Here is a 72,089-nt window from a genome sequence, read left to right as displayed (position 1 = left end):
GGATCCGGCCGGGTGTGGCATATCCCTCCGCCAAACTACAACAAATGTAATGTATGTATTTTTTTCCACAGGAGATTATTAGACATTATTTTTATTATTTAATATTTCATTTCTTTCAAAATTATGTTTTACTGTGCGCCTTGTCCCAAACCTGGCCGGTTCAGTTTCCCGCGAAAATCACACGTTTCCACAGGAGGGCTGGCGGGGGAGGGGGGTCGCACGCGGTGAGAGCGGCAGTATCCTTCCGGAGCTCAGAGAAGCTGGCAGCTTCCGCACAACACGGGACCAGCAACTTTCATTTTCACTGATATGTAGTTTTCAATAGTCGTAATCTTTCGCAAAACTTTTCTTTCAGTTCCGTGGTCGGCCTCGACTTACCATGTGGTATTTAACTGAAATTATTCAGTGCTCCAAGACGAGCGTTCGTCGTAATACGTAAGTACTGTGGGTGATCTACGAGATGTTACGTCGGCGCTTCACGCGATAACTTAGCAAACCGGCTAACTAGTTTCAGCCCGCATGGGGCAGCCAGTAGGCAACACGTGCACTCAAACTTACAAACGTGACAATGTCTGGGACAAGTCTAAGAGTCAGGTAGAGTCGCCGGAGTTATGGGCCTACGTGTCATTAGCCCAGTGTAATACGTAATGTGTAATTGTGAAGTGTTCTATTAGTCAGGTTATAGTATGTCATGTTAGGGTTTGTTTTGTACCACCGCATCGTGTTCAAGTGTATGATCTTACCGCGTAATAAAATCGTGAGCCGCCACTAAGAGAGTGGTCGCGCGTGTGACAATTCAATTCGGGACAACCGTTACGGCCAGGATGGGCAGCACTATGTATAGGGCTGTGCCGTAATAAATTCATCAAACATCAATCAGTATTTTCGTGTTCTCTTTCAGGCGTCCCGAGTGGCCATAACAGCTCGGGGGGCCCTACTGCGTTGAACCACTACCTCTAGCCACAAGGCCGAACCTACCCTGAGATTCCGAACAATACTAAAATCACGTAAAATTCAAGAGGTAGTGGGGACGGCGTCAAGTTAATGAGGAAAAAATAGATAATATTTTTCCTAATTTTCTATAACAAACCAATATTTATACATATTTTTTATAATGACATGACATTATATGGCTTCACTTTGATTTGTTTCCTAAATAATGTAAAAGCAGAAGTTATTGTAAATCAATTATGTTGGCAACTTGCTGACACTCCCCTTTAGAAATATGTAACGGACATTTCATTCACCACAAATCATCCATACTTAAAAAATCATTTCATTGATTTAACATACAATTAAAAATGACATAAATGTATGTTAACTCACTATTTATACTTGACTCCAGATGCATAGACAAATAGCCAGAGGCAAGCTGAGTCGCTGTGTAGGAGGCTGCGAATTTGTCTTGGTGGAATTTGCTTATGTACTCGTGTTTCTTAGATAGTCACACGACATAACTTAAAATAGTAACTTAAAAAATACATCTTCCCACTTATGTTAAATTTTTACAATAGCCTCGCTAGTTCAGAGTCAGATTCACTATCACTTGGATCTTCAACGCATAATGACTCGTCACTTTCAGTATCAGTGCTATCGTCGGTACCCAAATTAACAATTATACTGTCAATAACATCCGGAATTATGCCATCCTTCTTCCAATATCCTTCTTCAATGTATTGCACGTGCCTGCAAAATCCCTCCCAATCTTGTTTGGTCACTGACGAAATGGCAGCTTCTGTCAGATCATTTAGTTTCGTAAGTGACAAGTCACCAGTAACATTATTTTCTCTGACTAGCCTCTTTCCTTGGCCTTATGTAGTTCTACGAGCTTATACAAATCAACTTTACGCATGCTCTCACTGAATCCAACACCGTTTATCTCGAGCCACGTCATAACATCGGTTTTTGTAGCATACTTTGACGGCGGTTTGTTTATTTGCACAGTGTGGTATGATGCATTATCCATCATAATGACAGAATTTGGCGGAAGATAAGGTTATACTTTTTCGATGTTTGCATTGTTTATTGGTCCGTGGTAGTCTCCGGTCCCTCTGTTTCAGCTTTGTAAACAAGTGACGCATTAGGAATAACCCCATTCTGGCTACCTGTGTGCAACATAATAAGCCACCTACCTGCGCTTGAATTTGCCTCAACTCCAAATTCATTATCGTGCTGCCAACACTTGGAAAACGTTAAATTGTTGTCAATCCAACTTTCATCGAGATAAACAATATCTGTGCCGACTTCGCGGTAGTGCCGTATCTTGCGTAGGTAATCATTACGCCACGTAACAATATTTGCTCTCTCAACGAGAATTTTTCTCTTGTATCTGCATTTCCTCCACTTGAAACCAATACTTCTAATTAGGCGATGCAGTGATCTTGCTCCCCATGGAAAATCTATTTTATTCTTAATTATTGGCAGAAATTTCGGGACTGTCGGAACTTTCATCTCGCGTATGTAAAAGTCATGTATAGCATTTCTTATAAAGCATTTCTTATAAAGCATCTGTCGAAATCATCTACAGTCATGGTAGTGTGTTTTCGCCAAGCAGAACGATCTTTTCCAGGTGTTGATAATTTATTCGTAGAATCTGTAGCGTTTCTTACTTGGTTTTCCTTTCTGATTCGCTTCACTCACACCTGTATAAAAAGCTGCACGACGTGTGGCTTGACTCACAGGAAAAGCTAAGTTACCTTCTTTTGGTTCGTTGTCACACCTCTCTACAACAGTGTTTATAATTTCGCGTCCTTCACTATGTATAACTTCTCTCTTTTTCCCGGTAGAAGCCATTGCTAAAATGAAGTTTATCATTACTATTTAAATACATCTATAGTTACGTAAATATTACATATTAATAATTACTAATTAAATAACTACCTATAAATTTCAAATATATACATTTAGCAAAAATACTAGCGGACCACGCGTTGCGCCTCAACTTGAAAACAATAAATGATGTTTGCGCGCAGAACTGTACACTGCTCAGGCGACAAGCGACAAGCGATAACTGGCGCCCACCCCCCATGTTTCCGGGTAGGGACCGGTTCCCCCCCAACTCCACCGCACCCGTGTCTAGGGATCTTCCCATAACACTCCATAGAGGGGTTGGCATGGTGTGGGCAGAGGAGTGGGGGAAGTTTGTCATACATACCGCACAAGTTTGAAAACAAGCTTCAGTTTGCTGCTGGATACTGGAGCAACATGTATATCCGTGAAAGCAACTTTGACTGCAGTTGGTCTAGTGTAGAGATGCGCGGGACCTCTTCACCTATAGCTATAATAGACCTCACGACAGACGAAGAGGACGAGGAGACATATCTCCACAATTGGGCTGACATTGAGCGCTGCTCACGTCAGGGCCGCCGCTGGACGCGAAAGGAGCCGTGGGGGCGGACTCCTGAGCAGGACCGCTCACCGCTCCAGTCAGCCCAACCAGTGTTTGGGGCATGCGGACCACCACCACCACTCAACCCCATTGCTGCTGTAGGGCAGCAGCAGCCTACTACAGTACGTCCTGAATCACCACCCCTGGCTTCGCCCTCCTTGATGAGGCCGCTGACGCCACTGATAGTCGCCGACCACCACCATCAACTCCGAGTTGGCTTGCCTCACCTGCCACAACATCGCAATGTGGATGGGGCACGCCATCACCACCAGAGGGCTACTGCAGGCAAGTGTGCAAGTGTTAAGAGCTGGAATAGAGGCTAAATTTGTTAGAGAAGGGTTTAATGCCTGCTTTAATAGTCTCGATTTTGTTTTCGGGCGCTTGAGCGTTGAGGTACGGCTCCTCAACATGTTTTTGCGCGGACAATATAAAAATTTATGATGTAAATATTTTGAGGGATTTGTTGTATAGTTTCATTTTATGTGTATGGTTTTTATTTTTATTGCGGATTTTATGTCGTGAAAAGCCACCAGTTTATTTTAACATAAAACCTGCATTCCTCAAGTTGATCATATTAAAAAAAGAGAAAATGAAAAAATATATATGCAAACATTTAAAAATATCTGCTTCCATGCGGCTTTTTAAACACGAGTACACAAACATGTTACTGCTTAGAAGATACGTCATTAAAAATATTACTTAGGTGTGAGGACTCTGACAATTTTGTGGTCCTGAAAGGTGTAGGATTGAGTAAATAAATTAAATTAACTAAAGATTTTTTAAAATTATCATTACTATAATTCTCATCCGCAACGATGATATGATCACATATATCTCAGACTATACTTATAAACATCATAAATGATTATGCCTTTAAAAAAAAATGGTGGTCTTGAACAAAATGACTGGATTTTTTTTGTTGATCTATAAGGCTCATAACAAAAATGTTGGCAAATATAAACATACCCCTACATACATTGTCTGTCTTTAAGAATAAATGGTGGTCACAACAACCAAATTACACTGGATTTTGTGATTTACTTTAACAAAATTTGTGAATTTTTTGGTTTATTAGGGGCATAACAACACTGGTAGGAAATATAAACTCGACCTTACATACACTAACATACTTTAGAAACCTACACCCGATGACGACATACATCAGATGAAATCAAGAGGGCTGTCTTCACTAAAAAAAGATGGCCGCCTCCAGCAGACTATAATGCATGGGTAGGAGTGGGGAGCTAGATGATGATGTCATCGTAACGAAAAGTGCAAGACACAAAAGTGAGGAGCTCGATGACGAAGTCATAAAGTTTTTAAATTAGAATTTGATTAATGTTTTTATAAATGTTTAAAAATTTTTCCCGATTTTCTAAGATTTTCAAGATGGTGGACGTGATGTCATAATTCGGTGGAATGTTCTAGAAAACAAAATAACGAAATCCAAGCTGGCCGCCGTGGCTCCCGACCCCTCACCCCCTAAAAAAAAGTTTTTCCCGTGGGCAACTTTACGTGGCATGCTCACGTGTATCAAATCCGCAAAATCTTTATGTTTTGGCAAAAGATGGGAAAACAAAAAACGTAGTTTATAAAAATGTACTTAAATAAACTTATATTAATACTTTATACCTTATGGACTTATATACTTAAATAATTTAATAAGCTCTTTGCAGTGAAACACTGTAAATAGCTCATCAAAGTATTTGTTTTATTTGTAAAATAGCCTAAATAATTAAAAATGCTACCCAAAGACACATTTCCACGCGGATGAAGTCGCGGGCACTGCTAGTTAACTATTTTTCGGCGGTCAGATGACTTGGGTATAAATTAATATTGCAAAAAGATATGTACGAAGTTTTGTTTCTGTAAAAAAAATACCGTTTTAAAAAGCCTAGCACGCCGCCTCGGTATTTACTATGCGTTTAGTGCATTTTCAGGCAAACTTTTCATGTCTCGTTGCTTACTCAACATATGTTGTGATTATATCTTTCTCTTAAAGCAACCAACCTTGGTATCTTCTTTTTTTTATGCATGGGACATAGACGAGGGAAGGAAAAAAGACCTTGCTTTGTTTTCAAGAATGCTTCCTGTCCCATCTTTCCTCTCTTGCGCCCCCAAAACACTTCGTTCCTTGCATTCCTACCTCACCCCTCTTGTATTTCCATTCTCGTCCCTTCTCGTGTATCTTATCTCGTTATTGCTGCCACCACGCCCTACTACTTCACTCCAGCTGCTTGGTGTCTGGTAGAGAGGTACAGTCGTTCAGCGTATGTGTATATAAACTACTCTGATTTTTTTTTCATTTGCTGCATCATGGAATGTAAGATGAATAAAGATCCGTGGACATTCAGGGCAGAGTTATTTAATAAAATTACAGTGCAATATTATTCAAAAATTCTTTTCCCACCTGAACTTGTTTCAAAATCAATGGTGCCCACTACACACACATATGTGTGTGTGTGTGGTATTTTTATTGCATATAAAGTACTGCAATTCAGTAACTGTGCACTAGGCATTTGCACTCTATTTTCAGGACGTGAAGCATGCCGAACAAACGCACAAGGTTCCAAAAAAGACTGGCTCAATGATGAAAATTTGCCTGGTTATATGAAGATGATAAGGATCCAGTTCGTGCTGGATATTCACTATATCGGTACACCTTTTCTCTCAGCAACATGGGTAGGCATGCTGTTACAAGCCATCTTGCCAGCAGTAAGCACATGAAGGCAGCTTCCAGTGGACACTCAACAGTGTCCCTAACAAGGTATTTTCTCTACATGTTGAAGAAACTTTGCATCAACAAGTGTTGCTAAAGCAACTTGTGCATCCGCAATTGTGCTTACAAGTAGTTCCGGCATAAGTTTTCCCAGCACTATCCTTCCCCAGTTGTGCACAAGCAGTGAAAATATTAAAGTCTCAGTTGCTCCATCTGTACAAGTCAGTTATAATCCCAGTCGTGCACTTAAAAGTTGTGTGTTGGGTGAGAGTATTACCAAGGCAGAAGTTTAATGGTGCCTACAAAGTGCCATGACACACAAGTCATTAAGGTCTGCTGCCAAAGATGTTTCTTTATTTCCCATAATGTTTCACGACAGTGACATTGCAGCAAAAATGCAAATGCAGCGTGATAAGATGACATATGTAATTCTTCATGAATTAGAGCCATATTTCAGAAACATGCTACTTGAAACACTCCATACATGCAAGAATGTACATAGTTATTGGATTTAATGAGTCCTTGAATAAGGTGTCCCAGTAATAACAAATGGACATCACCATTCATTTCTGGGATTCTCAGAAGAATTAAGTATGTGCTCGCTATTTAACTTCAGCTTTTCTAGGTCATACAAAATCTTCAGATCTGCTGAATGCTTTTGTTAAAGTTCTCTCATCGCTCAACATTGACTTGTTAAAAATCATTCAAGTCTAAATGGATGGACCCAATCTTAATTTCAGGTTTTTGCAAGATTTAAAAAAGAATTAAAGAAAGATGACTTTAGTCCTGTTCTTCTTGACATTTGAAGTTGTGAACTTCACACAATGCATCCTGCATTTAAGGCAGGCATTAAAGAAACGGGGTGGGATATTATTGCCTTCTTGAAATCCTTTTACTATCTTTTCAAAGATACTCCTCGGCGGGCAATATACACAAGACTTTCATCATCCACAGTGTTTCCCATGAAGTTTTGTGAAGTTAGATGACTCGAAAGCAGCAAGAGTGCACAGAGGGCAATTGGCATTCTACCACACATCTCTAAGTTTGTAAGTGGTGTCGAAAAAGAAAAAAATTGCACCAACATCGCATAGCTATACAATAGTTTTTAAGGCAGTAGGTGACTCAATACTGCCTGCTAAGCTAGCATTTTTCCGCACAATTTTTTACAGCATTAACTATATTATTTTTGTTTTAACTTTAGTATTTAATGTCAACCTCAAAACTTGAGTAAAAATAGTTATAGGCCTAACATTTAACAACTTGATACTTTGAATTTACTTTAAGCAGCAGCAATAACACAAACAAATGGGATGAAATTAATATCATATTTAATGTAGACACAGGGATATCCAATGCCTTGGCTAAGACCACAAGCGGTCCAATATGGTTGTCAAAGTGCTTTAAAATATTCAAATTCTGCTCAACTGTTCAAGCGTTTATTTCATGACCACTCGCCATCGCACGATTATTGCGAAAATTAATTACAAACGTGAATAAATTATCTGTAGAACGTGTCAATAAAGCGCGAAAATTTACGTCGAGGTAAACAAAAACAAAGCCCAGAAACACTGGTACCAAACCAACACAGTGGTGTGCAGTGTGTGTTGCCAACTTTGCCAAGAAACGAGAAACTGTATTTTCTACACGGACGTATTCCTTTCACTACGTGGAATGGGAGCTTTCAAGTATTACGTAATGCAATTTTTTTTATATTTTTGACCCCCCTCCCCTCCATGTAACGCACCGTAACATTTTTCTGTACTCCCCCCCTCCCCCCTAGTAAAATGTTACGTAACCCCAAGTCACCATTTTTACCTAAAAGTCACAATTTTGTGGCGTAACATACCGGAATAAGTCACTAAACTACCTTTGTTATTGTTTTGATCGCTTTAATGTTATTTATTAACATTTGAAATGTCTTGATTTTGAAAGCAAGAGCTTTCTAATGTTTTTTTGTCCTAATACAATATTCTTCTCAATCATACATTTAGCAATCATACATTTAATTACGTCGTTTTCCTGACTTGGCCCTGCCCTTACACACTTTTTGCTCTATCCGCCATTGTTCTTTTCATGCATTCTCCTATTTTAGCGTTTTACTAATAAAGCTATTAAAATCAAATAACAAATTTTATTTCTAATAATTTATTTTTACCTTTGGCAATGCAATTACAAACATATAACTAACTGAAATAAAATATATTTGTCAACATATAATCGTATTTAAGAAAACGATCGAACAAAATAAAATAAAATCAGCCATAATTAAAATAAGTAGATTGTGAAAAAAACAATTCAAATGGAGTTTTACTGCTCCTCTGTCCATGGGTTTGCCAGCCACTCAGATTCTTTCATTATTGGCATCCGGAGAGCAGACGAAGAGGGTTCCGGAATTGTTAACCCACTTGCTTCAACTTCGTCTTCGTCAAGCCAATCGGCATCCTCAGACGATGTTTCACAGCGACGCACAATGCAGAAAAGCTCATTTGCCCTTCTTGCAGCAAGTCGCTGTGGCCGTACTCAACTTTTACAAAGGTCTTTGGCAGTCTTGCCATGCATCTAACGATTGTGCATTTGCACATTTGTAAAATAAATCCCACAGGTTGAACATATTTATGTCGGATTGTACTGATGGGCAAAAGAAATTGTAAGACATATGCTTAAACCCTTCTAGAGGAGGTGACAGATCAACAAACAACCTCACAAGAAGAGGCGAAAACTTGCATAATCCTTTGTCTATCTGACTATGTACCACGAGCTTGTTTGCAGTTTGAAGGATTGGGCAGGGTGGCGGCAGGAAAGTTAGATTTTAATGCACTTCTCAAGCGGGAACAGCAGGATTCATCCGCGCATTTAAAAACTTGCAAGAAATATTGTGATTCACGGACGTGAGCGCTATACCACGCCATATTAAGTTCTGCTGGATCCTGCAAGCTATCTTCAGGGTTTCTATATTCCGCCGAAACATCGTATTTGTCAATTTTCATTTCCCTCCAGACCTTAGCAAGTATCTCCCCAGCATGTTGAAAATTGGGTTTTTCCAAATCATCATCAATAGTATTTTTTTGGTTGTCGAGATGAGAACCAAAATGTTCATGCGGCAGGATGACGCCTGACAGTCGTTTGCTGAGGGGGCATCCAGGTGGTATTTTTTGAAGTGTTGAATGGCGAAGTTCTTGACTTTCCGATAACACAGGTTTTCGTCCGGCCCACCATCTACAAACACGATGATCACTTGCTTCACGGTGTTAGATTCTGTCATCATTAAGGGTTTAAATGCAGACACTGATAAAAGTTATTCGAAATCATAAGCATGGGTGTTCGCTGTGGAGGATGCGTGTTTTCCACTACTCCTTATAGATATGTGTGTCGGCCCGCAGTAACCGACAGCTTCTTCCTTACCGAAACCGTCAAAATCCACATTGATGCCGGCGTATACTGAAGGAATAAGTTTGTGTCGCTCTGCTATGACCCAGTCATGGTCAGGTAAAAGTACACTGTATTCCATATGCATTAAAAGAGGACTATGACTTTTCACTGCCGGTAAACCTATTGGTACACGGGCCTTATCATCTTGAGAAAGAATAAATACTTTCTGCGGTCCCAGAAGCGACGCAAGAGACTCCAAGGACCCGATTGTAGCAGTGCAGAATTCCCCATCCTCATGCTTTTTGTGCATCTCTGTCTGTGGTCTTGCTAACTTCACGGTTATAGGGTTCTTTACTGTGTTATATTTCCAAATGTGTCTTTCTGTCGATAGTACTGATGCACATGTGGTTGTGGCTGTTCAGAGAAGCTCTAGAAATGGGCTGAGTCAGATGTAAAACTATGACCAGACTTACAAGGGATAGTGCTATGAGAGTGTGATGAAGCAGTACTTGCAGGGGTAAGTGCCACTGGAGGAATTTCAGGGTTTTTGGCTTTTCCTGTTAATGTCCCTAATCAACCCTAGGACAGCGAGCCTAAATTCCAGTTTATCGTCTGCAGACATTTTTCGTACAGCTGGAGTAATAGAAATGAAAATTCTTCATCCTCATCAGGTGTAGTGCTGTGCAGAGATTTCAAGATTTCCCTGTCTATATCATTCATAATTCTGCGTTTATTACTGTAGCCATCACATGTAGGTCTCTTTCGTCGTTTGATTTCTTCATCATCCTCGCATTCTGTCTCTTCCACTTGTGAATGAGCTTCTGGTTCCATAATGCTTGAATCGGTGTCATCTTTCTCGATGACTTTCAAAAGGAACTGAAGATTAGCACTGTACAAGTATTTTTTTGCTGCACTTTGACCTGACTTTTTTTTTTATAGATTTAACACATGCATCTCTGATGTTCTGCCACTTTCCCTGTATGAGCTGACCTGAAATGGAATAGAATATGTAAACTAATACTTATGTGTTTAGCTATTGGTATATAATGTGTTGTATTCAGCACACATCTTACGTGAATAAAGAAACAAATTTAACGACGTTTTTAAAATCCAATAAAAACATTCCTATACAACTATTGCGAGAAACAATGTTGCCAGAATACCTAATGTGTTATATTGTTACGTCTCACTTTAAGGGGGGGGGGGGGTTCTCTTCTAAAAAAAATATAGCTCAGAGAAATTATAAACTCAAAACATTAACTAGCCATAGAGCGTTTCACTGATGATTGATCTTAGTAGGTGTATTCTTATACAAGACTAGAAAATCAGGATACTGAGAAAAATAAGCTAAAACTAAAAACAATAGAACACATAACATTTATTGATAACCATTAAATAATTAGCGTTGACAAACGTGGCATCTTCCACGTCCTCTACAATCCTTAAATTAAAAATGCAGAAGAAATAACTTACTAACTAACATTCTGAGTAGGATTCCATTATTAGAACTAACACATTAACATTATTTATTCTTATCATTTCCCCCAGGCCACCTAGTGATGCTAAACGTCATTAGTTCTTCCACAACTTCATTATAAAAATTATCAAGAACATTCACTACCTCGAAACGGACTTTAAAAATTATTTAGTTTAAGTCTATAACGTCACCATAAACATGAAAAGACAAGGATCGTGATACAAACAAATTACCGAGTTTAAACTTGAAAATAAAAAGGAAACAGTAGTGCTTAACTCCTTACACGTTAATAACACAAAGTTTTTAAAACAAATTATTTAAGAGATTAAATAATACACCAAACGAGAATTTTAAAGTTAACTACGAAGAAACATGAAGTTGCGGAAGGCTAAGAGTCCGGCATCACTCAGACGCCATTTTGATTGCACTCACCTAACCATTACCACGTCGCCGCACGGCCGGGCAGCATAACAGCATTCCACAGGATTACAGCCCCGCAAAAACATTTTACATCTCTTTTAAACCATTTGCTTGGCCGCAAAACCCCTACGGGGAAAACATCCTGACGGGAAGTTTTCCTGTGTTTTCCAAACACGTAAAGTTATTACAACAAGCCGGCCGCGCGCTCTACCATGCCGGGATGTCCACGTAGTCAGAAAACTGGCCACCAGGTTGCGACACTGCCTGCGCACTGCAAGTGCGCACAACCTCGTTTCCAGTTGGCCTCAAAAGAAACGGTAAACCAGTCTGAGCCGCGTTTCTCTAGAACTGCAGCAAACAACGTGTCAGCTGGCCTGGCTGAAACACGGTCACGCCTGCGTTCCCAGACAAAGACGTGCAAGACTCGCACTCTTTCAGCCCCGCGGAGACCCAAATTTCAACAAAGGTGTTACACCATCTGAGCGTGAGGGAAACCAAGTCCCGAACTAAAGAAAATAATTTAAAATTGTATTTCCAACAAATAAAATAATTAAATAAATTAATGACAATTTTGAGCCACGTGACAATATGTAATATCTTGTGCCACAGTACTATACATTTAATTCCTGCTTTAGAACATATTACTATGCTATAATATGAGGTGTTTAATATCATAACCAGCTAAATCCATTTTTTTAAATTTTACAGGAGATGCGAAAAACGCCTCACAGATATACTTTTTTATGTTTATGGGTTATAGTTGTTTAAAAACCTCAAGTCCAAAATTGTTTTGGTTTGTTTTTGTCTTTTAATAACTTTATAGTTTTAACTAAATTAATAATTTGGATCAAATGTGTTTTAATTTTTTTTTCAAAAAATAGTTTTTGTTTTTTGAACTTTTTTGTTGCTAAAATCAATAATTTTTTTAATGAAAAAGAGACAATTTTTTTAAAGTATGTTTCAAGGAGTAATAACGATTAAATTTTTATTATACATGACAGGCTAGCAGAAAACATTAAGCGAGCAAGGGCTGAAGTGTCTGCTAATGTAATAAATCAATATTTTGATAACTTGGATACAAGTCTAGCTGTTGTCAAACCTTCCAGTTTAATTAATTATGATGAGACAAATCTCTCAGATGATCCTGGGAAAAGGAAAGTGATATGTAAGCGGGGGGAAAAACATCCAGAAAACATTATTGATCATGCAAAGTCGTCTACTTCGTTAATGTTTGCTTGCAGTAGCAACGGAAATTTGCTTCCTGTGTATGTAGTATATAAAGCTGAGCATCTGTATGAATTATGGACTGTTGGAGGTCCAAAATTGCCCCGATATGGAAACACTTAGTCAGGGTGGTTTGATCAAAAACATTTTGAAGAATGGTTTGAAAGCATTGCTCTTCCTTATCTCAAGGATCAGCCATCTCCACGAGCTTTAATTGGGGACAATCTTTCTAGTCATTTTTCATAAAATTTTATTAAATTGTGCAATGAAAACATCAGATTTATTGCATTGCCGAAAAACTCCACTCACATAACCCAACCTCTTGATGTGTCCTTTTTCCATCCCCTTAAATCGGAATGGCGAAAAATCCTTACAGCATGGTGAAATAAGGGCAATAAAAGTGCATTGTCAAAAGTCAGTTTCCCTCCCCCTTCTGAAGGTCCTCATGGAAAATGTCAGACAAAGTTTTTCTGACAATATTAAAAGTGGGTTTAGGAAAACAGGACTCATTCCACTTGAAAGAGATGAAGTTCTTGGACAGTTGCCAAATCAAGGCATTGATGCAAATGCAACAGTCATTTATTGGACTGCTACGTGAAATGTGTTATGGTAAAAACACCGACAAGAAAGCAGCACGAAGAAGTAGAAGTAGAATAAATATTGAACCTGGGAAGAGTGTAGGAAATTTAGATTCAAACAGTAGTGAAAGTGATGCAGTCTCTCCAGAATCTCGTGATCAACAGGAGCAATCTGTGGGTACCAGTCATAATCTGCAACTTTCTGATCACGTTTCCATAATCAGTGAAAATGAGGTGACAAAAGCTTACCATGCAGTGAACCAACTGTCGCCAATTCCTGCTTCTTATGAAAAAATTGAAGAAGGATAGTTTTTGCTGATTAATTCGACCTGTCAAAGAAGTGGGAAATCTGGTTCTAATCAGAACCGCACATTTCCAGCAAAAGTAGTTAGCGTGGAAACGTCCAGCAGTGGTTTGACAAAAACTGTGAAAGTTAAATTTATGAAGCAACTAGCTGCAGTACCCGGCTTTGCCCGGGCTGAACACCGGGTGATATATTGTCCGCGAGTTACAGCAAAATGGATAGCGATATGTCCAGTGTGGTGGACATTAAGAAATGACACATTATTACTGTTTGTGTATCTGTGACCTATGGTTATCTGTTTACCCATGGCAATCGGTTGAAAGGTTTATAAGTTGATGCGCTACAGCGCCATCTAGCGGCGAGTTACAAAAAAAAATGGTTAGCATAAAAACCTTCTCCATGATAAAAACACTTCGATGTGCCAACTTTCATGGCGATCGGTCAAACGGTGTAAGAGTTTATCGACGTCATACATGCCAACATCCAATTATATATATTCTTATATTTCTAAATTTTGGGGCTTTCACTTTTGTGGATGTTCAGGACCTCGAATTGTTTGGAACACTTCATCTCGAAAGAATAGATATTTGAAGTTCCTGAAATTGTCGAAATTTCGGGGCTTTGTTCCCAGAGGAGGGCGGGGGGTTCGAGGACCTTGAATGGCTCGAAAACACTTAAAATCGAAAGAGATAGATTTTTAAAATTTTTTCAACTTTCGAAATTTTGGGGCTTTAACCACCTGGGGGGGGGGGGGGAGGGTTGTGATGTTGAGGACCCCGAATGGCTCGGAAACACTCCAAATAAAAAGAGATATAAAGTAATATATGAATGTAGGCATTTACTGTACTCCTATCTACCATAATAACAATATTGACAAATAGAAAGCTTATTACCTACCTATGAATAATTATCTAAATAAATTAATAAATAACTGTATGTTTAAGAATTTACGTACATACATAATATTAAACTTCAAACTATACACACCAAAAAAAAAAAAGGATGTTTGTGAAACTCTTTTTTAATTGTCATAATGTTTAAAACATTTGTAGGATTTGTTTATATGTAAAACTGTGGTGGCAATATTCCACTTATCCAAAGGAGTATAGAAATTAATAGAGATATCACTCCCTGTACACACCACAAATCTTTGAATTAAGTATAAAAAAAACATAGTCCAAAATGAAACAAAAAGTATAAATAACAACTAATTTGACAAAAAAATTATACAACTGGAATGACAATGTTAACATCCGCCTGAAATTTAATAGAAGTAGGTAGGTAAGAATATATATATAAGAAATTAAATGAAATTAAAACATACATAAATAAAATCATCTCACAATCAACCAAACATAATGTTTAATATGAAATAAAGGAATAAGGCAATTACACGTAACTATTCTAATTAATAAAAAAACCAACTTTCCTGAAATAGTAAAATTCAAAATTTTCAACAATATATTACATAGTTGATAAATATTTCTGGTCTTCGGTCTCAGCAGCTCTAAGACTCCTGACGCTCAGTAGATAAATTATAAACACTATACCAAACTCCTTTCAAATAAGTAGGTACTGTAAAAAAATAACAATATTGACAAATAGAAAATATTAGTAGGCCTAACCAACTTATGAATAAATTTCGAAGAAATGTATAAATTTAAGAATTTATGTAGGGTACCTACATAATATTAAACTTGAAACTATCCACACAATAAAAACCTAAGAATGTTAGTGAAACTAATTTTTTTATTTGTCATAATACCTAAAATACGTATGTTTCCAAAATGAAACAAAGTATAAATAATGACCAATTTGACAAAAAAAAATTGTACAACGCGAATGACATTGAAAACATACACGTGAAATTTAAAAGAATTATGAGTGCCCTAGGTAGGGAGAAAAAATATATATAGAATAAATTAAATTTAAAAAATGGGTGCATGTACTTAGGTACGCGCATGAGAAGTTTTACTTCTTTGGCATCATTAAAAAATAGTTTTTAATTGCATGCAAAAATATTGCGTGGAGTCCCTCCGCGTGGAAGAAGTGAAACTTCGTAATGTGGAAATGAAAATAGGAAGGGGTAGAAATTGATTTTTAGTGAAATCATATTGTATCAAATCAAACTAAAAAAATAAAGGAAATAAATTTGTAACGATTCATAGATTGATCTTCAGAGAGAGAGAGAGAGAGAGACCTATTGAATGTCTATAAAACTAACTTTTTTATGAGAGCAGATTTTCATGAAATAAATCATGAAATCATTCAACGATAAAATCTGTTTATTTAATTAAGCGGACGGGTTCGCCCCAAGGAAAAAATTAACGCGGCGAGACCTCGTGGACATAGAGAAATGACACACACTCACTATTTATGTGTCTATGAAACATGATTTTTTTCTACAATTTAAATTGTAATATACAAAAACGGTATTGAAAATTGAAACAAATATGGCGACACTACAAACTGTCAAGATCTTTATTTTTTTCTTACTCTCTACTTAGTTCCTTACAATAGCAAAACGTAACGTAATGGCTTGAAAGCTATTGCTCGGCAGACATAGAGGAATGACACTAACAGTTTGTATATCTATGACACACATTACATAAAATTAAGATATATTTTTCTTAACCCGTTTAAAGATTATTTTTTTAGACAAAAGATAGCCTATGTCCATCCCCAGGATATAATCTATCTCCTTGCTAAATTTCAATACGATCCGTTCAGCCGTTCAGCCGGGAAAAGGTAACAAACAGACAGACAGACAGACAGACAGACAGACAGAGTTACTTTCACATTTATAATATTGTCGCGGGTTGAAATTTTGCAGGGTTGTTGAAATCAAATTTAGGGACTTTACTGACGGGACTCTGGGCTGGCTGCTCTGTTCACTCGTCAGCGCAAGTGGCGTGACCATGTAATTGGGGCACGGGGCCGGCGCGGCGCGCTGCGGGCTTGCAGAATTTTGTTTGTTTGTTTGGCCGCGCGCTGGCGCAGCCACGGGCCGCAGTTACTGGGGCGCGCTGTCGTAACAAGCCGCGCGGTGTGGCCTGCACATTGGGGTAGAGGGGGGGTAGTCTTCCCAGATGTTCTAGTTAGTTGTTTAGTAAATTTGACTTCAATAACGAGCTTTTGTTATGGTAGGCGCGGCAGGGCGCGCGAATTTAAGCGCAAGTGAGTGGTGACTCGGGGCTCACTCAGGCGGAGGCTATGCGTCTCACCTGTGGTCACGAGTTGTTAGTTCGTTCGTGATGTAGGAATTCAAGCTTTCGGGCGGAAGCTATGGTCGACGCCAGAGGCCACGAGTCGTTTAATTTAAGTTAGGTCATAATGTAGTCATCTTCAAGCTTTCGGGCGGAGGCAATGGCCTTCGTCACTAGTCGTTTAGTTATAATTTTTAAAATGTAATGTTCGTTCGGATTTTAAGGGCAGGAGAGGCCCCTACGTTAGTTTTAAGTAATCGATCAAGAAAGGCTTTTCGGAAAATGTGAGTATGGACTTATCTTTGTTTTAATTTTAAGTATTAATTATGATTTGAGGTATTCGGAAGGACTAGGGAAGTGTTTAGTGAAGTTCTCTCATTCTCTCTCTTGTAAGGTCGTTCAATCGTTAAGGAAGTAAAGAGATTATTGTTTTAAATTGTAATCCCGCTATTTAAATGTTCTTTAAAATGATGTTGAGTATTTGACTTTAAGAATAAAATAATTTTAATTAAGTATTATGTTATTTTGCAAAATCTCCTTAGTTCAGCTCTCACCAGACATCCTGTACGGGATGACGAACCTATGATCCTAGGTACAGTAAAGTATTTTATGAAGTTAAGACTAGTTGATGCCAAGCGAGTTGTTTCTATGTCAAGAGCTACGATTCTCGCCCCCCCCCCCCCCTCTGAAGGTGGATCGTGACAGAAATGGCGGTGGCACCGGCTAGGTGCACGTGACAGAAATGGTGGAGGCGCCGGGTAGGTTCTATTTCTGGAGAGAGAGAGAGGTAGATTTTTATGTTTATTATTAAGTTAGTTTCAGCTTCTGATAGCAGGTTATTAAGAGTTTACTTGAGGAGAGGATTACGGAATTTAATCTAAGTGGAGGAAGTCTTTGAGATTTTTTTTTTGACGTAACAGATGTTTATTTGAGTATACTTGTAAGGATAAAGTTTATAGTGATAAGTTGTTTTAAGTCGTTGAGTTTATCAGGGATTTTTACGTGAGGAGAATACGTTATAATTTAAATGATTAATAGAGATAATGCAAGTGGTTTAATTTAATTGAAATTAATTTTAAGATTGTAGGTTAAGAGAGTTAAAATTTAAAATAAAGTTTTTTTCGTAAATAGGAATTATTTTCAAGTGAAGTTTGTTTTGCTGTCGTGCGCGTAGGAGACGAGACGTACGAATTAAATCAGTCGAGGGAAGGATAAACGTTAGAAAGGAATTAAAAAGAAAACGAGAGTTTATGTAAAAGAGAGTTATAGAATTTATAGTGATGTTTTGTTTTAATTAGAAAAATGTTGAGAGTTGTTTCAGAACGACACGTCAGTGGACGTGGCAGAATGAACACGTGACGGGGAGGTGCTGAGACCTAGCGGTGAACGGAGGAACCGCAAGCGAGGGTTGGCGCACCTGATGGAATTCGGTGACGTCACGGGCTCATACGGAGACGTGGACAGGCCGTGACCTTGTTTTGATCAGCTGTACGGTAACTTAGCGATAAGAAAATAGACTATTGGTTTAATAAATTTAAATTTAAGTGTGTTTTAGGAGAAGAGGAACTTTCAGTATGTAAGTAATTTATTTTAAGAATGGTATGATGTATAGGCTAGAAGTGTTTCGTTGTAAGTTGTTTATGTTTTGTTAGTTAAATCCTACCTCGGTTTTAAAAATATTTTTTTGGGATTTGTAAACATTATTAAGGAGGTACATTATAAAATCGATAAGCATTGAGAAAAGTGGGAAGGATAGTTTTTGTGTGTAGAGGGAATTTACTCCAAGGGAACAGAGAGACAAAATTAATGTTTTCTTTAGGGCGAGGGACCCTAAGGTGAGGTGTTGTGTCCCTGGGAAGAAAGGGAATTGTAGCGCAGACCATAGGAGATGGGCTGACTACGTGAATTAAGGGTTAGGAGAATCCTGAGAGTTGTGAGTAGTTTGGGGCAGGAGTTCCCCATGGTAGTACCGAAGTGGCTATCCTGTATGGGATAGGGTACCATTTCAATGAAGTTTGTTGGTGGGGTTAGAGCCCCCTGTGTAGTGGGCCTATAGCAGATAGGCACTACAGTGAAATTTTTGGTTATTTTGTGAGGTAAATTCCCTGGAGGTTAAGTAAGATTGGATTCAGTTAGGAAGGAGGGAAATGAGAAACATTGCTGTAGAGAGTTAGTGTACTTGCCTAATGTGAAATTGAATTTTACTAAATTAATTTAGGAGAAAGTTTTGTTCGGTAAATAAATAATAATGGAAGATAGCTAGATAATTAATTAATTTTTTTTTGAGTAAGGTGTTTTAAGTAATGAAATAAAATAAGGTGAAGTAATTTGAATAATTGGGGAGGAGTTTCTTTAAGAGTTTAGATAATTGTTTTTGAATTTATTGAGATATTCAGCCAGTGAAGTTTGAGTGTGAGAGATACAGTGAGATTTTAAGGAAATCGGTTGTTTATTAATTAGGACAAATGAGATTTTATGATTTAGAGTCAGTAAGCATAGTTAAATTTACGACATGATATTTGTTGACAGTTTACAGTTATTAAGGAGAAAACAGAGTAATCTATTTATTTTTATTTTAAGGGTTTGAAGATAAGATTATGAATTTTTTTTTTTGAAAGTTTCTTGGGCATGTTTGAATAATTTTTATTTGGATTTTAAGAAATTACAGAGAAAATTTAATTGATTTACATTAGTTTGGAAGTATGGAGGTTTAGTGTTCGATTAGCCCTAACTTGATGGTCGGATCCCAAAAGAATGCCGTAAAACCGATAGCCAATTGAGAGGAATGCGGTAGGCGCTTGTGTAGAGAGGGGTTGTGGGAAAACTCCTTGGGACTGATGGCAGATCAGGGGCCCTAAATAGTGTGTGATGCTGTAAAACCAGTGCAGGGAAAGCCTGGTATGCTTAAATTTTTGGGCACAGGTTAGGTAAACCTGGGGTTCCATGGGATTTAGTCATGTTAGCTGCTGTGAGACATTAAGATTTCCAGGCTCCATAGTAAATTCAATGTAAATTTTTGTTTTCTTAAAATAATAAATTTGTTTTTAATTTTTTTGAGATATTTGATTTGTAACAGTGAATACAGACCCCGAGGAATAAGAGTTGTCATGCTGTGAGAGGAGAAGGTGGTAGGCCTAAAAGGGTACAGGCACCACAGAGGTTATGTGCATTGCATAATTTAAATATAAGGAAACTTGAGAATTTGAAATTTTGTTGTTGGTTTGTACACCCATAAGAAGAGTATAGGCAGAATTTTTATTGTTATGAGATGTCTAATTTAATTGAAAAGAAGAAAGTTTAAAGATGCAAGGTAACATTATTATTGTAATAATTGAAAGAGATTAAGAGGTAGAGAGAAATAGGCAGTTTTTGTTTGTAAGTACTAAAGTTTACATATAGAAATTTAGTAACTAAGAATGAATAATAAGTTAAGTCTAGTGTAAAAGTTTTTTTTAAGTTTGTTAAGTTAAGAGTCACAAGTAAATTTTTTTTTAGAGAGAATGTCTTTGATAGGAAGTATTAGAAACTTATGGGAATTTTAGGGTAACATAAATAATGTAGGTAATGAATAATAAATAGATGGTAGGTCTTAAGTTAGGATTAACATTTGAAGCAGAATTTAATTAAGAAGAAGGAAAATAAATAGGCCTAATGAAAAGAACAAAAAAGGATTTTATGGTAAAGCATTTTTTTTAAGTAATAAACAATGAATAATAATGTTGTTTCAGGGTAATGTGTACTAATAATACAATTTTTTTTTAGGACCAAAGAACAGGAATTATGTAATTTAAATTAACATGTATTTTTGAAACTGTTACAGATTCCTTAAGATGAGCTGAGCAGCAGTCCAGTTTACAAGATGACAAGAGTTCGAGAGACAAGATACAAGATCACTGAAACAAGAGCCAAGACTGAAGATTCAAGAGAAGAGAAAGCTGGCAGCCATGGACTTACAAGTGGAGATTAATAAGGTCATGTAAAGTTTTATTTTTTTATGGAAGACAGTAACTGGAGTTTTTTTGTTATAAACATTATTTACAGAACTTTTTAGGTTATAGTAATGTAATGGAACTAGTGAGTTGTGGTAGCTGTCAAAAAGAACTAATACCTTAAGTTTAATTTTTAAAGTTAATTTTCTTAATTTACAGAGGGATTAGTAGTTTTTTTTAAACCTTATTTAGGTTGGAATTTAAATACAATAGCTTATTATAAATGTGTACGAACAGTTCAAGTTCACAGTACTGATAGGTAGGTCAGATGATCTTATTGATTTTGATGATTTGTTGTTTTGAGTTGATTTTTAAGTGTTGTGAATTAGACAATGAAATAGTTCTGAAAACTTAAATTATTTCAAGCTAAGAAATAGTAAAGTTAATTGTAACTCAAAGGACACCAGAATTTAATTTTTTTTTAATTAGTAATGTTTGAAAATTTTATACTTTACAAGAAAGGTTATAAACAAACAGATCGGATGGAACAAGGATGCAGTAAATCACAATTTCATTTAGAATTATTGATTAGCTTTTGAGGTTATGAAGTAAAAGTAATTATAGTTTAAAAGTTTGAATAAAAAAAAATGTTTTTTTTTATTTGTTTGAAATAGAAAGTTTAAAAGTTAATTAGTCATGATCTAGGTGGGTGATGGGGTGGGAATTGGCCACTCTTTTTCCCTATAACCTCCCTAACATGGCCTTCTATTACAACTAACAGAAATAAAGAAGAAGAAAAATGAAGAATTATTAGTTAGAATGTTTCTTTCATGAAGATACCTGATGAACTTTTACTGTTTGTAAGAATAGAAGCAAGGTTAGTCAGATATTTTTACTCAGAAGAAGAAGAAGATAAAGCAGTTTTATGACTCGACAAGCCAGAGATTGGTGTTTCCCCTCTGCGCTTCTATTGACTACGTTGTTTACTCTCATGGGATAGCTGGTTCGGCACCATGGAGAGAGATTGGTGGGCATTGTGGTTGCCCCCAGAAGAAAAGAAGAGTAGAAGAGGTTATGGGTGGGTCATGTGAACTGACCTTCAACCCAGTTACTTCGTGGGGACTATTTGCTGTATAGAGAAGATCAAGACTCAAGAGTTAGGGAAAATCATTGGAGGTCATGTTTCCCTTCCTTAAGTTTTTCCTATCAAATTATTTGCCTGATTAGATTATGCTAAGGGTGGGATACTTTATGTTAGCAGTTGAATTAATTAATTTTATTTTTTTGTGTGTTTGCATCCTTGCCCATCGATTGCAGTTTAGTAGTTAGTTTTGTATTTGTCAGGCGTGATGGTAATGCCTGTTGATGATGTTTCAGAATTGTAATCTGTTCGTGATGAGGATGGCACAACTCCGAAGCAGATGTGGGGAGAAGTTGTGAGCTGCCCTGGAAGCCAGTCCAGTAGCTGTTGGAGTTGAGTGGTGTTTGCTGATGGCCAGCCCAGGGAGCTACTCTTCTCGACAACACTGACTTCGAGGAGTTGCACCAACCTTCACGAGATAAGAGTTTAATTAATTGAAACACTGTAAGGACACTTAATTTTTTTTGAAGAACGAAAGAAGTATGGTAATAAACGGAAACCGAAAAAAAAAAATAATAATAATTATCAAGAATTTGCACATTGTTTAACGAATACTGAGAAACTAAGAACAGTAATTTAATTTGTAAAGAGAGCTTCACTAACAGAACAATTTTTTTAGAATTGAGAACTCGAGCCTCTGAAGGTTCCTGTGAGAACAAACCAGATAAAAGTTTTACATTTAATTTTATGAATACTTGTTGTTTTAAAATAAATCTTATGCAGAATCTAGATGTATGTTCAGACAGCAAGGAACTAAGAAAATTATTATTTTTGTGAAATGAGGAATTTATAGTTATGGTTTAATGGAAAAAGACAATTTGTAATTTTGAGGTAGCTCGATGGGGCTCGAGCTCTGTGAGGGGAGGGTTATGTCGCGGGTTGAAATTTTGCAGGGTTGTTGAAATCAAATTTAGGGACTTTACTGACGGGACTCTGGGCTGGCTGCTCTGTTCACTCGTCAGCGCAAGTGGCGTGACCATGTAATTGGGGCACGGGGCCGGCGCGGCGCGCTGCGGGCTTGCAGAATTTTGTTTGTTTGTTTGGCCGCGCGCTGGCGCAGCCACGGGCCGCAGTTACTGGGGCGCGCTGTCGTAACAAGCCGCGCGGTGTGGCCTGCACATTGGGGTAGAGGGGGGGTAGTCTTCCCAGATGTTCTAGTTAGTTGTTTAGTAAATTTGACTTCAATAACGAGCTTTTGTTATGGTAGGCGCGGCAGGGCGCGCGAATTTAAGCGCAAGTGAGTGGTGACTCGGGGCTCACTCAGGCGGAGGCTATGCGTCTCACCTGTGGTCACGAGTTGTTAGTTCGTTCGTGATGTAGGAATTCAAGCTTTCGGGCGGAAGCTATGGTCGACGCCAGAGGCCACGAGTCGTTTAATTTAAGTTAGGTCATAATGTAGTCATCTTCAAGCTTTCGGGCGGAGGCAATGGCCTTCGTCACTAGTCGTTTAGTTATAATTTTTAAAATGTAATGTTCGTTCGGATTTTAAGGGCAGGAGAGGCCCCTACGTTAGTTTTAAGTAATCGATCAAGAAAGGCTTTTCGGAAAATGTGAGTATGGACTTATCTTTGTTTTAATTTTAAGTATTAATTATGATTTGAGGTATTCGGAAGGACTAGGGAAGTGTTTAGTGAAGTTCTCTCATTCTCTCTCTTGTAAGGTCGTTCAATCGTTAAGGAAGTAAAGAGATTATTGTTTTAAATTGTAATCCCGCTATTTAAATGTTCTTTAAAATGATGTTGAGTATTTGACTTTAAGAATAAAATAATTTTAATTAAGTATTATGTTATTTTGCAAAATCTCCTTAGTTCAGCTCTCACCAGACATCCTGTACGGGATGACGAACCTATGATCCTAGGTACAGTAAAGTATTTTATGAAGTTAAGACTAGTTGATGCCAAGCGAGTTGTTTCTATGTCAAGAGCTACGATTCTCGCCCCCCCCCCCCCCTCTGAAGGTGGATCGTGACAGAAATGACGGTGGCACCGGCTAGGTGCACGTGACAATATTAGTAAGGAAGTAAGGATATCGTACACACAAGGACACTTTTGTTTGGCCAGACGTTGATGACACGAGTTTTGTTTATCCACATGAAGTTGTGGCTCTGTTACCTGAGCCTCAAGTTATTCGATATGGACAAATGAAATTTCCATTTGAAATTTTGTGAAGTGATGGACACGGTTTCAATTCGTACTTCGTATTTTGGAGATTTAGTTTTGGTGGTCTGAAATTTTTTAATTTCCATCATTTTGGACTTAGTAAATTTGGTAATTTGTGTACTTTGTTTATTTTTATCTTAGTTTTATAGGTATACTTGCAGTATATTAATTTTTAAAGAGTTATCTGTATCACTTCACCCAATTTCAAGTTTTGAGTGATACAGAGTGCAAAATTGATGAGTGTATCACTATACCCCATTAGGTGGGGTGAAGTGAGACACAAATTTAAAAAAAAAATAGTAAAACAAGGTACAATTTTTGAACAATTTTTTTGGGAGAAGAAAGAGACAACTTATATCATTAAGTCAGAATCAGTTCTATAATACTTGAAGAAATACTGATTAAATAATTTTAACTTGTATTTTGAACCTGCATCACATCACCCCATCTGACAGTACATATAAAAAATGTTTTAACAATGCAAAATGTACATACATGACTCACACTAATTTTTAAAATGTAGATTACAAATGCTATGGTATATATAATTATCTCTTTCACATTATTTAAACATAAATATCCATCTCTGGGATGTTGAAATAGCTATTTCTTTTGGTAGAGACAGGCTTGGGAGTGTCTATTTTCTGTACGATACAATCCCAGGAATATTGAATTTTGTCTTCTTTTTCCATCCAATGCCATAGTTTCTTCCCTTTTGCCATACACATCACTATGGGTCCACTATAATTTATTTCTGCAATTTTTCCTGGATTATTGCAGCATTATATAAAACAATAACAAAGTCATCTACTTTATAGTCAACTACACAAGTTTCTTGACCACTCACATTACTGGAATGGACATTCATGTCATCTTCACTCGAGTCTGTATAATCTTCTCAGCACACATCAGTTTCCAAAATTATATCTGGATTTGAATCTTCTGAAGATGTATCTTCTTTGTCTTGAGCTATCATTGCCTTTGGTTGTTTCTTTGTACGTGTAGCATCTTGTCTCTCATTTGTTGATGTTTTTGGTGATGCATGCTGAACTGGAATGCTCTTTCCTGGGAGAACATTGACTTTTCTTCTTTTCTGACGTGGTTGGTCTCCACCAATCAGCTCTTTTCGTTTGGCTGTTAAGGTGTCAATGAATGCCTTGCCAGTGAGTTGATGGTTGATTTCAGTCGTTTCATTAGGAAGTCTGTCCAGCAAAATCTGTTTATTCACAGGCACAATTCCACATTTTCTGAACCCAGAAATCAAATTTTGAGTTTCATTTGGCTTGATTTCAAGGAGCAGTTGCTTTAGCAAAACTGGAATTTTCTCTTTTGGAATGAAAGGATATTTTAATCCATCTGCAGTGTCACGCCACTTGGATAACGTCAAATGCCAAGCATGTTTCAATGGAGAAAAAAATGCCACGTCCAAAGGTTGAGTCAGGTGGGTGGAATTGGGAGGCAAGCATACAAATTTGATATTTCTTTGCTCACATAAGCTCAAGACTTCTTTGTTGATGTGAGATGATATATTATCACCTATCAACACTATTGTCCTTCCAGGTGTCTTGTGTGGGTTAGGAAATGTGTCTTAAAACAGTCTTCGAACACAACTGTCTCAAACCAACCACTGTTAGTTCGATTGTACCTGGCCCCTTCTGGTCCATGATCTACCCATGTAGACCATATGTGGTCTGCCTTGAAAACTATGTAAGGGGGCAAAAGTTTACCTTCTGCATTCCCACAGAACATAACAGATGTGGATGTTTTGCTGTGGCTACAAATACGTTCTAAATACTTCACACCCCTTTTGCAAATTTCCCGTTTGTTTCCTGGATCATTGGAAACATTAGTTTCGTCGTAGTTCCATATGTTAGAAATAGGAACATCTATCAGCTCTCTATGAAGATGTTGAATGCATGATTCAATTGTTTCTTGCGTGATTCCAGCCCTAAATTTTTTCACATTTTAGCTAAATCGCACTGTCAGAGCAGGTTGTTGCTCCAGTAATCTCTTCAACACAATCATACCCTGGGGTATTGTTTTTAAATTTTGCAATGTTAACCCCTTTACGGTTGAGATAATCCCTCACTATCATTCAGAAGTCAATTTCTGAAACTGGGAAACCAAATTCGGACATCTTGATTACATGCTCAACAAATGGTTCCTCTTCTGCTTGAGAAAAAATATTCTGGCCGCCAGGTTTTTAGGATGCCTATTTTTAAGTTTATTTTTAACTGTAGAAATAGGAATGTTGTATTTATCTGAAGCTTTTCTTTGGCTTAGTCTACCAGACTTCACATCATCCAGGCACTTTTCCAGTGTTTCCATTGAATGATTTCCATAGCTTCTGTGGCCCAAGCGAGCCTTGTATTTTCGTGCCATCTCAACTCAAAATCTGTAACAAATAAATCCAGATTTATTAGTTTTACAAATTTTCGTGTACAATAGTATGAAAATTGAAATTACATAACCTAAAATATTTAAAACATTTTTATCATGTATCAGCTCATGTAAAAGGTTATTTGGACAAAAATACCAACATGTAACCTAAAAACAGGCACAGGACAAAGTCACCCCAAATTAAACATAAATGTGACTACTTTAGTTCATTACTGAACAAAATATTTAACTGCCGTCGTCCGGGTTCTCGTGTTCGAGATCCGGCATAGTTCCTAGCGAGAAGGCTGGTTTTTTACTGAAAATGTGTCCGGGAGGGCACCAGGCTAGCTCTATGGCTAACCACGAGGTGGGTCGTTGGGTGCGAATGCCCCTGCGTGTCCCGCTAGGAACGGCGGTGGTGGTCGTGGTGTGAGGGATCCCTGGTTATTGATACACTACTGGCCCTACGCAGCATAGCATGCTGATCTCTAACTGGATTGGGGAAGTTCACAAAATAACATACACGAGTCTGGTTTGCACTGTCGTATACACGTCGCGCACGGAGTGTGCGGAGTGGACGTTTAATTGAAATTTGCAGTTACACTTGCAGTTACAGTTACATTATTTTTCCCTACACAAATTACACTAGGTTGACAATGAGCGCTCTGATGCGCCGTCACTAATATTAAGTCCTCACACCAGTCAAGGTTGAGAGGGGGGAGTCGGCCAATCCCGTAAATTGCGAACGGCGACGTCCGGGCCCACCTGTGTGGACCACGGCTCACTATGAAATTCGTTAAAAGTCTTTAAGTCCCTGTGGCCGGTGCCTTTGCACTTCGGCGATAAACCAAACATCTGTGATTGCGGGAGTCGGCCCGCGCCGTATGCTGCACTGCCCCGCGTAATGCGTTGTGCGAGGAGTTTACGTTTAAGCAGCTGGGATAGGCCCTACACCGTAAAAGAGACCGGGCGCACACAGGGAGTTAATTACAAAAACGTTTTTGAGAGTGACTATAATTACCAGGAATGAAATCGGTGAAGACAATTGTTGAAGGCTCCCCGTGGGAAGCACGTCCGTCCCGGTCCAGGAGTCGCTCGGTACTGGCGTCTGGCCCTGGCGAAAAAGGGGAGGGTTCAGCATCCTCTCGCGCCAAAGTTTCTAAAGTTCCGTTATTCGGAAATTATTAAATTAATAAGAGATTGAAAGTGCCTTTAAAAATCCACACATTAAATAATGAGTTAATTAATTTATTTATTTATTTATTAGATTTGTGACATGCACAGAACAAGTAATAAAAACACGACACATATAAGCGAATAAATACAACATAAACAGGATAATAAAAGACGACACATACAAGCGAATAAATATAACATACACAGGATAATAAAAGACGATACAAAAAAAAAAAACAGCAACTGAGATAATCTTAACTAAATGATCTAGAATGGGAAGAATAAACAGGATTATAAAATTACTCAAGATATTAGGGTAATCATAAAAAATTAAAATTTAAAGTTTTTAATAAAATTTTCATATTTATTGAAATTTGAGATAAGTCTGTAAATTAAATCATTATTATTGTGTAAGGAACATAATAGGGATCGAAGGCGGCTTTTGAACTGCGGGACTCAAATACCAGAGTTATCAAGTAAGTATAAGCAATTAATGTTTCAACTATAGCACTTAAACACAAACAGGGCATCCAGATGGATGCGACGATTTGAAAGAGATTCTAATTTGGGTAATTGATGGTGTCTAGAACTAATTATTTTGAAAAATTTATTTTGTATGGATTCAATTTTGTCACTATCGGTGGTGTTAATACTATTCCAGATAACTGAGCAATATTCGAGTTTACTTCTAACTAAGGACAAATAAAGAGTAAGAATGGATTCAATATTAGATGCATAGTAAGTTATATAATTTATTAAATATAAGGTTCTACGGGAAAAGGATACTAAAGAATTAACATGTTGATGAAAGAATAGTTTGGAGTCAAGAATAATACCAAGATCTTTTATACTAAGAGATATGGAAATTTTTGAGTTGTCAAGAAAATAATCATATTTAACTGGATGAATTTTCCTTGTGAAAGAAATAATTTTTGTTTTATCTTTGTTAAGTGAAACTAAATTCATTTTACACCAATTATCAATTTCAGTAATATCAGATTGAAGAAGCAGACAGTCATTTAAGGAGGAAATTTCTCTGGATATTTTAAGATCGTCAGCAAACAGAAAACCAGTAGTATGATGAAGAACTTTAAAAATATCATTGATATAAATATTGAATAATAAGGGAGATAAAGTACCCCTTTGAGGCACACCAGAAGTAGCATGATATAAAGTAGAAGTGTTTTTATTAAGTGAAACAAAGAAACATCTATCTTTAAGGTAACTAGTAAACCAGGTTATATAATTATTACAGAGACCGAAGTTAAAAAGTTTAGCTAGTAAAATGGAGTGATTGACGGTATCAAAGGCTTTAGCCAGATCAAAATAACATGCATCAACCTGCCCCCTTGTTGTAACTTTATTGTATATAGGATTAATAAATGAGAGAAGATTAGTATAAGTTGTCATACTATTTCTAAAGCCATGCTGATTAGGAGCTAATCTGTTGTTTATTGAGAAGTTAATATGTTTAAATATTATTTTTTCAAAGATTTTAGTAAAGCCATTTAATAATGATATAGGCCTATAATTAAATACACTGAGTTTACTACCCTTTTTATGTATGGGAATAACCTTAGCTATTTTCCATTTAGTGGGAAATACTTGTGATTTTAGACTTGTATTAAATAGATGCAACAATAGAGGCATTAGAATAAAAGAGCAGCCTTTAATAATGAAATTTGGTATACCGTCAGGACCAGTAGACATAGTAGGTTTTAATGATTTAATTCCCCATAAGACCTGGCTTTCTGATAAGAATGATACAGGAATTGAATCGTGAATAATATCGGGATCAATGATACGAGGGTGGTTGGTGGATGGTACATATACACTAGCAAAGTACTTAGCAAAGACATTAGATAGAATACCTGGATCATTACAGATATCACCATTGACATTAAGAGAAAGAGGTTCACTATAACCATTTTTCATAACATTGACATATCTCCAGAATTTTTTAGGGTTATTCTTAACCTTATTATTGATACTACGATTCCAATTAGTTTTATCACGCTTAATAAGATTTTTAACTAGTGCTCTATATTTAGAGAAAAGAAGGTAATACTGAGTATTATTGTTTCTTTTATAGAGTTTATGAAAGTGTTTTTTTAGATTTTAAGGCATGAATTAAATCACCAGAGAACCAATAAGGATGTTTAGAGGCCTTACGTGTGGATAATGGAATGTGAGTATTGATTTTATCACAGATACAAAATGTAAGTTGATCTACAGAGCATCTACATCAGAGGTGTTATAATATTCATCCCAATTGTGGGTTTTTAGAGAGTTATATAGGCTTAAGTAATCACCAGCTTTGTAGTTTCATAAATAGAATCTGGAGTAAAATTGTGTGAGGTCGCCTCAATAAGTAGTTTAATAAGTAGGGTAGGATGATAGATATCCTCTTTGACCAGAGATTCAACAGCTTTTTCAACCACACAATGGGATAGATTAGAAAGACAAAGATCTAGAAGGTTATTGGAAGATTGTATTAGGTTGTGCTGAATTAAATCCAAATTAGATATGAAATCAAGTAGGCACTGAGCCTTGGATCTGACATGTGCACGAGCAATATTGAAATAGTGATTACCTTTCCAATCTATCCCAGGTACATTGAAGTCACCTAAGATAATCACATTATCATGAGAATTAACGAGTTTTTGTTCAAGAGCTTCAGAATACAATGTGAATAGATTAGGTGATGTAGTTGGAGGAAGATAAATATTACCCAATGTTAAGTACTTATTAAAAGCAATTTTAATATTAATCCATACGGCTTCTACTCCACGATAGTCATATAATTGAATTAGCTGAACAGAAGGGAATTTATGTTCATTCACTGCGATCAACACTCCGCCACCACGTTCCATTGATGAGAGTAGCGGATCCCTATCAGTTCTAAAAATAGAATAATTATCGGTGAAATAATGAGCATTGATACATCTTTCGTTGAACCAAGTTTCTGTTAGACAGATTATGTCATACTGAGTATTAATAAGATTATAAAAGAATTCAACGGATTTTGTTCTAAGTCCTCTAACATTCTGGATTATCAAAGAATTCAACGGATTTTGTTCTAAGTCCTCTAACATTCTGATATGCAATTTCCCATTCATTAAGATTGGGTATTCACTGGAAAGTGAGTAGGAAGCACTCCTCCAGGCCCTGGCATAAAAGTTGCTGGCATAAAAGGTGACAATGTACTGCAGGAACTTGGAGGTAATTGGGTAGAATTACCGAGAGCTTCAGGAGATGAATTAGTACTGACAATTTGGTATTGATGCAGTTTTCCAAAGAAAGGACTGATTAAACAGCTACTGGGCCAAAAAACAATATTATTAATTCTACTAAAATCTTCTTCCAGAACAGATACATGGAAGGAGGTGTAAGAATTATGCTTTGTCCGGAGCTTGGCCACTTTGACTTGCTTGAGATTTAGTTCGTTGGAAATATAATCTACGACTTCTTGTTCCGTGACAGACGGCTCAAAACGCGTGACAAAGAGAGCTTTTGTTTTTTTGTAAATAGGTTTAGCAATTATTTTTAATGTTGAAACATTCCTGATGCCAATTTGCAAGGGATTTTTCTTACGATCCGTGTTAGATGATTTTCTATCGGAGTTTTCGTTATTCGTGGACTTGCGTAAATGTTGTACTACGGTGAAGCCGTCTTCGTTGACGAGCTGTTTATGTTTTTTCTGATGTTGTCGTTGGAGACACGCTGAGTTGTAAGTGGGTCACTGGTGGGCGCACTGTTGCCAGATACACCGGATGACTCGACACAAACAGCTTTCTTGTTTGAGGAGACTTTTTTTACTACTTGACTGTATGAATTAACAGAATCAGTCTTAGAAGATAAGATCTGTTTGATCTGTTGCAGTTCATTTTTTATCTCTGCAGTTTCACTACGAGAGTCGATAAGAAGGGTTTTTAACACCATATTCTCGCTTTTTAACTCGTCAAATTTCATACTGAGGGATTTCACGGCTGAGATTAAGTCTTCCATGGTGCGATCAAGAAGTTTTACCGTCCAAGCTTCACTAGATGATTTTTGCTTCGATGAACTTTCACTTGCTTTTTCAGATATTCCCGGCGAATTAGAAATCACTTTTTTAGTAGGCGATCTGAACATTTTAGTAACCGTGTCAGGAACTAATTCAATGATCGTATCATTATTATCGGGTAATGAAAACCCATGAAAGTCGGAAAGATTAAGCAGCGATGAATCAATTATGAGTGGAACTCGAACTTAACGATAGTGAAGAAATAATCTAATACACAGATACGTTTTAGGAATTGGATTCAACAAGTTTACATTAATTACGTTTAAATAATATGAGTCACACTGGAGACTGTTCGTGACTTGTTGACTGTCCAGTGGCGAATGATACACAAAAATTGGGGCGGTTATAATTAAGTCACACACTACTTTATTTAATATAGCGTTGGCCTAATTAACAAACCACGTAACTCACATTACCTACTTTTTACAGGATGAACAAAAAACTGATTAATTCAATAATGAAATGTAAGTAAGTAATTTACATGCTTAAAAAATAGTATTTAAATATTTTGAGAGATATGTATAGGCAACATTGTTTTGTAATTATTAATCTTATTAATTAAAGTGGAGTTACGAGGTTAGGATAAGGTAAGTTAAGGAGTTATGTGGTTTGTGTAAAAAAGATGAGTGGTTTGCAAAATTTACATTTGGTGTTATGTGGTCTGATTAGGTTACTGTAGTAATTAGAATTAAGGAAAAAAAATTGAAATACAAGAAATTAGAATGATATTTTACTTATTAAAACATACAAAAAGGTCATACATAAACCACAAAATGTTAGTTGTGGTGATATTATTGTAACTTTTCATGGATTAAAGCAGTTTGTTAAAAAGACAATTTATCATAAAAGGAGTGATAGTCCCGTGTTATTGTCATTTTTAATTCTTGTAGATGGTTGTATGTTGCTTCAGTGATCTTCAGTCTACTGTTGTACAGATTTGGAAAATCCACTTCAAGAATTATTTCTATTTTGCTGATGGGTTGGCTTAACAATGGTTGTGGATCCTGCCTTTTTCGTCTTGATTTTCTTGAAGCTTCTTCCATGTTATTCGTGTTATCCTCACAAGCAGGTAATAGTTTGAATTCATCTTCAAAATTTAATTTGTAATAAATTTTCCCATCATCAGAATACTGCAAACAGTGGATGTCAATAACTTTGGCGTCACCCTTCTTAAATCCAGGACGGATAGACTTGTACATTATTGGTTTCGTGTAGTGTTTGAAGAATGAGTGTTCTAAATAAGTCAAGTTATAAGGTCTTGGATGTTTTCTGGCATTTTTGCATACCTCTACATAGTCAGCTGGCACATGAATATCTCTCTGTCTTAGATACCGCTCTATGGAACAGAACTTCTGTTTTGATAGTTACATCATCACTGAAAATGACAATTTTCTTTGCTTTGTTGCGAAGAGGTAACTGGGATCGAATGAAGTGGCTTACGATACTTGCAAACTCATTTGCTGTAAGTTCACCTTCTGTTTCATTCCACAGGTAGCAAAATCCATTGTGTGTCTTTAGATCATATATACAAAGGTTGTGGACCGAAAGTTTCCTCCTGTAATAAATGACTGAAAAATTTGATTTAGGAGACAGTAAAAGGGACTGAAAATCCAATGTGTAAACATGTTCTTCATTTTCTTTGTCTTTTTCTTTTTCTTGCCTAGGAGCTGTCTTCTTTTTGAAATGATCATCGTATTCTTCATCACTAATATGTTTCAGCTTGTGTGCTCCACATACATCACACTGGTCCTTCTTCGGTCTGTATAAACACAAATTCAGATCTTCAAATGTTTTGTGGAATGTACAAGAAGACAATGGCTTGCATTCTTTTTCCTTGCACCAGTTGTCTGTATATACCTGAAACAATTGTGCCTTTGACAGCCAACAAGACTCCAAATAGAGTTTTTGAGAACTTGCCCGACAATCATGTGATTCCACTTTCGGCAATGCCAAGAAAAAACTCTTTCAACAAATCTAATCTTGAATTTAAATCCTATTGTCTTTTAATATATTTGACTGTCTTTTATTTTCAGTTTTCTCATCAGTTTCGTTTTCTTCTGTCAACTCCACACATTCTTCTCTGTTTTCTAACCATTTGTTGATCATCCATTCTCCTATTCCTAAAGTTGCAAGTAATGTCTTTTTGTGTACTCTTATCTTTGTTGTGTTATTTACATACAAATAGAATTTCAAAGAAAATTTTCGGCATGAAGCATTTTCAATTTTTCTATCCCGAGATCTCTGGGAGTAATACATCAGTCAACATTTTTATGAAAATCTTTCTTTCCTTCCAACTTAAGGGGATTCGCTACTGAAAATGCTAACTTTTTTATTTATCTTGTGAGGCATTCAGATATATTTTTTTCTGTTTAAGTGGCATAAAAAACATGTACACAAAATAAGAAAAAAATTAAAATGTGTACGGTGAAGGTTTTTTTGTAAATTTTATGTAATATACAAAATACTATATAACTCTGGAACTATTTATTGGATTATCATGAACCAAGTGTACTTAATTTTGCAGCTGATGATGTCTTTTTAATTATTAGGTAGATTCATAGTTGTACTTTTAAAAACTAGGATATAAAACAAATATAACTATTTGTTTTTATAATAATAAATATTTACATTAACAAAAAAATTAAAATCTCAATTTATACAAAAGTTACATTCATAAATCTACCTAAATACTTAGTTCAAATACTGAAGAATGCACTGTAAAATTTTAATCTCCGTGCAACAATTATTTTTTGAGTTATATCAAATCAAAATTTTTAAAAACACGAAATATATGATTTGCAGGAATCACCTGTTGAATGTTATAGTACCTAACATTTTGCACAATATTCAGTTGAATAGGCCAACAATTTTTGTTTTGATGTCTCTGCTTTTGTTAGTTTATGAGCCTGATTTTTTTTTACACTATAAAATTCTTACATGAGTTTCTTGTACCTTATTTAGTTGCATATTTTTATATAAAAAATTACTAAAATCTTACTCCGAAAAATGAAAATTGAGATAAAGTTTGTTTGGAAAGAAATAAGTTTTGCACGGCTTCAAAATTCACCAGCACCATAAGTTATGCCCTCCTGTTTTTTTCTTTTTTCTTCTTGAAGTTGTGCTTGTCTAAATTTCTTTTTGTATTCTGAATATTTTTGTGTTTTCGGACCCTAGCAAGGCACAGTCGTTTCCGATCAAAGCTTTTTGCAATTTTTTCTGTCTGTGGTCCTGAACTAATGCCACCTTCCTTTTGAATAACAGACACACACTTCATGCATCCAGAGTTATATTGACAAATGCCCTCACTGACTCCAATTTCCAATTTCTTCTTTGAAGCAAAAGTGGTTTTTGGGCATTTCGACCATACAACACCGTGGAGTGATTCATTTGCATTTTGTGTTTTTCCTGTTACACACTTTCTTAGTAAGTCATTAGTATCTCCTATATTGTTCTGGATAGCATTTCTATAGTACCCTGTAAGTTTGTCTATAGTTGTAGCCTTCAAACTTCCATGTTTTCTCCCTCCAAGTGGATCACCTTTCCCTGTGTTCTCGGAGACTATTTTTTCTGAGGCCTGTCCCTAACCTCTTAGCCACATGATTCAAGCATTCAACTTTTTCTATTGCTAACTCCCCATAAGGCTTTATAGAACTCAAGTGAGCAAATGTTTTTGAATCCCCATCTGATACCAAGGTAGTGTACCAAAAACAACGTTCCTTTTCCAAAGCCGTTCCGCTGCAATAACCTCCATCATTGGAAAGGACCCTTCATAATTTTGTTGACAATCTGTTATTTTATGACTGTCAAACCAGTTCTGAAATTCTACAGAGTCTTTTCCCAGCTGGATTTTCATCTTCTCACAAACCCTACAGTATTTCGAAAGAACCTCGTAATCAATAACGAGTCCTGTTAGAACTTCCATGCAACAGCCGATGCCATTTTTTGATGTGAATCCTCTCTTTTGCCAACTTACATCATACATTACGCTTATATTGAAGGGACCTTCATCATCCATTGACCTGCCATCAAGTTGACAATATGCTTTATGAACTTCAATTCGAGCAGCTTCTAAATTTTTCTTGGCAGCTTCAATGTAAATTGTGTGCAGTTTTCCAATGTGCCAACTGTAGGATTTACTTTGCAGTGTTTTCATGTTTAGGTACATTCCAAATGTTTCTAATGCTCTACGACCCTTGCCAATTGATGAGAAAGCCTGTACCATTCGACGATTGACATCATAGGGAGGTCGAGATGAATCAGATTCAGATAGGTTTGACCGTTTCGATGTTACGAATCTTGTCTCATAGGAACATGTAAAACATTCTATTTTCAAAATAGATGAAAACCCTTTAGAAGATGTAGTAAATGTAGTACTAACCTTCAAGTTCTTATTGAAACACTCAGGGCATGGAAACAAAGAGATAAAACCAACAAGAAGATTCTTATCAACCAACAAGTAACTAGCTGCTGACTCGTCGATTTCCACCTGTTCACCATAGTTATTGTACAAAGCAAGCCCTGTTACAGGGTCTGGTACAGTATCCTCACTTGATACACTGAGACTAGGTTCATTTCTTCGAGAAAAATCTTGTTTGTTAGAAGGTAGAGGTAACCTATCCTTACTTTGTACTTCATCAATGTTTTGGTTGGAACTCACCTCGCTGACATCCTTTTTATCGCTTATTTATATTACGTGAATTCCTTTGTTTGATGTTTTGCCTTTTTTTGGATGGTCTACCCATAATTATAACATCTAACTTTACAAACACACTTTCAATAATCACTGTTTTATTCAACATCAGAGAGCACAAATATAGAAATAGAATCATAGAGTAACAAGTCATCTGATTATTTAGGTACTTCTTCATTTCCATAAATATTATTGCTTTGATAACTATATTAGTAGACAGTTGTTAGTTCATAAACGTGAAATTAGCATGGTTCATAAGAATTTAAGTCTAGCTTGTGAACATTATTGAATAAATGCAATTTACTTGTGAAATGCCTAATTTGGGATTATGTAGGGTTCTAAAAAAAAAATGAAACCCTCCTCTTGTACGCTTGACCAAAAGTAGGAACCAAAGACAAGCTAAGGGGAGGATATTCAATAAAAGAAAAATCTAGGGTGGTGGCTAGTTTATATTTAAAGATCAAAATTACTTCCACAATTACAAATGCAATACAAGGCATCAGCCAAAAAGGAAATAATCAATGACAACAAACTCACTTATATAGTTAAATAACTCAAACTCTCAAAATATACAAAGATTCTAAATATTACAAGGGGAACAATAGGTCTTTTGCATTCAGGAGAGTTACAGGCTTTACCATCTGCAAGCATCTCCCAAACAGGCCACATTTCCACAGCCCCGGACCAATGCCAGCTTTTATCAAAAAGCCTCCCTCCCCTGGTGCACACCGATAGATAAAAAAAATTTTTTTTAAAAAAAAACCTACATCCCCTTAAAATATTAACATACAAGAAATATAAAAACATACAAGGTTATTTAATATAGCAAAAACACTAACTAAAGTTCTCACAGCTTTAACAACCTTTATTAAAATTTAATTGGGCTCAGATACTTCCTTATCTAAAATTACTCATCTGGCAAATTGATTACATTAACTGTAAATACACATGCTTTTTAACCTGGCACACCATGTACCATGCTACTTTAAAACACATGGTATTATTCAAATTACAAAATTTCTGAAATTGCAGGCTTTATACTAGAAATGAACCTGCCACTCTTAGCACCGACTACTATACTTTGTTTACTTACAAACTTCTTTACAGAATATAACAATAAGGGAAAATATTCTACTAAAGTTCAATTGTACACATTATTCCAGTCCATTGTATATTAATTACAAAATAAGCGTATCTAGCAAGGTTGTTATGATTACTTTTAACTTCGCAAAAGTATGAGAGCACTAACTCTGCCAGGAAGATTATTTTGTACAAAAATAGATACTTTAAACATTATCAGGTACATGTGTCGTTTCTCAGAGCACCATTTCTACTTCCAATATTTATTCCCATAACCAAAGTAGAAATGCCTGCAGGAATAAATTAAGTTTTATAAAAAATTTATTAACAGCGTCTACAAGTGTTGTAGGTTTCCTTCAAAATATTCATTTGTTTACAAAGTTCACTACCAACCTATCATTTGTCTTCAATATCTTCACAAAAAAAATAACTCTAACCCAGCGCAAACCTACCCAATGGGACATTTATTAACATAGTTTACTAAGCGTAGTATTAACATTACTATAGATATAGTTGTGAAGTTTGTCGGCAATTTCTCAGGAATAATTATAACCACAAACGACTCCCAAAACAACATGCAAAATAGGGCGGGTCAAACTTACAGTTTATATGAAGTTACCAACTGCGCCGACACGGGAATAGATTGCATCATGCAATCCATCGATCTCCACATGCGACCTCAGGCATCTTCTAGCAGAAATGAAGGCTCACTAAGAACACCCACGCAGAATCTAAAGCTGTGACATCCGACATACTGGGACGCTGCTTTGTAGACACTGCTGCGAAGCCAATTTCCCACCGCCTCGTAACTCGTAAACAACTTCTGCTCGTACTTCGTAACTTCTTTTCTTCACTCACCTCCCGCCGATTTCTTCGTTAAAAACACAAAAAAAAAAAAAAAAAAATTGGCATATGCCCCGGATCTCTTGGTGCATTTTCCCGCTGGTCTGTAAACTTGTAGACTCCGAGAAGGTAAACAGGGCTCACAGTTGCAGACAGTCAAACGCCACGGCTCATTACAGGTCCATTAGCATTCCTAATTTCCACAACTATAATTTACAACTGCAAAAAATTAGATAATTTACTCGTCACCACTATCCATGTAAATTCTCGTAGAAATGTAAACTCATAATCTTGACGAGGATAAACAGGGCTAGCGCAGGTAGACAGTCAAGGCCCGGTACGCATAATAGCTCCATTCGCCATGCTATTTTTCACATCTCCAAGTTGCAGCTCGTAGGAACATTATTTTCTTGACACCGCAGTTCAAACTCTCGTAGTAAAAACTAAAATAACTTATTTTGATTTCCGTAGCATTCATGTAGTCTAATAATCACGACCCAACACCTTGTTGATTGTAGACGAAACTTCACTGCCAGTCGCTAAACTCTAGCCCATTTCGATATCCTATTGGCCTCGTTTCTCGGCGCGCTGATATTCTCACGTCACGAACCCTACATGACTCGGTGAAACTCAAATGACACTCCTCACTCGACCACGAGCGACAAACTTCTTCCTTCAGATACGAGCGACGACTCCCCCCACTTCTTTCAGCTCCGTAAACGAACAACACAAATCTTTCATTGTTCATCTGTCTGCCGCGACACGTCACTAGGCTTGCAGTCTTACCAACTTCTCCTAAATCACACGCTCCAGTAACGCTGCCGCGCCTGTTTCACACGGCGGCCGCGGCGCAGCGCCACCAATCAGACGGACAAGGACAGACAACTCAGCTATTCTGCCGCCGCACAACAAAAACCGCTCACGTATCCAAACAAGCGTGCGGCGACACAAAGACGCAGAAAAACAAACACCAGACAGGTGACATTGTCAAATGTCACAAGAAATAAATTTGACTGTTACAATGTTAGGATATATTTTTTAAATATAATTACCTTGTTAATAACATTCCATAGAAGCTAAAAAAAAATATTTCATAAAATTGAAAATTCACAAATTTTTTTATTATTTTCAGTAGCAAATCCCCTTTAACTTCCAAAAATCGTTGAACATTTTCTGTCTTTCTGATTCTGTCAGCTTCTTGCAATAAAAGGTTTTATTTTTGCACTTGCAAGTAACTTCTTTCATCGTTCTCTTAGGCATACTGACAAACCCAGTGACTTTGCCATTCACGACTCTTCTCCCTTTGTATTCTTTACCTTGCTCACGTAAGATCTTAGCTTTTTTACATTCCCAATCATCTTCTGTCACTTGATGTCGTTTCCTTCTTTTTGGTTTCAGAATATCTTGACTTACATCTTTATACACATTTAGAGCTTCAATATCAATATATTCTGTGTTATTAACGCTGGTATTTTCTTCAGTCTCTATAGCAATAATATTTAAGTCATTTACATCTGTTTCTACTTCAACAGATGTAGTGATTTGTTGATTAGTTTCTGCCACTTTACTATCCAGCAAAACTCATGGTTCTGGTAACTGATTTTTCTCGTTGTAAACTTTAGCTACCACAATCATTTCTTGTTCATTGTTCACCTTTTGACTTAACTCCGGTGCATCCATTGGTACCTTGTTACAAAGTATTGAGCTGAACTCATCATAGTTTTCAATTTGGCTGAAAGTAGTTTCACTTAAACTATAATCATGTTCTGTATGTGTCATTATGCTATAGTCATTATGTTCTAATTCTTCAACAGCTCCAAGTGCTTCAGCTTCTGAAAAGTGTAGGTTTTTAGGAAGACTTCCAAAACTATCAGAATTTGTATTGGAATCATTCAAGTTCACTTCAGTTTCTGGAAATATTGCATGAGGGTCCCATTTTCATCAACAATGAATGTGTCTGCATTAAAAATATTATCAACAATGCCATCTCCCTTGTTGATATTTGAAATAGAATTCGTACAGTCTTTACAATCTTTGTTTTCGACTTGCGGTGAAGACAAATTTTCGCCACCTCCCTTGTTTAATTGTGCAGCTGCTAGTTTTGGGTTTTTTTTTTGGTTCTTGAAGACATGTTCAAACTGAAAAGAAACAGAAACGTATTTAGTAGTCAGTTTAGTAAACCTAATACTGAACACTTAACACTTGGAATGTCTTTCATTAGAAACATTAATTTTAAATGAACCCTGTATCTCCAGTTTCATTTTGAAGTCAAACCTCGTAACTCCATTAACAGCAAATTAACAAACACTGCAACTCCACTCAGTTTAATACAACTAAACATAAAATATGGTTTTTCCTATGTATAATCCATTGGAAACTATTCTTTACATGGATAAAATCTGAACACACTAAATAACAATTTTAATCATTTTATTTCAAGAATTAATTTGTATTGAATAAAAACATGTAACTCCATTTAAACTCCAAATTAACCTAAAACTTTGTAATGTCAACAAAACACGTAACTCACATATTCTATTTAAAGGTTATTTTTCAACTTAAATTTAACATTCATGGTGATATTATGCTAAAATAATCTCAATTATGCTACTTACCTCCAAAAACATACGTCATTAGGCCTCCAAACACTAAAGGAATTGTGCAAATCAAAGAAAAACCCAAGTACTGCACAGACACCACACCTTTTCATTAGAACAGGTTGCCAACACTAGGAGTTACTTGGTTTGCAATAACAAAATTCCCTCCTGAAATATACGTGGTTTGTTTTCCCCTTTTATTAATATGAAATAATTTTTTTGGATTTATGATATTTGACATAGGTGTACAGAAACCATAAACCAATGTAAAAGCATGAAAACCCCAAAATCAATTTTTTTTTGGAGTTACGTGACCCGGGCACTTCTACGGTGCACTTCCCTTGCACGGAGTTTTTAATTAAAGGTTATGTTATCATTAAATAACGTTGAATTTATAATGTGCGGGAATCGTGGTGTGTGGTTGATTAGAGCATGGTCTTCAATTCTACCTTTTGTTCCGGTGCTCGCCTGACTCGGGTGGGCCATGGCTAGGGGTGCGTTCCGTTAGCGGGGTCGGATACTGGCGGTTGCAGGTCGTGCTTTAGGGTGGCCTTCGGTCGGACGACGTCATAACAGCATTATTATTTGTCATTTTTTGGATGCATACAGTAACTAGAGCACTCAAGTTAATAAAATGTATACTTACCAGCACAGATAAACTAATTTTTCATACTGCATCATTCAAAAGTTATCCAAGGACAAAACACACTGTCAAAACAATGTTTCGTTTACAGTAATGGTACCAACCTAAAACATCAAAATTTTCTTATGAACATCCAACCACTTAATAACCAGTGCTGTTAACTAGCAAATTCTGGAGGTACTAACCATGTTTCTCAAGAAACTCAAGGAATATGTACATTTATTTCTTTTTCCAAATCGTGAGACAAAGTCACCCCACTTTACGGTACGTGGAATGATCTGAAGAACGAAACAATTTGGTATTAATCTACTCAAATTTGAAAGTACATATGTAATTTATGTAAACCAAAACTTGTTTGAACAATAAAATGTGAGCACAGTCCCAAAATAAGTCTTTCTAGAACCCCAATTGAATAAGTTACATGTAAAGGGGTCCAGTGAGTGAATTAAAAAAAAAGCACCAAATTTCCATTAGTGACGCAATGCACACCATTTACGTAACGGAACGATACTTTCTTCAAGGAATTTGACATAGTGTATTTTTAAATTTAAAAGTTGGTTGTCATTGTTCTGTCATGTTTGATGTTTTCGATCAGTCATGAACCTTTCATCAGTGCCAACACATTGTTTTTGTTTGCGCTTTGAAACTTTTCATAACTCCTGGTATTTTTTTTGTTGCAGATTAAATATTTATTTCTGAAGAGAACATTTAAGAATATAAAGAAGAAATATGTGGAGGTGCAAATTCAGAAGTGATTGGCTTCACAGGGTTGCCACTCGTCTGGAAAACCGGGAAAACCGGGAATTGTCAGGAAATTTGAAAGCTGTCAGGGAAATCAGGGAAATGTCAGGGAATTAGGAAAAGAGTAGTCAAATGTCAGGGAATTTAATGGTTAGTGGTTAGCTCTCAATTCGGGCGTATATTCCAGAAACACAGATTTGGGTATTTATTTTGTAAAATTTGCATGTTTGTAATACCAAAATAAATAACTTTACCGGAATAATTATGCAACTCGTGTAGTGTTTGTTCTGAAAACTTATTTTTATTTGATCTACTCCGATTTCGACCGTGCCTACGACAACATTTTCGAAAACTCAGAATCGATTGTACAAGTGTTCATATTCCATTTTCGATTGTTTCAGTATATTGACTATCGAATGTGATATAAAAATGGCGACCGCATCTTTGATTGTAGTGATGTGCCCGTGGTTTTGTATTGATTAATTAAAGAAAAGAGTTCCTAAGAAGAAAACGTGAAAAGGTAAGTGGACGTAAGCAATGTCAGTATTATAGTTGTAATTTTTGTTTGGTGTAAACAAAGGTCACTGCACTGCCGACGCGACGTCTATAGCTTCATGGCATGTAAGTAATTATTTAGACACCTGCTTATAGGTTTACTAATTTTTACTGACCTTTTAAGAAAAGTCCGTAAAACCCTGTTTTATGTGTAGACGCACGTGGAGAAGTTCGGTAATGCTGACGCAATTCGATTCCGCGATAGTTGTAAAAAAACAACTAACGTGTTTTTTTTTTTTTTTTTTTTTACAAAATGTAGCATGTGTTTGTATGTAAGCAAAAAATGTGACCTGTTTCACTGGATTTGGATTCACGTACTTCAATAGCTTGCGATTCACAAAACAGTTTTGACTTTACACTGTTTTCCAAATGCCACCGTGAGACTTGGTCACAATGTTTAGTAGGTTATGTTGTTATGCTGGAATCACAATAGGCCTAGCTTGGCGGCAGATGCAGCGCGAATTTTACAAATACAATTCCTTATCAGAAACTTTATTGCGTCTGCCGCAACGTTCGCGCTTAGCGCAACAAATTTTTTTACTAGGTTAAAAAAAGTTTATCGGCGTGAAGGTAAAAACATCCAAAATCATAAATTAGTTTACCGGTTTTTATTATTTTAGTTTTCTGGTAAAGAGGTGTTGAATTTATTTCTTGGCCTGAATATCAAGTTTCAAAATTTCTTAAGTTTTTAACATAGACCGAATAGTTAAATCTATGTTAATTTATATTAATGCATTAGGCTGTAATTATTATGTTGCATTGGAACACTGTCTCAGGTTTCTTTATAAAGTGGTTGTGTGTTTATTTATTTTGTACGTTGAAAATTGTTGAAATCTGTAGCATTGTATTAGTTTCAAATTAGGCCTATTTAATTTAATGATTAGGTTTTTATAAAATTATTCAAAACCAAATTAAGTCTGGAGGATTTACCAAATATGTTAATTGTACTAATTTCCTGCAATGAATGTGGCTGCTACTGATCAAATGAAATATTATTGGCCAAGGATAATTTTAGTCCGCAAAAAGATAAAAGTTCGTTATGGATTGTGCTTTGGGCTATGGAATTGAGTATTGTTAGTCTAAAAGTTAATTTTTCTTTTTGCAGATGTCACTCTCAAAGTCCAGACTTACTGAGTTTAATGATGGCTGGCTTTGTGATCAACGGTTTCAGCCATGGCTTCAAAAGGTTGAGAAAGACAAGCATGTCTTCTTCTGCTCTTTGTGTCGGAGCACTCTCAGTTTAAGCAACATGGGAAAAAGAGCAGTTACAAGTCATCTCAATGGTCAGAAACATAAGTCTCGTTCTCGGGTAAATAGTGAATGTGATCTGAGAATTTTTCTAAAAAAAAGTAACGCTGATGCAAGTACTAGTTCTCAGGAGTCTTCAAGATTTAGTCAATCTGAGGAAAGTTTGCAAGAGAATAAATGTGCAAAAGATGTTAATGAAAGTGAAAATTTGTCATTCTTAAATACAAAAGAAATTGTCTCCCAACAGTCTGTTACGTCTCGTCCATTGCAGTCATTCTTATTGAAAAATGAAAATACCAAAGCCGATATATTATGGTGCCTTCTAGTTGTAATGAATCATTGGTCAGTGAATTCTGCAGGGAAAGCTGTTCAAGTTTTCAAAGCTATGTTTAGTGATAGTTCAATAGCCATGAACATGCGTCTTCAACGCACAAAGATTTCATACACCATAGTTTATGGTTTAGCTCCATATTTTCACAAGGAGTTATTGCAAGAAATTTCTCAGTGTGATTTCTTTGTCATTTCTTTTGATGAATCACTTAAAAAAATTGCCCACAAAGAACAGATGGACATTGTCATTCGCTTTTGGAGCAAATCTAAGGACACTGTAAGTACACATTATTTCACTTCAGTTTTTTTGGGTCATACAACTGCTGCTGACCTTATACGATCTTTTAAAGAGGCAGTATCAGAACTAGACTTACGAAAGCTAATGCAATTATCCATGGATGGGCCAAATGTGAATATTAAGTTTTTGGCAGACTTAAAAGCAGACTTGAACAGAGACCCTTCAGATCATGTGATAATGGAAATTGGCTCGTGTGGGTTGCATACTCTTCACAATGCTTTTAAGGTCGGAATGAACAGTTGTGAATGGAAAATTTTTCATTTTTTGCATGCTATTTACAACTTTTTCAAGGATCGGCCTGCAAGAAGGAGTGACTACACAATGTTTTCTGGATCAACAAAATTTCCAGTTAAATTTTGTAATGTGAGATGGCTTCAGAACTTTGAGGTTGCACAGAGGGCCCTTGAAATTATTCCCAACTTGAAGAAGTATGTAGAGGGAGTTAAGGAAAATAAGAAGGAACCAGTTATGTCTGGTAGCTATGCAGCAATGGTAGGAGGTATACGTGACAAATTGATGCCTGCTAAATTAGCTTTCTTTTGTTTTCTTGTGAAGGTAATAGAAGACTTCTTGGAGTGCTTTCAAACTGATGCCCCTATGGCACCCTTCTTACACACAGAACTCACTAACATTCTTATGTCCTTGATGAAACATTTTGTGAAGCCTGAGACAATAAGTTCCAAGAGTATAGCAAGCATTGATTTGTCAAAATCTGAAGCTCTGTTACATGCAAAGAAGGTAGATGTAGGGTATGGTACACGTGATGCTCTAAGACGAATAGATTCAGTTAAAGAAATTGACATTCTTTCTTTCAAGCAGGACTGCCGCACAATTCTCCAAATAACGTGCAAGAAAATTATAATCAAGTCTCCTTTAAAATTCAAGCTTGCGAAGGGTATTACTTGTTGTGATCCACAAATGATAGTGAAATCGCCCCAAATAGCTGAGCAGCGTTTACAGATGTCATTAGAAGTGTTTGTAGAAAACAACTGGCTGTCTGGTTTGGAAGCACAGAAAATCCACTCTAACTTCAAAGAAGTCTTTCAGAGTCCAGAAATGTTAGCAGATTTAAAGAATTTTCGTCGAAAAGAATCTAGGTTAGATGAGTTCTGGACAAACTTTGTAGTGAAGCATGATACATCCAAAGAACTAGTAATATTTATCAAAATGGTATTGGTATTTTCGCATGGTAATGCAAGTGTAGAACGTGGGTTTTCAGTTAATAAAGATTGTCTTGTTGAAAACATGCATGAGAGGTCTCTGATTGCACAAAGACAAGTTTGGGATGGAGTGCAAGCATCTGGTGGAGTTGTACAAGATTTGAATATTACAAAGACTATGATTCTGTCTGCCCGCAATGCTCATAGTAAATATCAGGATGCACAGACTGAACAGAAGAAAAATAATGAAGATAAAGAAAAAGAAAAGGATGAGAAGAAAAGGGTTGCAGATATTAAAAATGATCTTGAAATGCAAAAAAAGAAGAAACTGGAATAGTTGACCCTTGTTGATGAACAAATTCGTGGCCTTGTGAAGAAATATTAAATTGGGATTTTAATCATTGAGAAGTGTGGAAGTTGTGTAAATACTTGTGCTTAAGTGAACTAAGTTTTATGTTAAATGTCTTAAAAATGTGCATCAAAAAATGTAGATCTATGTTACTGTGTGGGAAGCATTAAGTTTTCAACAAACTGTAAAGCATAAACTTATGTTTTACTACTGCAAAAATTTTTCTGAATGGATGAATTAATGCTGTTGGTGCTCAGACAGGTAAGGAATTAATTATACAACTATATGTTAAATTTGAAGTATTCAGCTGTTGAAATTGCCAGCAGATGTTGTGTTGCAATTTTTTTAATGAATATTTTTTTTCAAAAACAGAAAGTGTTTTGTAACTGTCTTCCATATAGGATTATCAGAAAATATGAATACAGTATGTTAGCTTAATGAGTTTTCTTACTTATCAGTAGGTGTAGGGCAATAATTTTGTTTATAGTTAAATGTATGTATTAACATAACCTCGCTTCATCTACTAGTATTCTCTATTGCTATTGCATAGTAACTAAACAAACTTAATTTACTTAGTCCAAAAGTTCTAACAATGAAACTATTGCGATTTGAATAACAAAAAATATCATCCTTTTTGTGATTTTGTAGTAAAAAAATTGTCAGGGAAAAACATCTTTTTTGTCTGGAAATCAGGGAAATGTCAGGGAATTTGTAAATGAAAAATTAGTGGCAACCCTGCTTCACCAGAAAGACAAAAATGGGTACAAAATATCTTTGTGAGCAGAAAAACATAGTGATTATGAATTGTTTTGTAAATTTTGTACATGTGTTGTGAATGTTTCCAACAAAGTATTTCATGCTGTTTTACAACATTCTGAAGGCGCAAAACATAAGAAACGGTGTAGTGATGTTCTTGGAGGAAAACAATTAGTGCTAATAGTGCTCTATCCGATCCAGTTAACCAAATGCCATCATCATCATCATCATCCATTGATCCACTTGGGATGGAAAGTTCCTCATCTCCTTGTATATATTGGGATAAGAAAAGTCTATCAACAGTATGTATTTATTAACTCCAGAGATAAAGTTATGCATGCTAAATTGATATGGACAATGAAACACATTTGTTGCAACTATTCATACAATTCATGTTCAGATATAAAATCTATATTTGAATGTATGTTTCCAGGAGAAATACCAGATGGTTTTTCTATCTGCCCCAAGAAAATGCATTATTTGACCACAGATGCTCTCGGTGTGTATTTCTATGAAGAAATACTGGATGATATTGGCTCATCACCTTACACTGTTTCCTATGATGAGACTACAAATGCTGAAAGCAAGAAGGAGTTGCAAGTTACCATCACCTATTGGTCGGATCTCCGGAATCAGGTTGTTAGGAGACATCTTGAAACTTTTTTCACTGGTAAAGCTGATGCTGTTACTCTTCATTCTTTAATAAGCAAGGCCAACACCAATGCTAATTTGTTTTTGGGAAATCTTCAGATGATTGCTTCTGATGGGCCAAATGTAATCATTAAAGTCTTCAAGTTGTTTAAGGAGGAGAAAATGGAAATGTTTTTTAAAGGTTTGGTAGATATTGGAAAATGTCCCATTCATGTTGTGCTTTCTTGAAAGCTATGGATGTGTTTGGTAAATATGTGATGACATTAGTGATTAGTGTGTATCGCTATTTTCATGGATGGCCTTCACGTTGGGAAGAATATGAGATGATTCAACAGCAGCAGAATCTACCAGCACACAGATTTTTGAAACACACTTCTACTAGATGGATAACATTAATAGCTGCAGGTGAAAGATTAACTGAACAATGGGCTGGTTTAAAAACATATTTTTTGAAGCACATTCCATCTAAGAACAGTAAAGATGTTTTACAGAAGGAGAGTGTGAGGAAAGTTACATCTTTACTCAAACAACCAGGGATCTTAGCTGAACTTCTTTTTATATTGTCTTATGCTAAATTGTTTCAAAAATTCACCAAGTGTTTCCAGAGTACAGCTCCGTTAATTCATGTTTTGCATTCAGAGTTATTAGAAGTTATTGGAACTCTCGCTGGCAGAGTGTGTAAAATTGCTGCTGTAAGTGAAACAAAGTCATATTCATATGATTGGACAAGTAGCAAGTTGTTTGAGGCAGTTAATTTAGTGCCGTTACAACAGATAGTACTTTCAGGGGAAGTAAGAGGTAAACTTTCTCAGTTACCAGAAATAGAAGTTCTGTCTTTTTTGAAAAGTATTCAAGCACATTATATTGCAGGTGCTAAATATCTTGAGGCAAAAGTAATGACTGACTCAGTGTATCTAAAACAAGCACATGGATTTCTTAATCCACCGGGAAGAAAATCTGAAAGAAGCTGTCGATACTTGAGGAAAGTAGCAAAATCACTATCTATGGATATTCCAGATGATCAGCTTGTTGATGAATGGAAATGCCTACAGTTTGAAAATGAACCTTCTGAGAGTGAAGCTGCATCTTCATGTGTTGATAATTATTGGGCTTATTACATGGAACTGAAGAAGTTGGATGGCTCACCAAAATTTCCTCTTGTATCCAAAAAAGCTGCACTTTGTTTGTCTCATGGGAATGCAGATATCGAAAGAAGATTCTCCACCTCAACAAATGTCCTTACAGACGAAAAGACACAGATATCTTGTAGGTCCTTTAACAGCATTTTTATGGTAAAAGACGCGTTGAGGTTTTACAACAATAAACCTCATCTGGTTCCAATTACTAAGAAGCTGATCACTTTGGGTCAAAATGCTCATAAACACTACAAGGCTAAATTGAAGACCAGAGAGTAGCCCGAGAGAAAGAAGCCATGCTAAAGGAAGAAGAAATTGTGAAGAAAAGAGAAGAAGAAGAAAAGTTGAAAAATGCAAAAACTGTTTTAAAAAATCATTGAAGAAATTGAAAGTAGACTAACAGAAAAGAAGAGGAAACTTAGTGACACCAGAGAATCGACAAATTCTTTGCTTAGTGAAGCCACGGAATGTCTTCGAAAGGCTCTTAAAAAAGGTGACCTTAAGGAAGCTCAAGTTGTTCAAGGAATGCTGGAAGGTGTTATGTCTTTGAAGAAGGAAGAAAGCAAAGAAGACAAAGATATTCAGGCTCTTCAGAAATCTGTTAGAAAGAAAACAAATAATCTCATCACTACGTTCTTTACTGCCCATTCCAAAAAGAGTTAAACATTATGAGAAGATATGTGCTGCTAAGCAAAATAAGCAGTCCGTTTCCTTTTCTATTTTTGCTTGAGGCAATATGTTTGAATGTTAAATGAATATTTTTATATTATGTAATAATGCAAAATTGTGCTCAAGTTATATATTTTATTTTGTTGTAACTATTTGAAATCTTTTTTAATTGATCTTGATTTTTTGTATGTTCCCGTTCCATTTTCTTAGTGCTTGTGAAATTAAGATTAATAATAGTGTTTCTTCGGATGCGCCGGGGAGGGGGGAGGGCAGCCAATCCCCATCCTAAGCCAAAAATGAATTGTTCAGTGAGATGAATGAAAATCAAAGCTTAAACTCCACAAAAAAAAATTTGTAATTATTCTAAAGTAATATATGTTTTTAGTGTTTATTAAATTAAATAATTATCAGACATCTATTTTTTTAAAGTGCATGTACATTATTTCTAGTCTTAACCGGCAAATTGGTAGGGGTATATAAAGAAATCTTCTCTTAACATTTTTAATTTTTGTCGTTCTTGATGATTGAGACTTGATTTTTGAAGTATCTTTTATAGAGATTTGATGGTCTACAAAGTCATTTTTTAAAGATTTAGTTTACATTTTACCTGTTTTTAAAGCCAAGGGCCACTCCTATCCCTGAACACGTTATTTATAGTAAATTTATTGTGAGTGAATTTCTAACGTTTGTCTTAATATAACAAAGATAAATTACATTGGGTATATAGACTTGTTAGGTCCCGATTGAACCAGGCGAAGGGATTAATGGCCAAAACAAGAACAAAAGCACAGTCTAACGCCCTTCTTGATTCACATACAATTATTGTAATGAGCCGCAAAGGACTCAAGCTAGTCCACAGTTACTTGTAAGGAAACAAAGAGGGTTCCATGCAAATTGCTTTATATTTTCTGATAACAGGTCATAACTCATGCTGCTGCACATATAGCACATCTGCACAGCAGACACAAAGTAAATCGTATGAACAATTCAAATCTTCACCCTGGATATTACGAACGTGATTAATATACAATATTACAATATTAAAAGCTGCAGACATTACAATCCCAAATGATTGATAAGCAAAATCAAAATTAAGGGTTGCAGAAAATACAGTAATGATTACAAAGCCATGAGTCTTCATTAATTACAGGAAATAAAAATAACAAATATAGAATAAAAAAGATACAAACATTAATGATTCACGCTAAGCACGCGCATTGCGTCAACGACCCACACAGATAATTTACAGGTCCCATTAGACAGCACGGGCACTTACACAAAGAGAGCTAAGGAGACCAAATAGGTGGAGGTCTCTGCATGACTAACCGATAACTGAAGAAACATGGCCCAGACAAACATTAAATCGAAATGGTTTTTAGGACGGTGCCAAACGAAAAATTTGGAATAAGGCCACAATCTATTAAGTCAACTTACATGGCACGCTGTCCTCGTGACCACAGTCTAGAAGGGAACCCCTGCTGTTACCTCCACATGTTGGTCCGTTCTCCGCTCGCTCAAGACCAGCCCGTCCCTCTCAAGCTTCACATTTTCGGCTCGGTGAACTAACAGCGTGGGTGAGGGGGGGGGGGGGGGGAATGTTGCCACGCAACCAAGACACCACACAAGGGGAAGGGGGAACAAGGAGGGAAAACAAGGTAAGGAAATAAGGAGGGGAAACATCTCAGTCGTGGTGGATCTCTAAAGCATTTTCGGCGCACCATAGATGTCTTCCCTTGGCGACCCTGGAACCGGCTCAACCCCCCATCCTAAACGCCCCGAGTAGGGGGACCAGCTCCAATCTTAATCGGCAAACATGTTGTCTTCTCGTGCGACCGTCCTCCCCGATAATCCCTCGTCATCCACTCAAGTCCATATAATTCGAAGAAAGAGAAGGCCACCTGGCTTTCTGAAGTGATGAAGAGTAGACAGAAGATGCTAAGTTGAGCCATAAATGAAGAAGTAGACCCAGCCTCGAAGAAGGGATCGCTAGAGATGCGATCAAAGCAGCCATGGGCCAAGCGCGTACAGTCCACCCGCTTCGCAGCAACGTCGTGAGGGATGAGGGAGTTCAGGCCCTGGATCCGCCGGCCAATCCATTATCCAAGCGTCCACCCCATCGGCGTAGAAGGGGAGCCAGAAGCGAAGGTCGCAATGTGCAGCTCCACACAACGCGTCGTAGCAGTCCACTCTACATCGTCCTCTTCTGCCACGGCTCAACGCCCGACTGGGATGCGGAATATAAAACAGATAAACATATTTTAACAGACACTGCTGGACAAGAAGAACACACCAGAGGATCTTACCAAAAGGGATGGAGAACTCAGGAAACACAATACAAGAATACTGAGCAACCTGCACTGAATGCCATTTACCCAGCCTCACAATTCAAGTAAGAGATCTAAAAAAAGTTTACTCTTAGTTTCCTTTACATTATTTATAATTATCATCAAACTTGAAGTACTAGAAAATTGATTATTAAAGCCATCGATAAAGTGCTTAAGAAAAATAACACATATAATTCCTTAGCAAAGGACAGCCTATAAACAAGAGAATACAGCATGACCAAACACAATTATAAACAATACACAAAGCTAACATACCCTAACCTACATTTCAAATCTTAAAAAGAGCATCAGTACAATTCTAACCTCTTGTCCTAATCATTTAGACCAAAATACATGGAGTTCACCCAGTTCACTATTTTATGCACATTTCAAAACAAACTTACAATTTCCACATATTCTATACTAAATTTACACCTGTTATAAACATTACTCCTTTATTACAGACTACATATCAGTCCTATCTACAGTAGTCATACAAAACAACCCCTAGCTCCATTCTGTGAGGTTAACAAGCAAATTTCTTTAATTGTGTACAGTGGGCCTTCCTATATATCTTGCCAATTTCAGCATGCCGCAGCTGAAAAGTGTTGGGACCCAAAGCCTTCTTTATTAAAAAGGGCCCAACAAATTTCGGAATCAACTTACCACCTATATTATCAGCTGCAACTGGCAGAACATAGTTCTTACATAAAACCAACTCCCCTGGCCGAAAATCGTACTCAATACGCGTAGCATAATAGCGTTTAGCAACCACATCCTGTGCCTTCTTTAAGTTATTGGCCACCTCCCTGTACAATGTCTCGCGGGAGGCCTCATCCCCTGGAAGGAGAGGAGAAGGAATTTCCCACTCATTCAGAAGGGGGTGGGTGAGATGCCTACCCAGGAAAGGGACACAAGGAGGAAAGCCCGTAGACCTATGCTCCATGGAATTAAAGACCACATTCAAGAGGTCTAAGTCCTCATCCCATCTAGTGTTATTATTTCTATTGTATAAAATAGTCAGGCAGGCCTTGAGGTTGCGATTGAAATGCTCCACCATATTCCCTTTCGGGAAGTAGGGAGAGCTAAAAATGGGTTGCATCGCCCACTCAAAGCACATGTTGCGGTAAACCGCAGACTGAAAGTACCGAGCGATGTCAGAGGCCAAAAATATGAGCGCCTCGACAATTTTCCTTACTGAATTGGTTAGGGTCCTCATGATGGTGGCAGCCTTCATGTTGCGTAAAGGCAACAAGAAAATAAACTTCGTAAAAACATCCAGAGCAATCAACAAACAAATATTACCCTTTCTAGATCTAACGAGAGGCTCAAAAACATCCAAGTGGACAGTATGCCAAGGAGCCTCAGGAAGGTCGGTCCTGTAGAGCCCAACATTCGTCTGCCGAAGATGTTTACAAAGTTGACAATCCAGGGACTTCTTAACAAAGTCCTTGACATCAGAAGCTGAAGTGGGCCAAGCAAAATGCAGCGCTAACTTTTTGAGTGTTTTCGCCATACCCAAATGCCCACCGAATACTAAGGAATGGAAATACTTTAGCACCATGGCTTGCAGAGAGAAAGGCACTAACACCTTTCGAGCCTTCCCACTTTTCCCCGCGTAACACACGAGCTCCTTGTATATAGCGTAAGGCACTTCCTCCCCTTGTTCGATTTTGTCTAATTTCTATGCATAGAGGGTCCGATGCCTGAGCCTCCTTCAAATTCAGGAAGGACTCTGGAATGACACTCAAGGCAGACACCTCGTTCGAAGTCCCCGATTCCTCGTTAGTACAGAACTCATCAGCATTAAACATGCGCGAGAGCGCATCGGGGTGACATTCTCTGAACCCCATATGTACTGGACCTTGAATCTAAACCTAGACAACCACAACACCCACCTACCCAGCTTGCCCAACTGGTGTGAATGATTAAGCACCCATGTTAGCGCTTGATTATCCGTTTACAGATCAAATTCAGCACAATTGAGATATGAGTGAAATTTCTCCATGCCGAAGAAGTAGGCAAGAGCCTCCTTCTTGTATGCCCCTAATCTCCTTTCCGAGTCAGAGAAGATACGGCTCGCATAAGCCATGGGTCTCAACCTCCCTTTCTCCAAGTGCCCAAAACTGCGCCCAGCGCAGTAGAGTAGGCATCCACATGCAGGACAAATGCTTCTCAAAGTCAGGAAGTATCAAAATTGGAGGAGTAGCCAACCTATTTTCTGAATTCCTGAAAGGTGACCTCCTGCTCCTCACCCCACTGGAAGGCCTGACCCTTCCTTTTAAGTTTATTCAAGGGAACTGCCAGCCCCGCAAAGCTCTCAATAAACCAGGCATAATATCCGAGCATTCCCATGAACCTTTGCACACCCTTAACATTTTTTGGTTTGGGAAAATTCAAAACAGGCCGAATTTTTTCGGGATCCATACTGAGCTTGCCTTGGGATATCACATATCCCAGAAATCTCACCCGAGATTTACCCAGGGTTACGTTATCCGGGTTCAGCGTGATCCCAGCAGCCCTAAGTCTATCCAAGACCTGTTTCAAGTGTTCCATGTGTTCTTCCCAGGAGTTACTGTACACAATGATGTCATCAATATAATTAAAAACACCCTGAAATCTCAGGTCTCCTAACACCTGGTCCAGAACATGAGAAAATGCTTGAGAGCTAAAAGAGGCTCCAAGAGGCACCCTATTATATTCTAAATGGCCCCAAGGTGTGGAAAACACTAAATATTTACGGCATTCCGGATGGATTAGGCACAGGTGGAAACTTGAATTCAAGTCTAGAACCAAAATTTAGCATTCCCCAGATGTTGGAGAGCACTTTCAATGGTATGCATAGGAAATGGGTCAAAGGCAATCTGTTTATTTACCTGAGTGTAAGAATGCACTAATCGGAATTAGCCTGGTTCCATTTTAGCCACCAGGAATGTGTGAGTGCAAAATTCTTGAAGTTGAGGGCGAAATCACACCCTCATGCAGCATGCGGTCAATAATGCCGGGCATAATTTTAAGTTTCGGGGGAGAAAGACGATGATGAGGAGCCCTCACTGGAGTGTCATCCTTAACATGGAATATATACGGCAAGATATCACATTTCCCAAGCTTCTTGGTTAAAACATCAGGGTACAGAGCCCTCAAGCCATCTAACGACCTCTGTTCCAGACTGCCCACCTTGTCATACCTGCCGTCCCTTGTCATTTCGCCAGTAGCCAGAGAACAAGGACTGACGAGTGCAAATTTAACTATTAAATGAACTCTTTCATGGGGGGCGAAGCGAAAACGCAAACAAAGCTCCGACACATCCACCATGCATTGCACATGGCTCAAGAAATCAAATCCCAAAATAATCTCGGAAGTGAGATTAGGAACTACCCAGAACACTTAATTCCAAGATATGTGACCTATTTTCAAATGAAGTGTCACAGAAACCTTCGCTTCCACTACTTCCCCATTAGCTACACATACATGCAAGCGCGAGTCACTGGAACATGCCTAGAGAAGGTGCGGAAACTCCGCACACACACCGTCAAACCATGATTGGCTCACTACACTGCGGGAAACCCCAGTGTCAACCAATGCCAGCAGCTGACGTCCATACAACTGTACCTGCACCCTACACATCGACAATGGCTTTTTATACCTTTTGTTGAGTTCACTCCACGCACACCATTTACATGCGAGGAGCAGTTCCGTTTCCCGGAGAAGCCCTTCATTCATGACCGGGAGAATTACAACGAAAGCACAAACGCCTTTCCGCCGGCACCCTCTGCATCGACCATTCCCAAGCCAGGAGTCCAAAGTGACAGCAATTAGCGCACCGCCACCCTTGTCCCCCCGGATGTGTGTCTGCTCCACCAGCTGTCCCGTGTCTGCAGCCTGTAACAAAGGCCGCGCGCTGTCCACAACGTGTGCCGTAGGCTGCGGGCTCACGCCCGCGGCCGCCTGAGCCCTAATTGACTGCTGCGTCGCCAAGCCTGCCAGACTCACACGTGGAGTGATGGCCGGAAACTGCGTCGCGTATTCACGCGTTGCAAGCAGCCGATTTTCCACCTCGCTCGCTAAAGATCTAAGCTCGTCCAGTGTCTGAGGGACGGTCGCAAATATGCAGTGTTGACGAGTCATGGGAGAAACATTTCCGAGAATAACTTCCACCAGTTCCTTCTCAGACAATCCCATCTCCAAGACGCGATCGTAATCAACAACTGACTAAATGAAATCCACTAAAGGCTCGTGAGGAGCCTGAAATTGAAACACCCAATCCGACTTGCATTTCTCCCGAACACGAGGAGGACATGCTTACCCAAGTACTGCCCCTGAAAACTCCTTGAATGTCCTGTTGTATTTAATGACATCAGCTGATTTGCAAAAAATACCCAGAACATTTGGTTAATGGTGAGCAAGTAAAATCATTCTCCGAAACCAAATTAAGCTCCGCCATTTTCCCGGCGGCTACTAGAAAATCAAGAACGAATGCAGGATCCAAGGTCGACAGCATGGGAAGGGAGTGCAAAAACTAGAAAAAAAGTTATTGACCAAAGGCGTTATGGTTCGGACTCACGTCAGGGGGAGATGAGGCCTCTGGCACCGGCGCGGTAGTGAGCTCTGAGCGGAGATACTGCACCGCTCTCCGCCGCAGCACTTGCATGTTGTCTCGTTCGTCGGCCGCGACTACGGCGTCCTCCAGGAAACGTAAGAGCTCGACCTTCGTCACGGTATAGACCCACGACAGCGGCATGCTCGATGCTCATAAAACAAACAAAAAAACAACAGGCAGAACTATCTAGCAGAGTTGCGCAGATTGAACCAGGCGAAGGGATTAAAAGCCAAAACAAGAACGAAAGCACAGTCTAACAGTAATGAGCCTCAAAGGACTCAAGCTATTTCACAGTTGCTTGTAAGGAAACAAAGAGGGTTCCATGCAAATAGCTTTATATTTTCTGATAACAGGTCATAACTCATGCTGCAGCACATAGAGCACATCTGCACAGCAGACACAAAGTAAATCGTATGATCAATTCAAATCTTCGCTACCGGTCCCTACTACAGTGAAATTTCTGGGTCTTATTTTTGACCAGCAATTGACCTGGTTGCCTCACATCAAAGACCTGAAAGTTCGTTGTCTGTAGGATCTCAACCTTCTCAAACTAGTGAGTAGTAGGGACTGGGGTGCAGATAGTGTTACTCTCCTTCGGCTTTACCGCGCATTAATACGGAGTAAACTGGATTACGGCTGTGTGGCGTACTCCTCGGCATGGCCGTCTACCTTGAAGCAATTGTCGAGTGTCCATCATGCTGGCATCCGCATCGCCACCGGTGCATTTCCTACCAGCGTGGTCGTTAGCATGTGTGCGGCAGCTGGTGAACTTCCACTGCAGTATCGGAGAGACCTATTGCTCCTGTCGTATGGAGTATGCGTACGTTCCGACCCGTCTCACCCTCTATACCCATCGTTTCTGCGCCCACCTTCTGCACAGCTGTATGCTTCGAAACCTCAGGCTACCATGTCGGTCTGCGTGAGATTTCAAACCGTTTGGGTACTTGAAGGGCTCCCGTGTGATATGCTACCACCCATGCAACATGAACAAACGTGGTTGCAACAGGAGCCTAGGGTGCATCTCGATCTGGTGCGTTGGGCGAAGCCGTCTACACCCCCATTTGTTTATTGATTGCTTTTTACTGATTTACTGTGTCATTTTTTTTCGAGGCTTTCGCTGCGTGTATACAGATGGGTCCCGCTCGGGGGGATCTGTAGGGTGCTCCTTTATTTGCGATCGGGGGAGGTACCGTTTTGGGCTACACCCTACCTGTAGCGTTTTCACCTCAGAGCTTTATGCCATCCTGAAAGCCCTGTGTTTTACTGGTAGAGGCACCCACTGTCGGTGTCTGGTGTGCTCCGACTCTATGAGTGCACTATCTGCCCTCCGGTCTGGCTCGACCTCCCACCCTATCCTTCCCCTGATTCGGCGGAAACTGCGCGAATTATAACACAGGGGTACTCCAGTGGAGTTCCTGTGGGTGCCAGGGCACGTGGGCATACCTGGCAATGAAGATGCCAATCGGGCGGCAAAGGAGGCCTGCGAACTCCCACCTTGTGTCCTACGCGTCCCTGTGTGTGATGTTTTGCATGCTTCCCGAGCCCTCGCTTGGCAGAGGGAATGGCAGTCCCTACCGCTGACCAACAAGCTACGTTCCATCTGCGATGTGCCACACCTTTCCTTGGTTTATGGACTCACTCGCAGGGAAGACACGACCATGACCCGCCTCCGAATAGGCCACACCAGTATCACTCACTGGCATCTGCTGTGTGGGGAGCCTCCGCCTGAGTGTGATGCCTGCTTCACTCCCCTGACTGTACGCCACATCCTTTTGGAGTGTCCCCAATATCACCAGGCTCGCTGTACTTTTAACTTCCCCTGCTAGCATTGTACTCCCTTTTTACGTACTGTGGGCCTTTTTAACGCATTGTGTTTTTTCCCAGTGGATACCTCTTTTTTACTTTGTCTTTGCTTTTGTCTGTTTTTATATGTATTGTAACTTTATCCACTGTGTGGGATGTTTTTATCATTGTCTCCCGTCCTTTTATCGTCTGTCCGTACCATAGTTGTTCTGTCATTCCGTCCCACTCACTTTTTAAACCCTTTTATGTCTTTACGCTTTTAACACACCCTGTGGGTGCTAATGGCCTTCGCTGCCGATGCGCCCCCACATCACCACTCACTCACTCAAATCTTCGCCCTGGATGTTACGAACGTGATTAATATACAATATTACAATATTAAAAGCTGCAGACATTACAATCCCAAATGATTAATAAGCAAAATCAAAATTAAGGGTTGCAGAAATTACAGTTATGACTACAAAGCCATGAGTCTTCATCAATTACAGGAAATACAAATCACAAATATAGAATTAAAAAGATACAAACATTAATGATTCACGCTAAGCACGCGCATTGCGTCAACGACCCACACAGATAACACTTGCCAACAAAAAAATATTATTGTTATGTTTCCTTCACTTCATGAGTCAAATCTTACTCATTTTGGGTTGAAAAAAACATAAATGACAATGAAATTTTTTTATTAGCTCTAGTTTCTGTGATACACCATGGGTCAAAATATATAACGTTAATAAATTGTGGCAAATCCGTAAATTTTAAACCATAAGTTTATCAACATTATAAAAAATTTGGATTTATTAAAAAGTAGTTAAATTTTTTTAAGAGTTGAAAATTAATGGCAGAATACTTGGCAGGTTGGATATTATTACCATCATGTGGATTTCATTTTTCTTTCTGCCTGTCTCTTGTAGGTGAGTTCTTGAGCATCCCTACACACGCACCAACAGTAATCTGCAAGCATTGATTCATTCCAACGGCCCTGATATCTTTGTTCCATTACAGAAATATCCTAATGGAATCTCTCACCGTGTTCATCACTGACCGCACCACAACTAGGAGGGAAAAAGTCTAGATGAGAGTGGAGAAAATGAATTTTGAGAGACATGTTGCATCCAAGTTCAAGATATTTTTGTAGAAGTATCCTCACCAACTGAACATAGTTATCTTCTCTTTTGTTCCCCAAAAAACCTTTAATAACTCCCTTCAACGTATTCCAAGTTTCCTTTTCTTTCCCCTCCAAAACTCTGTCAAACGCAGGATCCTTCACAAGCTCCCGAATTTGTGGCCCAACAAAAACACCTTCCTTAACTTTTGCATCACTTAAGAAAGCAAATTTTTCCCTCAAATATCTAAAGGCCTCTCCTTCTTTGTTCATGCCTTTGACAAAGTTTTTCATCAAACCGAGTTTTATATGTAGTGGTGGAAGAAATATATCTTTCGGATCGACGAGAGGCAGGGAACAACATTTTTTTCACTAGGGCCAAGATTTCTTGCAGGCCAGTCTGTTTGAATGTAATGTGATTTCCTATCCCTACTGTCCCACATACATAAAAAGCAGCAGTATTTAGTATACCCCAGTTGCATTCCTAAAAGTATAGCGATGACCTTTAGATCACCACAGATTTTCCACTTGTGTTCAGCATATTTGATTGAGTGGAGGAGGGCTTTCATGTTTTCATAAGTCTCTTTCATGTGAACTGCATGTCCAACAGGAATAGAAGGAAGACGGTTACCGTTGTGAAGTAATACAGCTTTCAAACTAAACTTCGACAAATCTATGAATAGTCTCCATTCAGTAGGATCGTGGTTCAAATTCAAACATTTCATCAAGCCATTAACGTTGCAGTATACTACAAGGTTGTTTTTCTTTTCAAAAAAAGGAAGGAGATCCTTCGAACGCTGTCTATACTGTGATACTCTGACATCATGCTGGAGAATATTCCACTGCTGTAGTCTTGAGCCTAGAAGTTCTGCCTTATTCTTTGATAAATCAAGGTCTCGAATGAGATCACTTAATTCCGCTTGACTCAGTCTGTGCGGTTTATCATCTGTTTCCTTAAAATCAGGGTCGTGAGATGTGCTAGGCTGGCTGAGTTCTTCTGCACTTTCTTCATTTTCCACTTCAAGTTCATAAATGTGGGGTGGGGTAGGTATTGGTAAACCATCTGAATGTGGAATTGGTCGAATAGCCGAAGGAATATTTGGGGTATTGAACTGTTCTTTTTTTCTTTGTTGACAATAGCGACTTTATTGGTGGAGTCAAGCAGAAATAGCAGTCATTTATATGGATTGTAGGCTCCCGCCAAACCATGGGCACATAAAAGGCATAGATTGTTTTTTATTTTTCAGCCATTCTCTTAAAGTAACTGAACAAGAGTTACAACATATATGTGGAGCCCACGACTTATCTTGGTCACCTGCCGTTACTCCAAAATAATGCTGATAAGCAGTCTTAACAGCAAGAGTAATATTGCGTTTCTGTGACGAAAATGTTACTTCACCACAAATACCATAACAAAAGTTATTCACTGAATTCACACAGCTTTGTGGCATTTTGGTTTAGTAAACTTAAATATCACTCCAAAACATTTAATTTGAATAAGAAAACAACAGAAACCACATCAAGCACTATCTGAAGAACAGAAATCACGTACATAACCTCAAAATAGCTGTACAACGTTTGGTTTTGTCAGTTAACAGGTATACCAACATCCAAAAACTAATTTTCTCAACAAAGTGAAAGTTGAGCATGTAAAAAGTGACATGTTACTGTATCTTGAAAACAAGAGCTAGTTGGTCTTTTTCGAGGTGATTTTTGAACTCAGGGGGTGAAAATACATAATAATTGGGTATTTTTAAGCCCGAAACATATTCATTGTTGGCCAGTGTAATTTACAGGTCCCATTAGACAGCGTGGGCACTTACACGAAGAGAGCTAAGCAGACCAAATAGGTGGAGGTTTATGCATGACTAAGCGATAACTGAAGAAACATGGCCCAGACAAACATTAAATCGAAATGGAATTTAGAAGGACGGTGCCAAACGAAAAATTTGAAATAAGGCCGCAATCTATTAAGTACCGTAATATGAACCCAATCTTCGCTATCTATAGAACAGCCGCAATGTAACCAACTTTGAATAGAGTGAATCTTGTTGTCAAAAAAGGTCTTAATATTCTGTATTAATGGATATTATTAATGAAATAGTAATATACACTTAAAAAAAACCTGACTGTGATGGGTAGTCTACACTGTGGCAGTCTCTCTCATTCATATTTTCGTTAGGATGAGGAAAGTCTTCCGGATCGTTATCTGGAAGTAGCAGTATGTATGCAAATTAAGTTCCTGATATATGAATGATATCTTTAGATGTTTTTGCAAGTTTTTATTTTTTATTAAATAAGGCATGGTTCATTATAACTGTGTTTTAGCGGAAAGACTGGAAACAATATGCTACTGTAACTCGTCACGAGGACAGAATATTAAAACCTTTTTTGACAAGATACACTCTATTCAAAGTTGGTTACATTGCGGCTGTTCTATAGATAGCGAAGATTGGGTTCATATTACGGTACTCAAATTCACTACTCAGTACCTGGTAGTTGTGCTAGTCCTTCAGGAATGTCGCCAGGCAGTTCTGTTTGGTCGTCATAGTCGGCGTCTCCTAACAGATCTTCTGGATGACCAATTTGCACGAGATTTCTCATTGCCGAAAGAAATTCAAAAATTGAAATTCTTCCGGACAAGGTAAAATAATTATTGAGAAAAATGTTTTAATTTTTGAAATCTGTCTAGAAGTTTTCTAGTTAACTTCTTAAAATCAAACTCACACCATATATTTACATTTTTGGCATGGATAAATAAAAAAGATAATTTGATTGGTGCGCATTGTAATTTTGTACATAAATTTTGAAATTCTGTCCACAGCTGTATCCAGCAGTGTATGTTTTTATGGACACAAAAAGCAAGAAAGCGTATAAGCTGGTTTTTTCAGTTTATTAAGACTGTCCTTCCGCACATGAGCCCTTCAACAATAATGACTGACTACAAGAGGAGCATGAGATTAGCCTTGCAGTCCGTTTTTCCAGAAGCCTCGCTAATTGACTGCTGGTTTCACTACGCCCAGGTATATCTTATGAAACACGCTTTGTTATGCACTTACTTTAACTTCTTATGGAGGTGAGTCTTTTTATTTAACTAGCACATTATTGTGTTTAATATTTACAGTGCATTTTTATGGTGTCACAAGGACACAAGATTATAGGGAAATCTCTTCCGTCTCTGTGGTCGTAACGAGATCGCAAAAAAAAACCTCGAAGATGACAATGGTACTTCCTCTTCTTCCGCAACACGCCATCGAGCAAGGACTGGAAGCGATAACGTCATATGCTCGTGAGAGCGGGCTGGAGAACGATTTCTTTCAACTTTTCCAGTACATCCAACGGTACTGGTTGACCATCGTTACGCCAGCAGAGATGTCGGTTTTTGGAGAGGCAAGAAGGACGAATAACGATGTGGAGTCCTTCTACAACAAGCTCGTCCAACGTATGGGAGGTACAAACCCAGGAGTGTTAAAATTTATTGGTGAGAATACATGACATATTATATAGCTGTAATGTGTAAAGAAATGTTAAAAATTAATATATTTAACGTGGCTGCTTGACAGCACCGCCAACTGGCGTGCATAACTCCAAGCGTTAATGTGTCATTTAAAAACGGCTCAAAAATTTTCTTTGGACTGTTCTGATAACTAATGCCATTTAAAAATATTATAATTGCATTTGAACCTTTTTGTTTCATAGTTTAATGTCTTATGTATATTCTAATGTTAGATGAAAAAAGTTAAAATATCAACAAGCTCGCTCCACAGAAATAACGACAGAAAATTGCACATTTCAAATCACAAAAAAAAAAAAAAAAAAAAAAATGTCATTTGTCGCCCTTTTAAAATCACCACGTTCTAGGGGGAAAGCTGCCATCTACTGAGTGAAGCCGAAAAAAAACTTGAGAGGTGTTTACTTACTTTCCAATACAACTCATAGGGTTATTTTTAATAGTTTACAAAAGTTGAATTTTTAAAATTTAATCATTCATTTAACGTAAGCCTGTAAATACTGACCTAATTTAATATCATATTTTGGTTATTACTTTTGAAATTTTCAGGCAAAAAAAAATATCACTTTTATACAGTTGACAACTTAACATATTCAAACCTCTCTTAAGGCGCCCGCCTACCTAGACTGTGAACAACGTTGCAGTGTGTTTGAAATGCACGTTTTTATAGAAAAGTAAAGACAATTTTCGAAATCAGGTGATAGCTTAATTAACTTTTCAAAATGAATCACACATCAATAACAATATTTTAGAACCCCTCAACATAGCCAAAATTGGGTTTCCAGGCTGCCCTTTTCTAACAAACTATTCACGGGATGAATGTGGCATCTGTATAATGCTATGCGCTGGACCTTGCTACAAACTTTACACCATTAAAATTATAGGGTCACCGCATTGAATTCCGAGAGAAACTTGTATTTGTGCGACATGTTTTGCACTTGATGGTGGCGCGCTCTCAGCCACGGACCGACAAAGTTGAGGTTAGATGCAGTTCGCAAGAAACAAATCTGGAATAAAGGAAAAGTTAGATATTTCGACGGCACGAGGTATAATTTGACCTCATTACTATTATAATTTTTGTTTAAATTTAGAATCATCATTACTACATTTGCGTTCACAGACGGTCTCCGATAGCGTAGTCGGTAACGGCACGGAAGCAATAGGCTCTGGATTAGAGTCCAGCTAAGAGTAGATGTTATAATAAGTTCAGTTTTAGTTAATAGTATAAGCCTCTCCCCAGTGAACAATTTAGGCCCGTTCTACAACTACACGTAAACGGAACAGACGGAAACAGAGACGAAAACGAAGGGTTGTTTCGTCCATATGTTTCTCGTTCTACAATACACGGACCCGTAAGATATTTCTGAGCTCTTGTAATCAATTTTTGAGCTCAGGATTCAAGAGATTAAAACTAAACAAAACCCACGTGCACAATTCAATAGTCATACACAACTCATGTTTAGTTGTTTCGGTACAAAAAAAAGCCGTCAACTAATACGGAGACCAACATTAGTCAAAACTAATAAGTACTTTTAGTAACATGAACGAGCAACTGTAGCTTGACAACTGCAGTGAAAAAATAACGTGCTCTTATTGGTCTAACGGAGTAACGTAAACGGAAGACCTCAGCACTTCCGAGCACGTCCGTACGGGTCCGTCTCCGGTTGCGTGCTATTGTAGAAGCTCTGTTCCTTGAGATCCGTCTTCGTTCCCGTGATCCGTCTCCGTTTCCGTGTCATTGTAGAACAGGCCTTAGCGTAACGCAGGAATTTTGATAAGTCATTATTACAATGCCTTATGTTAACAGTGTCACGTATGATGGATTTACATGCTGTGTTAACTTGTAAGAGTAGATACTGATAGTAAAATTGTGACTTTTTTTGCCTGTACTATACATGATATGTCAATACAATTCACAATGCTGATACGACAATAGCACGAAAGGCAAAAACGAGATGAAAGTAGCGCAAAACTAAACAATCGCGTAGTTGTGACAGTAAAGCTTCACCGCGACACAAAAAAATAAACAACAGAAACCAACTTACATTACAATTTTTCGTAGCTATTACATACTTTTTTTCCAGTTCAAAGGTCGATAGTTATAGTTTTTGTGTATCAGTAAATTAATACAAAGCATTATTTTTCCTGTACATGTAAATTCATTTTCGTTTAAAATATACTAGCTGCAATACCCGGCGTTGCCCGGGCTGAACACAGGGCGTAGTTAGTAATTGTCTTCTTAATTTGAATGTAAAGTGTGAAAATTAATTTATATCACTTTCAGATCCCGACAGACGTTCTGCCAGTTTATAGTTATTTACCTGGTCTGTATGTAATTTAGACTTTATAAAGCAATATAGAAAAAAGCTGAAAAATAAGAGATCACTAATATTGAAAATATTCCATTATCTAGCTAATGCTCGGCCTGCATTGCAATGCCTTATTCAGTTTTGTTTTGTTATATGTTTGAAGTAGTTCCACAAATACAAATCATCTATCCATCTCTCTAAATATATTTATCTCTTTGTATCTACATATATACTTCCCACTATCTCTATATTTTCTATATATAAGTCTCTATATAGCTCTATACATCTATAGGTATATCTCTTTATCTAACCCATTTCATTCTCTATACCTCGCTCTATCTCAACTTATCTCCGTCTCTATCTCACTCTCTCTCTATATATATATCACTCTATCTCTGTCCCTCTTTTATATTTACATAAATTGTGTCATGCGTGCGCACTTATACAACAAAAACAGACGAAGTGCTGCTATATAAAATGAAATACACACATTTTTTGACACTATTCGTGCTCCAACTATTGAAAAATAGTTATACCATCTCAGTAACCTTTATGGGCATGCGCATAACAAATCACCAAAATTTCATCGCAATCGGATGAATGGTATAGGAACGCATACGGCACAAACAAACGAAAATTAAAGACATGACAAACGCATCAAACGATAGTGCGTTTAAAATTCAAGGAAACTCTATCTATTGACGAAGTTAAGAACAAAACTGTTATTAGCGCCTTTATTTTGCTAGCCGCTGCGAGCTCCACTAAGCGGACTGGTCTCACCAAGGAGAAAAATATTAATTTGCCAGACCTTACTATGTGTATGATTGTATGTCAGACATAGAAAAATGACACTCACTCACTATTTGTATGTCTATGACCTATGATTTTTTCTGTTATAAAATGAAATTATCACTTTTTCACTCCCTTAGGGATGTAATTTCATATTAATATGGGGTCTATGTGTTAATCCAGGTTATAAGCTAGCTGTAGGCCAAATTTCATTTAAATCCATTCCGTAGATTTTACGTGAAAGAGTAACAAACATCCATCCATCCATACAAACTTTCGCGTTTATAATATTAGTAGGAAGTAGGATATTAGAGGAAAGCTTTGCTCATAAAGAGAAACGGCATGCATTGCATCTTGTACATTAGCATTTAAAATATTTATTACATCAACGTAAATAAGATATGTCAAGTCTAAGTTTTAAAGTCAGTTTCCTTTCATCTGAAAATATCTGTATTATTTTAAAATACATTTATAAAAATTGTAATGCTTCCAGGTAAAAACTTACCTTTTGTATGAATTTTTCATTAGTGACACTGGATGGACATTAATTGAATTCATGCCACATAACTTTCATACTTGGATAATAAAATTATAAAGAATTATTTATTGGCTCAGAGATGACATTGTTGGTACTCGATGTAGCCTACACTGCAGATTATAATTAATGTGCCCTAAATCCTAAGAAAATTTACGACTATATTAATTGAAATTTTAGCAGTAATATAAATAACTTAACCTTTTATTTGGTGCAGAACGAAATTAATAAACCCAGAAGATCTCAAGAGGATAAAAGACACCGATGAAGCCACAACAGTTTTTAAAAATCTCATCACTTGCACTGACGATCTGCCATTCAGTAACTCCCATGACAACAGTTATGCTAATAAGCGTGATCGGTAAGTAAACATATTTTTATATTTCCTGGAGATGATTTATATTTATATTAAATTTTATTCAATATGTATGGGTAAGAATTAGCTGGGGAAATTACGGGCAGAACAGTCGGCGTTTCTAAAGATCCTATGAATTAATCAAAATAATTTGACGCAAAGCGAATGAAACATTCTTTAGGAAAACAAAATTAATGTATTGTTTTAATCTGATGCTATAAAATTGTAACTCAATTAACTAAGTATTCAATAACTCTTAAAATCGCCATTGCTAAAAATCTGAATGTATATGCAGTTTGCTGCGGTTGTAGTAGTTAAGTCTTTAATCTACCTAATGGAGTACTATTTTTCTAAAATAAACTTATAACTATTCCATGAGCATTTCCTCCCCTAACGATTCAGTAAGCAGTTACTGTGTCGAATAAATTAATAATGCACGGAAAATAAATTAAAAGTACACACACAAACGTTTATTTGCAAACGTTGTCAATTGTCTCATTTAATGTTACTTATATATCTCCTATACGAAAACATTAAAATCATAGCACCATATTTTGTTGCACAGTACTCAATATCGGGTAAGCAGCTTTTTTTTGTTTGCATATTGGATGATCATATCATTATTGACAACTTTCTTACTAACACAATTTTTACAAAGAAAATAAAGTTTTTTTTACAAAATATACGTATGCTGTAAAAGAGACAAATTAATATATTTTTAGGTTATTATAATTTTTTTTAACAACCCACCGACCATAATCAATGACAGTCTCTTGCTTATTAGTGAAAATATAGCAATGAGCACACCGGAGATAAGTAATTAACCGAAGAACCCACAAATAAAATAATATGCTTTAAGACACACTATTGTCATAAAGGCCAGTCACTAACATTTTGTGTTGGAGGTCCTTGGTTAGATTGTAGGCATCGGCAGGCCGGGAGTTTCCTGGAAAGGAATTGTAAAGTTGGTAGTCTTTAAACTACATTAGTAAGCTGGTATGTCTCAAATGCTGCAGTTCTTTCCCACATTTTCAATTCATTGTTATATTACACTCATTTAATTTTCAATAATCTATTATTCTACTTGATCAGGAACAACTGTCTGCTCATCGCGTAGGACACGCAAATACAGGAATATTTTATAATACCTACGCATATTATACATTAAACTTGATGTTTCCAAGCTTATTTTATTTGAATTTAATTTGATTCACATTAATTCTGTAGATACATCCCTGCATGGCAAAAGTCATATGACAAGTCAGCTCTGTGTGTTTCGTATTCAAATACCAATGTAGGTTTTGACAAACTATAAATGTTGTAATGATGTAACCGTTGTTCCAGTCCTGTAATATGTTTTCAAACGTATTGTTTCAGAGCACCCGTTTAACTAACCACACCACCAAAATTTCCTTTGGAAAACTCTCAACCAGGTTGCTCTCATTGGGATTACGGGTTTATTGAAATGACAACCCCAACAAAGAGCAGTGATGTTTACAGCGATATGTCTACTACAAGTCAAGTAAACCACATTAGCATATCTGATAATTATTTGAATGAGTCAGATGTTAGTATTCTACCTTTATCACCTGCAAGTGAAGTTGATAGTAATGGTCCGTTAGAAAATCCCGCCTCTACAGAAGAATTGAAAAACATGTGACTGTATCCATTCCTGAAACATCTACTACTTAAGTACCAGTAACCATTCAGGGACGTCGTATTTTTTATATAAATCACATGTTTTCAGAAGTATCAAGAATAAGTAGACACAGTAAAATTTTTGACTGTAACTTTGATAATATGGTGTTACTCAAAGAAGAGAGAAAAGGGATGGAAAGTACTTACTTCTTTGAATGTGCTATGTGTGGTTTCAAAGATAAAATTTGTTCAGAATGTCCACAAACAAACAACGGATGGATGAACGTAAATGATTCTTGGGTGAGTAGCATGTTACTTACTGGTCAAGGATTTACTCAGCTCAGAGACTTACCTCAAATTTAGAAATACCATGCATGGCAAAACAAACTTTTCAAAGACGACAAAGGAATCTTTCGAAAATTATTAAAGAAGTTACCTGGCAAAAAATGCAAGCAGCTGGAAAAGAAGAAATGGATTTAGCCCTAGAAGCAGGGGAAGTAGATGAAAATGGAATACCTGCTATCTCTGTAATAACTGATGGCGCATGGAGCAAACGATCTTATGGAACTAATTTTAATGCCTTATCAGGAGTGGTATGTTGTTCAGTTTACTGATTATAAATGTTGTTTAATCGATGTTAAGTAAGTATATTTTTATTGTGTATTTATTTTGCTTCCAGGCGTGTATTATTGGTGCCAAGAAAAGTTTTATTTATAAGCACACGGAATGCTTATTGTTGTATTTGAGCTCAAGATTCTTCCAAGGGTGAAGAAGTGAATTCTCATGTCTGTTACCAAAACTGGTCAAAGTCATCCACTGCCATGGAAGCTGATATCATAGTCGAGGGCTTCCGGTGCAGCGTTGCAATGCATAACTTGAAATACAACAAAGTAATAGGTAGGTTAAAGAAAATTTCAGACATCATAACTCTCTAAATGCCTTTATATGTCATATAACAAATCTAAATCAAAATGTTTTTAGTCTCAATTTAATCACGCGCATGAATATGGAAAGGATATAAGACTTAACATCATTAAGACTGACAATTCATCATCGATGCATCTTTGCCACTGAATACAGTGACTGAAAAATTTATAAAACTTGATTTTTAGATGCTGTACATAATGATATGATAACATAATAACTTCCAAGTAAATTATTTAGTGTGTAAATAACTTCCTTACTGGAAACTAAACTAATTAGTTATGATTTTTTTAACCCTATTTGCGAATTATTTACTCGTAAGAAAATTGGGAAAAATCAAGTAAACTTGATTTTAAGTAAATGAAACCCTTTTAGCTTTAAGGCGTATCCTTGTCGTAATAGATAATAATTAAGCTAGGTTTACAAATGAGAAGTTAATTGGGGGAGGGGGTGGCTAAAATTATGCAGTAGTCATGGAACATGTATCTGATAAAAACTACCTTATTTATGGTGTACAAATAACGTTTTAATAATTTCCTGTCAATAAAGTGGGCCTACAATAATAGCATCTTTATATTAGTTGCTAGAAGCTTTTTTCCTGAGATAAATGTGTTTAATTTATGCCTTATATCAGCACTGTTTCTTGGCATACTATCGCAAAATAAACATTTCTATATTTTTTATTCAGGTTTATTAACACACTCTACAAGTAAACCCAAACGCATTGATTCTCTACCGGATCTCTCAAAACATTTTCAAGATATTTATTTTAGGCCCTATGTTTTCAATGCAACCAAAACCATAGATGGCCAGATTAAACACATACATCTCATTATTAATAATTTTGTTTAGTTTATCTATTTTAATGAAGTACTCATAGCGCTGCCATACGAGTGTGTCTAACTGTAGCCACTTCTTCGCACATTTCCTTAAGCATGCATCATGATTCTAAAGTAAATTCAATTTTTTTATGCAAACTCTTTGTAATCCTTAAGTCATTTAGGCCCATTTGCAAAGTTATAACTTGAGGCAAAGGAAAGTATAATTCCATTTCTTTGACCTACAGAATTCTTGCTTGAATATATCTTACTTAACTGTGCAAGCCCACCTAAGTTGCTCAATTGCATTTCAATAAGATAAATCTTTTAATAGACTTTAAGTTAAATCCATTTTACTCTTGAAGAAATATGTAAATTTTTGTTACTTTGAATGTATATCTACTTTGATTTCATTTCACAGCAGGTAGTAGTCATGTGTTTATATCAGCAGAGAAGAGCACTTGGGGCTCCTCCAAGCTCAGCTATCCTCATACTTAACTGTAATTTTCGAAAAGTGACTATGAAATAACTGCCATTTTATGAGTGTTACTGTATATATGCATTGATTTTGCCCAAAATATTTACTCAAAAGTTGCTTTTTACTTAGTATCCCATTGCTTTCGTTATGATACCACCAAAAATTCATCTAGTGCCCATATTCTTTCTTTTTGTATATTGAGCAACTTTGCTAACGACTTGCGAGTTAGTTCACTAGTCATAAATATTATAGTTATTTGTCCTTCAAAAGTTTGATACGGTTGTTAAACCATTTTGTAATGTATACTGGAATTAAAAATTGTGCATCTGATATACTTGGTATATAAAATTAGTTATTTATTTAAGAATAAAATCATGTAATATTCCACTATACAGTACTCAAAGAAGTAAAAGGTATTTAATATTAATTATAATTTTCATCCTAGCAGTGGTTCAAAATAAATAAGTGAGTGAGATTGTGGGGGCGCGTCGACAGCTAAGGCCATTAGCACCCACAGATTTGTACATTATAAGCAGAACAATGAACGACAGTTAAAATTTCCCCACAGGGGAGATGACAACTACCAGGTAAACAGATAAAAACTGGTAAAAAGTCCCCACAGGGGAATGAACAACAATCAAATAAAAACAGTTAAAAGGTCCCACCAGGGGAAAGACGATCAAATATAAAAGGTTAAAAAGTCCCGACATGGGTAACAACAACAATAAAAAAAAAACCGCAAAATGCCCCCACAGAGGGAGTAACAATGACTAATTAAAAGGTTAAAAAAAATGTCACCCCAGTTAAACAGCTCGATAAAATAAAACCAGTTAAAAGACCCCAAAGGGGGAGTGGCAACAAACACGTTAAAACAGAGTAACCTTTCCCACAGGGGAAAATCAAAAATAAAGTAAAAACAATTAAAAACAGAGACATAGCTACACAAGCAGTATGTTCAGAATAAAAGGTGACTAGAAGTAAAATTACATGGACATCACAACACATTAAAAAGGCCCACAGTATGTAAGAAGTGGAGTACACCGCTCAATGGTGAGCTCCCCTCACCGAGCAATCCTGAAAGTGTAACAGGAAGGTTAAAAGTAGAGCGGGCCTGGTGATAATGCGGGCACTCCAGAAGGATGTGGCGTACAGTCAGGGGAATGCCGCAGCGGTCACATTCTGGCGGTGGTTGCCCCTGCAGGAGGTACCGGTGAGTAAGGCTGGTGTGGCCTATTCACAGTCTGGTCATAATCGTGTCCTCCCTGCGAGTGAGACGGTCGGCGAAGCAATGGCGGCGTGGTGTCTCGCAGACGATGCGGAGCTTGTTGTTCAGAGAGAGGGAATGCCACTCCCTCTGCCAGGCAGTCCAAACAGTCTCCTGGGCAGCCAGCAAAACATCGCATACAGGGACACGGTGTATGCCAGGTGTAAGTCCACAGCTTCCTTTGCTGCTCGATCTGCGGCTTCGTTGCCAGGGATGCCTACATGCCCAGGTACCCACAGGAACTCAACTCGAGTACCCCTGAGTTCCACGTTGCGCAGTTTCTGGCTAATCAGGGGAAGAACAGGGTGCGAAGTAGAGCCAGACTGGAGGGCCGACAGTGCGCTCATAGAGTCGG

General features: G+C 37.4%; 1 protein-coding gene and 1 long non-coding RNA gene across 2 annotated transcripts; both read left to right on the top strand.

Annotated features, from left to right (window-relative positions):
* The first annotated feature begins 15,951 nt into the window (after positions 1-15,951).
* LOC134527834 (uncharacterized) lies at positions 15,952-23,533 on the top strand. The gene is made up of 2 exons (XR_010074296.1): positions 15,952-18,261; positions 20,506-23,533. It is a non-coding gene; the product is annotated as an uncharacterized LOC134527834 (long non-coding RNA).
* An 18,149-nt stretch (positions 23,534-41,682) lies between these two features.
* On the top strand, positions 41,683-71,684 carry LOC134527863 (uncharacterized). The gene is made up of 3 exons (XM_063360846.1): positions 41,683-42,649; positions 43,790-45,135; positions 71,672-71,684. The coding sequence occupies exons 2-3, from the start codon at positions 43,790-43,792 to the stop codon at positions 71,682-71,684; spliced, it is 1,359 nt and encodes a 452-aa protein (XP_063216916.1). The 5' UTR covers positions 41,683-42,649.
* Positions 71,685-72,089: the final 405 nt, after the last annotated feature.

The sequence above is a fragment of the Bacillus rossius genome, chromosome 1 (genome assembly GCF_032445375.1).
Source record: "Bacillus rossius redtenbacheri isolate Brsri chromosome 1, Brsri_v3, whole genome shotgun sequence".
NCBI lineage: Eukaryota > Metazoa > Arthropoda > Insecta > Phasmatodea > Bacillidae > Bacillus > Bacillus rossius.
Note: the sequence above shows the minus strand (reverse complement) of the source record. Positions and strands in the feature narration are given on the sequence as shown.

Coding starts and splice junctions, on each gene's coding strand:
- LOC134527863 (XM_063360846.1), top strand. CDS start 43,790: ATGTCACTCTCAAAGTCCAGACTTACTGAGTTTAATGATGGCTGGCTT.